We start from the raw sequence: 71,054 nt of genomic DNA on the forward strand, positions 1-71,054 counted from the left end.
CACAACAAATCATAGATGGTTAGTTGTTATTAGTTCAAATTTGAACCTAACACTAAAATTATTTTTTTGCCCTAACAATAATAACCAGTAACAACCTACCACTTAGGATTTATTGTAAAAATGTTATGAAAATGTTGTGAATATATCATTTCTTATAAAATTAAAATTATTAAAAAATTATTAAAATTTTTTTTTTAAAAAAAAACCTAACATTTTCCTAACCCACCCAGTGTTGTTTTCTTCTTCTTCTATGTGGCTTCTTTGACTTGCCTTCTCTATTGGTATGTTTGGTTGGGGTGAAAACAGGGAGGATGGAAAATAGAGAGAGAAAAATAGGGTGAAAAATGACATTTTTCACTGTTTGGTTGAAAGGGGGAGGGGGAGAGAAAAGTGGTGGGGCCCACAAGTTTTCTCTCCTCCCCCTTCAAAATACAATCTCTTCAAATTGGAGTAAAAAGTGGGAAAAATATTTGGACAAAACTACCCCCACCACTTTTAACGTTTCTGGCTCTTTTTCTTTTTCTTTTTTCTTTCTTTGGTTTTGTCAAGTGGTGGGTTCTTCTTCATTTCCTTCTCTCTTTTTTTTCTTAATTTTTATTTTTATTATTTTTTTAAGAAAACACTTTTGGATGAATTCTTATGCTATTTTTTGAAATACCCACTTTCATCTATATCCAATTTTTTTAAAAGTATAATATATTAATTTTTGTTTTATTTAAGAGGAACATGATGGTAAATTTATATAAACATTATTTTCAACCAAACTTAAAAGTTTTCCATCCGTCCACTTTTCCACCCTCTCAACTAAACACAAATGAGGAAAACTAAAAATTTTTCTATCCTCCCACTTTTCCATCCTCTCTCTATTTTCTATCCTCTCAACTAAGGATCCGTTTGGTTGGAGGGGTGGAAAAGTGAGAGGATAGAAAATGGTGAAAGAATGGAAAAGTGGGAGAACAGAAAATATTTTATTTTCTCTCCTTTTTGTTTGGTTGAGAGTGGAAAAATGGAAGGATGGAAAAAATGAGTTTAAATAAATTTACTCATATACCCTTGTTAAAGAATGATGCTTAACAAAAAAGTGACAAAAAACCACACAAAAAAAAGAGCAATCATCCTAATTTATTAAAAATAAAAATAATATCCCAAAAATAGAAGAGGCAATGTTATTACCAGGAAAAAAAAAAAAAAAAAAAAGAGGCACGCCAAGCCCTAGAAAATCAAAAGAAACAAAAAGAATAGGAAAAAAGAAGTGCAACGGTACTGAAAATCAAAAGAAAAAAAGAATAGAAAAAAAAGGCAACAGCCCAGGAAAAAAAAAAAAACAAAAAACAAAAAAAGGGAAACAGTACCTTCCTAATGAAAAAATAGAAAAAAGAAAAAGGCAACTGCCCAGAAGAAGGAAAAAAAAAAAAAAAAAAAAACAAGAAAAGAGCAACGTACTGCCCAGTGAAAAAGAAAAAAATAATAAAGGCAACTTCAAGAATGTGCACATAGGTATTTTTGTCAATTAAGAAAAAAATCGTCCCTACTCAGTTTTCTCTCCATTTTGGGGAGAAAATTTTTTGGTAGGCCCGGGAAGAAAACACTTGGGCCCCATCATTTCTTTTCCTTTCTCCCCACCTAATCAAACACACTCAAAAAAAATTTCCTTCCTATTTTCTCTCCAAAGTTTTCCATCCACTCTATTTCACCTCCAAACAAACACACCCTAAGTTCTCTTCTCTCTATTGAAGCATAAAACTACATACACATATGTTAAATTATTGTGTATATATATTGTTAAGAAAAAGACTAAGGGTGCAATTGAATTGAAGAAGGGTAAAACAAAATTGAAGAATGGAAGCAAGTGTGGTTTGAAGACAACTATTGTACAAACAAAGCAGTGTGATCAAAGCAGAAACCAAAAAAGGCTTAAGGTGTGGTTGAAGAAATTACTTGTAATTTTGAAGAGTTAGGCAAAAGCATGTAAGTTACACGTGTGAGAGAGTAGTTAGCTAGTTAGTTAAGTTTAAGAGTGACACTTGTCTTAATATTATTGGAGGAGAGTTTTTAGGGAATTCTGTTAGAGTTTGTTAGAGTTTTTCCCGCGCTTTTGTTCCTATCTCTGATTTGTAACTGCTAGTATAAATAGTTCTTAATATGTGTAATTTAGTTAGTCTTTGTAATTCATGAGAACTTAGCAATAAAATTTTCTCTCTTTCACTCAGAATTTTCTCTCTGTTTCTCGAGTTTTCTTGATCTTTCTATGATTTGCTTTCCTTGATTTGAGGCTTCTTGTTTTAGCTTGTGATTTTAACATATATACATATACCGATGCAGTGCGGTTTCTCATCGGAGTGCAAACTAACCACCGCTCACCACACTGGCTATCTTCGGTGTGCCTAGATTGCCCCCGACCACCATACCAAACACCTACGGTGCTTTGCAGCGGCCAAATCGGTTCAGCGCCAACTGGTTTCATCAGTAACAGTTAGATCCTAAATAGTTGATATGAGAATGTTACGATAAGGGTAGCTCTTGTTGCAGAAAAGATAAGGGAGAGTCGCTTGAGATGGTTTGGTCATATATAGAGGACACACAGGTAAAAAAGAGTAAGTTGGTACAAGTTAAGGGAACGAAAAAAATTTAGAAGAAGACCCAAAATAATATTAGTAGAAGTAATAAAAAATGAGTTATCAATTAAGGAATGGATATAGTATACGACTTCCGAAATAGTAGAATGGACATAAAGATGGCCAACAACCCTAACTAACTAACTTGTTGAAAGGGGACCCCAAAATTTGGGATTAAGGCTTGTTGTTTTTGTTGTTTGAAGCATATTGTTTCTCTCACATAAAATGGCGGTTCCGACAATCCTTTTTTTTCTATAGCAATAGTCACAATTCTTGAAAAAAATTCATAGCAGCACACAAAGTTTCATACCATATATTACAGAAATGCCCCCAATTTTTTTTTTAAAATTTTTATTGAAGCTAAGAAAACGCAAAAATAATTTCCATGGAAAGGTCACTTGAGGAATTGTAACCTATGTTAGTCTAAATCAGAATATGAAGCAAAGCAATTCAGTTTTAGTTAAAACATAAGAGAATGAATTTGTGAAAATTAAATTATAAAAAATTGTTTGATTAATGGGAAATGCGCACTCATTCACTGTGGGACTAAAATGACTGGTTGTTGTGTGAGAAAGAGAGAATCAAGGCTCAAAAGTCAAAAGTCTTGAACCAAGTTGAAGGCCAACCTTGGTAGGGGCAACTGCACGTTGAAGGCAAGGCAAGAGATTCTAAAAGAGAGAGAAAAGTTGAGAACATCTACCTCCTTTTCCTTAAACCTTCAGTGAGTCCACTTAACACCCAAAACTCAAGTCACGCGTCTAAATCAAAATATGAAGCAAAGAAATTCAGTTTCAATTAAAACAGAAGAGAATGATTATGTGAAAATTAAATAATAATAATAAAATGTTTGAATAATGGGAAATGCATACCCATTCATTGTTGGACAGAAATGGTTGATTGTTGTGTGAGAGAGAGAGAGAGAGAGAGAGTTAGGGCTCAAAAGTTAAAAGTCTTGGACTGAGTTGAAGCCGACCTTGGCAGGGGCAACTGCACATTGAAGGCAAGGCAAGAGGTTCTAAAAGAGAGCAAAATAGAGAACACCTGTCTCCTTTTCCTTGAACCTTCATTAAGTCCACTCACCGAAGGAATGGAATGTATTTAAGTAAGGGAAAAGAATGGAAAAGAATTGAATGGAATGAAACTAAGTAACCTTGATTGGATGTTTTAAAATAAAGGAAGGGAAGAAATGAAAATAAATGGAATGTAAGTAATCTTGTTTGGGAGTAACATAGAGGAAATGAAATGGAATCATTTTATGTAAATATTATTATTAGACCTCTATTTTAAAATAAAGAGTTGAATATATAGGGGTATTTTGGGAGTCTTAGTAAAAAATTCATTAAATCTAATTTTATTCCCTCCCATTTCTCTCAATTTCGGGGGGAATGAAAATTTGAGGTTTTAAGATAATAGAGAGGAATGAATGTTCTCTCCTACCCATTCCATTCCTTCCCACTTAAACTCCCAAACAAGGGGAATGGACTTTCCATTCCTTCCATTAAAACTCCCAAACAAGGGAAGGGAAGAATATTCTAAAATTATTCTTTTCATTCATTTCCATTCTATTCCATTCCTTCCTCCCAAACAAGGCCTTAGGTGGGTAAAATGTAAAATTTCAAACCATAGGTAGAAAATTTAAATTTCAGTCAAACCACATATGGGTAATTTGTAATTTGCCCATAATTTTAATGTGGGTGAAAGAGGAACGAACAAAAAATTGGAAATTTAAAGTCACAAAAAGAGAGAAATTGATAAATGAGAGCTACACTCAACCAAATGGTAAAAACTGTTTAAAAATCAATACAAAAGACTTAATTAGGAAACCCACATCTTTGCCATTAATACATACATAACAGTCCTTAACAAAAAAAACTACTACCATGATTACTACCTTGATTACTACACTTTCAATAGTCAAAACACCTTACAAAACAAACACAACTACTACACTTCCAAACAACTTTAAAACTCTCAACTTTGTGAGTTGAATACATACTTCAAAATTAGGTAGCTCATTATAATACCATATCAAATTCAATTATCAACTGATACAAATTTCCTTATCAAAAAAAAAAAAAAAAACTGATGCAAATTTATTACTGAGGACCATGTAATTATCTCCCATCTTCCACAAATTTCAATACTTGCTCTCTGATGCTATCATAATCAGCAGTTGTACTAGTAGAACAACCAGTGCCTACATCAATGTTGAAAGAGTGACTAGTTGCACTAAGCAAGTATTCAGTCTTTTCTCCATCGACATTAATGTTTCCCAATGGAGTTTTTTCCATACTTCTCAATCTCTCCAGCACCTTTGCCACTTCTTTCATGAAAGGCCTATCCTCCCCTCTCAAACTTAGGCACCTTTCTGCAAGATTAGCAATTTCCTTTAGTTGCTCAATATTACCCTCACTGACAATGTGATCTTCAAGAATTTGAAGTAGGCGATCCTCTTTTATAGCAAAAACAAAAGATATTGCTAGATTTCTATCAATTTTCTAGCCTATCAAAAGAAAGTGCCTTCTTACCTGTTAACAACTCTGCCATAACAACACCAAAGCTATATACATCACTTTTTTCAGTTAGTTGGCTAGTTTGCATGTATTCTGGGTCCAAGTACCCCAGAGTTCCCTGCACCAAAGTGTTCAATTGTGTTTGATCAAGAGGAACTAGCCTTGAAGCTCCAAAGTTAGCCACTTTTGCTGTATAATCATCATCCAATAGTATATTCGTAGTTTTCACATCTCTATGTATAATTGAAATAGAAGTTGACGAATGCAAGTATGCAAGTGCTCCTGCAATTTCTGTTGCAATTTTCAGGCGTTTCTCCCATGAAAGTAAGGATGATAGACTTTTATCATGAACGTGATTGGAAAGAGTCCCATTTGTGATGAATTCATAAACTAGTAAGGGAACTTCTGTTTCTAGACAACAACCAAATAGCTTAACCACATTCCTATGGTTAATTTAGGTAAGGACAATCATTTCATTTATGAATTGCTCAATTTGGCTTTGATCACCAATTTTGGACTTCGTAATGGTAACTACTGTGTTATCTGATAATACTCATCTATATTTAATGAAAATACAGATTAGTATTGAGACCAAAAAAATTCAGATTTGTATTTAATGAAAATACAGATCAGTTTTGAGACCAAAAAAAAAAATTCGGATATGTATTTAATGAAAATACAGATTAGTTTTGAGTTTAAAAAAAAAAGAAAAAAAAAGAATTGATGATCATTAGCAGATTTTGAAATCAAAGAAAAAATTAAAACAAGCAATCAACTAAAGAACTTGTCAAAGAAAATTTCAACTAAATATCTAAGCATGGAAAACATGAATTAAAAAACAAGGAACAATAAAAATCAAACATATTAACTGCACTCATGCAATGAACAATCACAACATACTAGTTAATGGAAAGGAAAAAAAAATAGATAGAAGAATATAACTAAATATCTTGCATGAGCATGCTCTTCAAATGAAAGAATATTTTAGAAATCAAAGAAGTTTCCACTTGTTTGAGGTCTAAAATACTTTACATACAAAAATGAAGTTCTTAAAGCAAAAGCCTCCAAAACGTCTTTAACGTAAGGGGAGCAGAGAAGTCCGAAAAGAAGAGCCCTTAATTTTGATTTTTTTTTTCTTTATTTATAGAGGTTGGGATGCTTAAAAAATAAGTTGAATGAGATCAGATACGAATTGGAACACGTCCTTATCTCTAAAAATTCGAAAAAGATAGGCTTTATCTCAATCAAGAAGCTCCCGGGCCAAGCCAAGCATTTAGGCCAATTAGAACTTGGGAAGTGGCTATCGGCACTTGCCATGTGCCAATCGGCACTCCAAGAGTACCAACAGGCCCTCTTGGGTGCCAGGCCCCCATTCGAGTTTTGGTTTGATTTGGACTCCTTTTTTGAGCATTTTTTAGCCGAAAATTGCACCTAGACGAGTTTTTTATTCGTATTCTAAAAATTAATCCCTTTTTCTTGATATTCAGGTCTTTAAAGTTATAATTATCTGATAGATAAATATTTCAAAAAGACTTGATTATCCATAACTTCTTTGTTATCTTATTATGCACTTTATTCTCATCCACCCAAACAAAATGTATGCAAACCGTAAAAACTTAATCTTGTGATATCTTTCAATCTAACAGTCCGATTCAGGAATCGAACATACCGTCACGATCGTTAGAATCTTAAAATCATTTTTATGATTTGCAATGAATGAATTAATGCATGTAATGCAACTCTAAATTTTGGGTTTATGAATGGTCACTTTAGTCATCTTCCAAGATTAAATTGTGGGTGCAAAATCGAATGTCTACAATTGTTCTTGAAGATTATGTAGAAGTCAAAGAACAAAATATAGATATTTCTGAAGAAATTCTTGTTATGGAAGAAGATCCTAAAGTCAAGATTATTATGGAGGAGAATAATGAAGATCTTATTATAGAAGATCTTGAAGTCTAGATGATAGAGATCATTGAGGAAGAAATTGAAGAGGAAAGTTTCAAGGATCTCAATGAAATCAAATCATATGATTGTTAATCTCAAGATCCTTTATTTTGGTGGTAAGCAATACACCGAAGTTTATTGATTTTATTGGGGTTGAGAAGACTAAGGAAAAAGAAATTCAAGTTGCTTTGTTTATTCCATTGATGAGTTGCAAGTATGAAAAGAAGACCAAGGGGCTCAAGAACTCGAAGTATTTGTTTATTTGGAGCGGAAGATTTTAGATTTCAAAGATGAACTTGAGGACGAGTTTGTTTCAAATGGAAGGGTCTGATGTAGGACAAAATCTACAATTTAATTTTTGTAATTATTTAATTTTAATATTTTTACGTAAAAAAAGTTATTTTAGATTTTGGTGATTTATTTCCTTGTTTTTAGGTGCTTTTATTTATTTTTAAGTGAAATTTGGTTCCTATTATGGTTAGGTATTAATTAAAGTTGCTTTAGAATATATTTCCTTATCTGTCAAGTTTTACAGAGCCCTTAAATAGGCTCTTAAGTTTGTACACATTTTTTAACAATTTTTCATCCAATCAATAAAATTCAGACTTTTGTCTTTCTATTTTCTGGTGGATTCTAGATCCTTTATCCTTGTGGATTCGAGGAACCCTTGTAGATTTGAGGTTATTTTCAGAAGCAAATGTGTTTTGTTTCTTTTTTTCTAGAAGTAGACATGTCCTGCTTCTTGCCGCTTCTACATCGCGCATCACTATCCCAATTTTATGACAATCCCCTGGTAACAAAAAAAAAAAAACAAAAAAACAAAAACAAACAAACAAACAAACAAACTACACCACACGCAAATGTTATTAATGACATTTCAACATCAAAACGTTAAATATTTTTAAAAATCTTATGAAATATAAATTAGAAATTCAAACAATTCCCTACTTTCCCTGCTACTTGTTATAAAACAAAAAATAAACATGCAACATCAATCATATGAAAACAAAAAAATAATATAATTAAAGAATAAAAATTATTCACAAAAAGAAAGGAAAGCATAGGTAGATGAAAGAAATGAGTAATCAAACCTTAGGAATGGTTGGAATGTGTTTTGTAGAGCATAAACCAGGACCATTAAAATTGTGAAGAAAAGTAAAATTGGAATAGAATGAGAACCTCTTCCTTTATAAGATACAAAAATGCCCAAAAGCATGCATCATAGATCCCGAGAGATCCCTTTCAAATTCCATAGCATTTATTGAAAAAGAGGAGAGTTGTATATTAAGGTTCCTAAACTGGTGTGGTAACTGGCAAGATGCACCATTAGTTGAGTAAGAGAGGAAGGAACTTGGGATTTCTGATTTGTGTTTGACTATTATAGAAGAGGAGGTGAACCTGAAAATAGGCGGGTCTGATATTAAAGAAGAGTAGAATGTTTTATTCATCCAAAAAAAAAGAGCACAATGTTTTAATTTAAAACGCAGAATTCTAAAAGGGAAGGTGAACCTAACGTTTTATTCAGCAAAAAAAAAAAAAAACTTAAATTTAGATAGATGGAGCGAAATTGGACTTCGATTTTAGATTTAAATTGAACAACTTGAAAAATAATTTTGGTAGTGGTCCCCACATATATCTAGACACATGGTACAAAATTGGAACTCTCATTTGGAATTCTAATTTAACTTTCTTTGAGCTTCATCTATTAATATATACTAGCATGTAACTCCATGCAAGCCCATGGATACATTTAAAATTAAACAAAATTTTTATTATAAAAATATAAATAATTAGTCAAATTAATTTTTTTTAAACTTGTAACACATGCATTCATGCATACATATAGATACATTTAAAATTAAACAAAAATTTTATCATAAAATATAGATAATTAGTAAAATTATTTTTTAAAGTAAACGTAATTAGTTACATATTAAAATTCTTACCTAAATTTAATACTATTTATGATCATTTTTTTTTCTAATTTTTAATAAGGTAGAACGTGTGGTAATTTTTGTTATATGGTGATTTTTATTGAGTATATGTGATTTTTTTTAAAATTTTATAGTTCATTAATATTAGATTTTTAGTATTTTGCACTCATTAACTCACTTGACACAAAAATTTAAAAACTTAAGTAGACACATATAACAAGCTTAAGTGGATAATTATGGTGTAGTTCCCATATAAATTTAGACACATGGCACAAAATTGGATTATAATTTCAAATTCTAATTCAATTTTCTCTAAAATTTACCTATTAATACATATATATATATATATATATATAGATGACTTATAAATTTGAATTTTTTTAGTTATATGATTATGTTTTTTTTATGGTTTATTATATTGGACTCCTCGGTTTCTACACTAAATTACTATTTTGGCACAAAAATTTAAAATTTTAGATTAGATGGGACACGTGGTGCAAAATTAAACTCGAATTGAAATTCAATTTTTACACTAAATTAACTCACTTGGCATAAAATTCTAAAATTTAGATTAGATGAGACACATGGAGCAAAATTATACTCTAATTGAATTTCAATTTGAAATTTTATTGGATTTTCTCTCTGCTTTACCTATTATATATATATATATATATATATATATATATATATAGATTAATTCACTTGGTACAAAATTCTAAAATTTAGATTTGATGAAACACATGACGCAAAATTAGACTCTAATTGAATTCTAATTTAAAATTTAATTGGATTTTCTCTCTATTTTACCTATTATTATATATATATACTTATATATATATATTTATATTATAGACACAGAAAAATTGGCAAATGTTGTACACATTTCCAAAATAGGTACAATATTTACCATATTTTTAGAAATGTGTACAATATTTGCTACTTTTTGTGTCTATAATGTAATCTTACTTTGCAAGTACAATATAAACATACAAAGATCCTTAAAAAATAAACAAAAACAAAGACAAGCTCAAACCAAATTAGTGTACTTGAAAAAAAAAAAAAAAAAAGGCAACTCACCAAATTGACCAAACCTAAAACACTATTCATGAGCCTTTTGGCTCTTTTTATATATTTAATTGGAATAGGAATATAACTTATATAAAATTTAGGTAGCTTTTTATGTTGAATTTTCTTATTTAAAATCCATTATTTTAAGTTTTTAATATGACTAATTCACTAGATGGTGACTGAGTTAGATTACTAATGTTAACCCTTTTTTTTTGTGAAAACTAAAACTATAATAAATTTTACACTAAAGAAAACTTACAAACCCATGTGATAATGGAGTAATGGAGTAACGAAAAATATGAAGTGAGAATTTATTCTTGATTTTATGAAAGAGAAAGTACATGAGGTTTAATCTTAATCTATATAGAGATAGATATGGGCCATTTGATGTTGGTAATATCGTGGGTCGTGAGCCCGATTATCAAGGAGAAAGACATTAGCTTCTTTTTTCATTTTTTTTCCTTATTCTCCTTCTAGATTTTCCTAGCATCTTCTGCTTCTTCTTACATCTATCTCTCTCTCTCCTAACAACTCAATGTTTATGATATCTGTTATCATCTTCAACCACCCCCACCGTAACAACAACAATGAGACTATTGAGATTTAAGCTAAGAGAGGGAGCCTATGCCATTGACGTGGTTTCAATTTTCTTTTAGATTCCTTATCTATCATGTGTCTTAGAGAATGGGAGATTTTTAAATAATAGAGGACCCAAACCCTAAAAATAATGTCATACAAAAGTTCAATTGCACCTCCACTTCTGTCAAATTGTCTAAGTGTTTCTCTCTCTCTCTCTCTCTCTCTCTCTCTCTCTCTCTCTCTCTTTATATATATATATATATATATATATATATATATATATGTATAATTTTAGGGTAAATTACAACTTACCCATCTCTATTTTAACCAAAGTTTAAGTTGTCTACCTGTGGTTTGAAATTTGACACTTTACCCACTAGAAGTTTGACCGAAATTTAAGTTGCTTACCTATAATTTGAAATCCTATAATGCAAGTGATCCATTGGATTATTTTTTATCTTATTTAATCTTGTAATTTTACGTTTTTGGTATTTTTGAAGGAGAGAGACTTAAAAGTTAAGAAAAATTACATATTTAGCACTATTTTTAATAGAGTTGGGTTACGAAACTCTAACTGAGCTAACCTTAGGTGGGTAAAGTGTAAAATTTCAAACCATAGGTAGACAACTTAAATTTCAGCCAAACCATATGTGGGTAAGTTGTAATTTGCCTATAATTTTAATGTGGGTGAAAGAGGAATGAAAAAAAAAACTTTGGAAATTTAAAGTCACAAAAAAAGAGAGAAGTGGATAAATGAGAGCTACACTCAACTAGATGATAAAAACCGTTTAAAAATCAATACAAAAGACTTAATTAGGAAACCTACATCTTTGCCGTTAATACATACATAACAGTCCTTAACAAAAAACTACTACCATGATTACTACACTTCCAATAGTCAAAACACCTTACAAAACAAACACAATTACTACACTTCCAATAGTCACACCTTATCAGTCAAAAAAAATAGTCACACCTTACAAAACAAACACAATTACTACACTTCCAAACAACTTTAAAACTCCCAACTTTGTGAGTTGAATACATACTTCAAAATTAGGTAGCTCATTATAATACCATATCAAATTCAATTATCAACTGATACAAATTTATTACTGAGGACCAAGTAATTATCTCCCATCTTCCACAGATTTCAATACTTGTTCTCTGATGCTATCATACTCAGTAGTTGTACTAGTAGAACAACCAGTGCCAACATCAATGTTGAAAGAGTGACTAGTTGCACTAAGCAAGTACTCAGTCTTTTTTCCATCGATATCAATGTTTCCCAATGGAGTTTTTTCCATACTTCTCAGTCTCTCCAGCTCCTTTGCCACTTCTTTCATGAAAGGCCTATCCTCCCCTCTCAAACTTAGGCACCTTTTCGCAAGATTAGCAATTTCCTTTAGTTGCTCAATATTACCCTCACTAACAATGTGATCTTCAAGAATTTGAAGTAGGCGATCCTCTTTTATAGCAGAAACAAAAGATATTGCTAGATTTCTATCAATTTCTGGCCTATCAAAAGAAAGTGCCTTCTTACCTGTTAATAACTCTGCCATAACAACACCAAAGCTATATACATCACTTTTTTCAGTTAGTTGGCTAGTTTGCATGTATTCCGGGTCCAAGTACCCCAGAGTTCCTTGTACCAAAGTGTTCAATTGTGTTTGATCAAGAGGAACTAGCCTTGAAGCTCCAAAGTCAGCCACTTTTGCTGTATAATCATCATCCAATAGTATATTCGCAGTTTTCACATCTCTGTGTATAATTGACATAGAAGTTGACGAATGCAAGTATGCAAGTGCTCCTGCAATTTCTGTTGCAATTTTCAGGCGTTTCTCCCATGAAAGTGAGGATGATAGACTTTTATCATGAACGTGATTGGAAAGAGTCCCATTTGTGATGAATTCATAAACTAGTAAGGGAACTTCTGTTTCTAGACAACAACCAAATAGCTTAACCACATTCCTATGGTTAATTTGGGTAAGGACAATCATTTCATTTATGAATTGCTCGATTTGGCTTTGATCACCAATTTTGGACTTCTTAATGGCAACTACTGTGTTATCTGATAATACTCCTCTATACACAGTTCCATAGCCTCCTTGGCCCAGGACTCTACTCTCGTCATAGTTGTTGGTGGCCTTTTTGAGCTCTTCTGTAGTAAAGATTTTGGTTGTCTCGATAGACTTTTGGTGATTAGAGAGTTTCTGTTTTAACAATAAGCCACCATTTTGTTGGAAGAATTTTTCTTTGAGTTTGATGATCTTTCTTTTTTTCAATCCCCAATATATCCAAGAACATCCCAGAAGCAGTACTAAGAGGCTTATTATGCTGATACCTACACACATTCAAACATGCATTTTTCACTAAGAACAATGTTTTAAATTTATACTTTTGTTAGTATCGTTGTCTATTTAATGGCAAACATTTTAACACAGTAAAAGGACATTAAATATTTAATATACGTATCATATAAAGATGAATGAATCAAGATTTCAATTATACCGTTAATAGTGACTCAGTGACTGCCACATAAATATAAATCTCCTATGAGCGGCTTTAATAAAATCCAACTCATGCCAAATTATATCAAAACTAAAAATATGGACAGATAAAATAGAACTGGTGAACCAAGTTTTGAATTGACATCCTTTTTAAAAGTACAATGTTACTTGGTTAGCTGAGAAGAAGACAATTTGCCCAGAATATATAATTTCTTTAGAAATATCAAGGCTTATTTATCAAAGACTGAACCTCCCACAAGTAGTACTAAGAGCCTAAGAGGCCATCCATATTGTTTTAATTTGCACCTTGAGCTAGCGAACCTAGTTGAGAATCTCAATCAGTAGCCTCGTTTATATAATCAATGTGCGGACCCGTCTAAATTTCTTATTTTCTGCATGGTCCATGACGGTGAATAATAATAATAATTAATCCTATTGATATCATTTCCGCAACTAAAGAGCTCAACCCGTCACCCAATCAAAAACAACAACAACAACAACAACAGCAATAATAATAATAATAATAAATCCTATTGATATCATTTCCGCAACTAAAGAGCTCAACCCGTCACCCAATCAAAAACAAGAAAAAACAAAAACTCTCAAGTACAACATGCATTTAGGGTCTATTATGCATTTAGTATATAAGGATAGACTCCTAGAGTTTTAGTTTTGGACCTTTTGCAATAACATGCATTTAGGGTCTGTGATCGACAGACTATAATGTTAAAGTGTTATGATTATTCTGTTCAATAAAAAAATTGAGAAACTGCTTTTCGGTATGGAAAATAATAAAAGCTATATAATAAAAGTGCTATATATGTGTTTTCATACCTTAATCTATATGAGGACAAAAAATTATTTAGTTAAATTAATGGAAAGCATTTATTTATTTGTTTTTTATAATCACCGTTATTAGTAGTTCTCCCTCCAAATAGATAGACATTTAGTATTATTTTAAAAAAGTATTACACTTAAGACAAAGTTTGGCTACAAGCAATTGATTGTAGTTAATGCCTACAACACCACTTAATATCTTTTTATTAGATATAAATTTTGATAAATCTACTATTGAATTACATTTTTTCCAACTCTCTCCAAAAAAAAAAATTACATTTTTTCCTATTACATTGCTTGCAAAATTTTGAATAGGTCAAGTATTAATAATTATTTCATCAATCAAATGTTATAATTTCAAGTATTTGTAGTATAAAATTATGCATAAAATATTCTTTTATGAATCGAATAATAAATAACATATTTTTGACACATAATTTGACACGTATGTCAAGAATATAAAGAATTTGTAATTTAACAGTTAGATTTTCAAAATATGTAAACATGTTAATTTTTTAGTGGGAGATGTAGCCAAACTTTGTCTTTAGACTTTACACTAAATAACTTTTTCCTATCTCGCTCAAAGAACAAAGTTTTTTTATGAACTAGTTTGTAGGTAATGGCTACAAACTTCCACTATATTTTTTTTATTGAATGTTAATTTTGAGTTTTTGAAAAATTCACCATTATATTGTACTTTATTTTTTAATTATATCATCTATGCTTGCAAAATCTTAAGAATGTCAAAATCAGTATTTATGTCATTAATCAAATACTTAAAATTCAAGTTTTTATAATCTTAAATTATTCATAATAATAGTTTGTAAATCGAATAATATAAATAATATTCAATATAAACTAAATTTGTCATACAAATTAAGAGTATAAAAACATATAATTCAGCAATTAAAAGTCCAAAATATGTAATTTTGTTAATTTTTTAACCCACTTGTAGGCAAACTTTGTCAATCTCAAAATTCCAACTAGAGGAAGGGGGCACTACCAAACAGTGTAATTTGCTGTCGTCATTGAATTTTTGAATAATTGCTAACGTCCTTTTAACCTAACAATGGTTTGTTTTATTATGGCTTGTAAAGCAGGTCAAGAAGATAACGTGAGTAACGTGACTAAACACGACAATGACTGTCTAAAAAAGCCAATGTGAAAAGACTAAAAAGGTGTTGTGAGATTTCTCCATTTTGAGCACTAGACGTTTGTTATTTATTTGAAAGAAATGAAAAATAAGAGGATTAGTATAAGAGGTGTAAAAGACTAAAAGTTTCCTTTTATATTATAATAAAAAATAATTTTTTATATTTTACACCATCAATTTACAAAAATACCTACATCAAATTATTTATAATATATTTTTTTTTATTACAATAATATTTTTTCACCATTTTTTTTTATTATTCTCCTTACCCATATACGGCCCCACCACCTTACCCCACATCATTTCTCTGAACACTCTCTCTGTTTCTTTTGCTCCTTCGCCTTTTTTACTTTCTTCTTTCTTCTTTCTTCTTCTCCTTTCTTTTTCTGCATTTTTTCTTCTTCAGCATCTTCTTTCTTTCTCCTTCTTCTTTTTCTTTTGCTATTCTTTCTTTTTTCTTCTTCTTTTTCATTTTAGAAAAAATATTCTTTCCCTTTCTCCCCCTCTCTTTCTCTATCAATCGGTGCTCTCTTCAAATCTAAAAAAAATCTCTCTACCAAGCCCCCATGGCTCAATATACTCACACTCTCTACTTGAGTTTATTTTAAGTTGGATTTGTGATGATTTTCATTAATTTTGGATTGATTGTGTTTAGATTAAATTGATGTTGTAATGAGTTGGTGGTGGTGGTTGGTTAGTTGTGATGGTGGATGGATGTTGGCAGTCGGCTTCTTCTCCTTCTTCTTCTTCTTGGCATTGAAGAGTGGGTGTAAGAGAGTCTAACAAGGCAAGGGGGAGGAGAGAGAAAAAATATAAAATAATCATATAGAAAGTTATAGTAACCGTGCATATATGTACGGTCACTATAGCAATTTTACATATAAACAGTGTTTTAGATAGATTAATGTGGATAGTTTTTGAGCAAAAATGTATAAAATTTGCAACTTTTTCTATTTTGCATTGACTGGTGCAAGTGCTCTAAGAGGATAAGTCCATTAGGTAGGTCTTGTTTTGAAAAAGGTTATGAGCAAAACCCTTCAAATACTTCTTATATCTTTTTATTGATTTTCAATTTTGAGACTTAAGAACCTTACTCAATATCTTTTTACTGGAGATGAATTTTGACAAATCCATCATTAGATTATATCTACTTCTTATATCCTTTATACTTAGAAAATTCTTAGAAAATTAAAGATTAATAGTTATATCATCAATAAAATGTTTAAATTGTTAGTTTTTGTAATTAAAAATTATTCATAATATATAAACTTATAAATCATATAGTAAATTAATAATATTCAATTGACACAAAATTTGACCAGTGTATTAAAAGCGTAAAGAACATGCAATTCAATGGTTAGATTTTTAAAATATTTAGTAATGTTTATTTTATTGAGTAAAATTGTAGCCTTATGTTACAACTAATTTTTTAGCTAAATTTTGTCCAAATTAAAAATCTAAGCATTCAATTACATATTCTTATTATATCCTTTATTAGGGATGTGCAGCAAACCAGGCAAAATTGACTCGATCCAACCCAACCCATTGGATTGGGTCGGTTTTTAAGGGTTAGTAGGTTGGGTTGGGTAATGAAATTTTTTGGTTGGGTTCGGGTCTTAAGATTTACAAATTTATCTAACCCAACCTGACCCACCTATATTTAATATATATTTAAATTTTAAAAATATATATTATACAATTTTGTTATTTACTTTTTTGCCCCCTTCCTAAATAAAACTCAAACACTAAGTTCTCTTCATATAGTTTGTGTTTGTTTGGTGTTATGCTCATGATTATTTAGCTATAAATTTGCTCTTATTTGTAGTGGTGTTATTCTAATGTTCAATTTAATAATAATAATAGTAATTAAAAAAAACTATCCAACTTATGGGTCCAACCCGATCTACGTGGCTTGGGTTGGACCGTTATGATGAGTTGGGTTGAATTGAATTTTTTTAACTCATCATGGTGGGTTAGATAGAAAAAACTACTCAACTCGATCTATGCACACCCCTATTCTCTATATTTGCAAAATTTCAAGAAAATAAAAAATCAATTACTATCCCATCAATCAAATGTTTAAATTTCAAATTTGTGATCTAAAATAATGCATTAAAAATAATTTAATTGATTGAATTGTAAATAACATTCAATCTGAATGAAATTTGACATGCATGTTAAAAACAGAAAAAAAAAAATGCAATCTAACAATAATATTTTCAAATTTCATACTCAATAAAAAAATATATGAGGAGTTTGAAAGATTTTTCTCCAAACTAGTTTAAAGATAAACCTTTTCCATTAATATTTCTCTTCTGGTCGTAAAAGATTGACATTTAGCTGTGACCGTGTGTGTTTGATAGGAAGAAAAAGTTAAATTTTTAAATCATTGCTGACCTCCTTTTAATAAATGGCTTAGCTAAGAAAAAACCATAACGAATGTTTATGAGTAATGCTAGGACCTTACCTCAAAATCAATCTCAGAAAAATATTTTTATGAAATATGAAAATGACCTGATTTTGGTCCATTAATCGTGATAGATTGATCCAACTTGATGATATGATTTCAGTCAAAAAGAAAAAAAAAATTGATGATATGATAGAATCCTCTACATGGGAGGATTTCGTGCAATAACCTAATCATACGATATAGACATACAGTAAATGTACTCACCAACCGCGAGGTAAATTGTTAGTGATGATTGACTAGTTGGTTGACCGGATGGCGAAATAGCTGGTGAATTACGAAAACATACCCCTTCAACCTTATGGTATCCTTCGATGCACGAACAATGATAACTCCCGACTTCATTAACACAAATTTGTTTTACCGGGCATATTTTTTTGTCGTTGCATTCGTCAATGTCTGTAGTTACAAAGGTCATTTAAAGTAACTAAGAAGAATTAATTCAATGCCCAAAAATAAAACACTAAGAAGAAGTATAATCAAAAAAGACAACGTATTTAAACGAAATAATTTGGCTTATTTTTAATACTTTTTTAATTGAATATGTCATTTTGTTTTAAATATATAAAGACAAGTAGTAGTGAGTTTTAAACTTCACTTTTTATTTAGTCAATGAGTGATATGGCAATCTCTCATTAAAATAAAAGGGTATTTATTTTTAAAAAGTACTAAAAATAAGTTAAATTCTAAATGAAAATAAAATTATTTCCTAGCAATTCAGTTAGAGACAAATAAAAAAATTCAAAATTTCTTGAAATTGTAAGTCACGATTTGTATAACGTCATTTATACATGCATCATCATCATTATTATTATTATTATTATTATCATAAATCACAACCTATCAGTTTAAACACTAGTAAAAAAAGTAACATTTTTTGTGTAACTAAAATAAGGAAATATTTTAAAAATTCGTGAAAAATATAAACCTTTTATTATTTTTTAAAAACTTGTAGTAGATAAGTAAGTAAATTGAATATATACCTTGGCAACCATCTTTGAGGTATGGGTTCCCATCGTAACCTTTCTTGCACTTGCAACGGTACCCAGGACCAGAACCATTTTTGAGATCAGAACAAGTGCTATTTCCTCCACATATGTAATTCCCTTTGTTCTGAGCAACTTTACACGTCTCGTTACCAATTGCCCAATCAAGAACCATTGGAAAGGTTTCATTGTTTTGTAGACTGGTTAGATAAGCTGAGGAGAAACTGAACTTGTCTTTCTGGATAATAAAGGCAAAGCTGCATGGATTGAAAGACCAGACATCACTGTGGTTATGAAAGCTATATGCTGCAAAATCAATATCTGTCAAACCTTCAGGAATATCTATCTGGCAACACCCAATCCCAGAGCAATCCCCATTTACAATATTGCGTGTGTCGTTACATTTGGACAGGCAGCCGATGGTAAACGGTGCATCTTTGAGAGTACCATTAAGGAATGCATAAGTGTCACAGCCAACTGCCACGAACTTGTTTTTGGTGACAGAAACTGTGTAATCGGGGACCTGGAGCCATGATTCCGTGTTATTTGACAGAGGCGTACCCGACTGGTTGTAACAGTTAATGGAGCTATACATCATGAAGTTCATCTCTCCTTCGATGGAAATGTTTGTAACGGGTATGTTTCCGCTCATTGGTTCATCAGGTTGGTCGTGCGATTTGCTACAGTTGATAAAAAAGTCTCCTCTTTCTTTCAAGTAACAACCTTCAGTTGTGCCAAAGGGATATGGAATTTTTACATTCCCACAGCTGTCGGAGCAGTTAGGCAAGGCTAATGGATATGCTATTGCTGCGGCTGCCATTATTGCTGTTAACATCACACCAACGCAGGTGACTAGCACAAGCATCGAATGGAAACCCATAGCCCCACTATTTTCCCAGAAGAGCATCTAAAATTAGAGTTTTGGAAGTTGGTACGTATCAGCTTTTAAGATGCTGGACTTTTTAAAAGCGCCCACTAAGTAGAAAATCTGTTGGACTATAAAATTTTTTCACAAATTTTTACAATAATTGTGATATGACAGGGTGAGTAATTGGTGAATGATAAAACTGTAACAGAAACGTCATCAAATAAAATTCCTCACCGCGTAGAGAGAAGACCTATCATGATGTGCATACAAAAACGTTATCAAATAATTTGTGGACAAAATTCCTCACTGCGTAAAGAGAAGACCTATCATGATGTGTGGACCGGATCCCTCACCTCAAAGGTAGACCATAAAGTAAACCTTTGCCTTTTCTTTTCTTTTTTTTACTTGATACCAAAAAAAAAATTTATGGTAGACATTGACTTTGACAAGGTCTAAATTAAAATTATACTTAAGTAATACACAAATGCGCCAATTAAACTTTCACCAATTAAACTTTTTTCAAAGATTAACCAAAAAAAAAAAAAAAACTTTTTTCAAAGTATAATTCACTCCGTTGCCAATAATGGTTAATTGCACGAGGGTAGCTATACGTACACACCCAAATTATTAAAACTTATGATCATTACTCCAATTTTAGCAAAGACTAAGTCACTTCTAAAAAAGAAAAGAAAAAATTAAGAGTCCATCTAGGAACAACTTATTTAATTTAAATTAAAAATTTTTTGTTAAAAATACTGTAAATAAAAGTAAAATTTAGATGCATTAGTACAATGAGATTTATGAATAGTACAAAAAAATGAAGTAAGACTTATTAATACTAACAAAAATAAACTAAATAGTAGAAAAATAATCTAAATAGTAGAAAATTTGGAAGTTGGTACATATCAGCTTATAAGATGATGGAATTTTTAAAAGCACCCACCAAGTAGAAAATTTGTAGACTTTAATTAGTGCTTAGCATACGAATTAACTTTTTTTTTTTTTTTTGATAGGAAGACTGAGCATACTTTTATTAATTAAGAAAAAGCAACAAAAACATTATGGAGAAGAGCTTCTTCGAGGAAACAATGATCCTCTTCAATCCAGACAGAAAAGTCAGCAATGCCATAAGCATGCTTAGCTAATAAATGGGCAGGCCTATTGCCTTGCCTACCAATATGGGAGAACTTCACATTTCTAAACCCATGAGCAAGCGACCTCACATTGCTTAGTACTGCAACCAAGGCAGGAGGTGGAGAAGTTTCCTTGAGAGCATTCACTACCACCAACGAATCCCCTTCAAGCACAAAATCATGGATAAGCATGTCCCTTGCAAACTGAAGACCAAACTCAAACGCCTTAGCCTCTGTTTCCACAGCTCCTAATGATGCCACAATCTTCTTACTACATGTGCCAACCACCTTTCCTTCTGCGTCTCTGATCAGCACCTAGGAAGTACAGACGTGGCGCCGGAGGTGCCGCACCCGCGTCCGACGCGGCGCAACGCGGCGACGCGCGAGGGACGCCGCTGCTCGCACGTCGGTGCCATGTCGGGCCGCGTCAGCCACGTGTTTTCCTTTTTTGTCCACCCGACTCGCGCCGACGCGGCTTGAATCGCGCCGACTCGGCGCCGATTCGAGCAGATTCGGGCCGATTCGGCCAGAATCAGGCTGTTTCGGCCGTATCTGTCCGTATCAGCCGGCGACCGAAACAGCCGAAACAGTCCCGAAACGGCCGAAACAGACCGAAATAGGCCTTGAATCATGCCGCAACAGCCGAGATCGGCTCTAAATGAGACCCAAAAACCCTAAATCTGTCCTTCCTCAATTTTATTTTGAATATTTGTTGCTTCTTTTGTGTTTTCTTTTTGGTTTTGTGTTGTGTTTTGTGTTTCTTGCTTTCTTCTTTCTTTGTTTTATGAATCAAGGCATAGTAATATGTTTTTTAAGAATATTTTAATAGTAAAAATATATAGAAAATATAAATAATAATTTTTTTAATAATTTTTTAATTGCCGAGTCCCGCCGCACCCGCACCCGCACCCACCTTTTTCAAAAATTGCCGAGTCCCGCACCCGCACCTGCACCCGCACCCGTACCCGCACCCGCACCCGCACCCGTGCTTCATAGGTGGTGGGTGCCATTTAGGATATTCCTTCGTTTGTGCTACTGCCGGCAACTCGCAACAGAGTTGATATTCCCTCAAATACTCCAGAGCAAAGTCGAACAAAGCTTCACTACTTTTCTTCTCTCCTCCGTGTCTAGCCTTGTTTCTATTCATCCACATCACCCAAGCTATCATAAGAATCTTCTCAACTTCCTCATTTCCCCATTTCGCCACCATGATCACATACCACATAAGATCCATGAAGGAAGAAAAGGGTGAATTCATCAGCCCCGAGAACAACTTAGTTGCCCTCCAGACCTCCTTCGCGCTAGAACAGTGCCAAAACAGATGACCTGAAGATTCAGCTTCCAGGTGACATGCTTCGCAACAGCTATCCACCAACACTTTTCTCCTCTTCAGATTTTCCTTCGTGGGAAGTATGTCTCTACATGCCCTCCACGCGAAATGCCGCACTTTGTGAGGTAGATTGATACTCCACAAGTATTTCCAACACTTCCTTTGACTACCATCATTCGATACAGTGGTTGATCCTCCATTGGACATCCCTTCCATTGCAATCCAGTAGGCAGACCTGACACTGAACAAGCTCGTTGTAGTTAGAGCCCAAATTTGCTTATCTTCCTGAGGATTGGCGCTAAGAGGAATTCCACCTATTACCTCCGCCTCATGGGATAATAAAAGCTGCTTCACTAACTCATGTTTCCACGTTCCACTACCCATGCATCCTCATGAAGAGTAGACTGAGGGGAAACGACTTTGTAAGAAGAAGGAGTGGGCAACCATTTATCCTTCCAAATCCGAATGCTCCTACCATTCCCTACTTGCCAACAGACACCCTTTCAAACCACATCCTGTGCAGCCATGATACTCCTCCATGCATAAGAAGGATTGTTTCCCAAACTTGCTTCTACAAAGTCACATTGGGAGAAATATTTTGCCTTAAACACCTCATGCATTAAAGACTCACCCCCCTTTTGTACACGCCATCCCTGCTTTGTTAAAAGAGCAAGGTTAAATTGTTTTAATTGCTTAAAACCCATACCCCCATTAGCTTTTGGAGAACATAGCCTTTCCTAACTCATCCATGCCATCTTCCTTTCATCCTTACATTGACCCCACCAGAAATTTCTTATGAGGCTTGTCATCTCATCACACAGAGAATCAAGAATTTTAAAACAGCTTATGGTATTCGTTGAAATTTCCTATGCCACTGCCTTTATTAAGATCTCCTTTCCCGCCTGGGATAGTAGTTTTTCCTTCCAGCTAGATAATTTCTTGGACAACTTGTCTTTTATCTCCTTGAAAGTATTCTTCTTGTTCCTTCCCACCAGAGATGGAAGCCCTAGGTACTTCTCATGTTGTTTTATCACCTGTGCCCCGAACTTAGTCTTGATCTCATCTTGGACTTCCTTAGTAGTGTTACTACTGAAAAATAAGGAGGTCTTTATTCTATTTAGTTGTTGCCCCGAAGCCTGCTCATACACCTGAAATATCTTTTGTAGAGTCTCACATTCCATGGGAGTTGCTTTACGGAATATTATACTATCATCTACAAAAAATAAGTAAGATAATCGAGGTCCCCCCCCTACAAATAGACACCCCCTCCAAAGCACCATCAGCAACAACTTTCTTAATTAAAGCAGAAAGGCCTTCAGCACAAAGCAAAAAAAGATAGGGAGATAAAGGATCACCTTGGCGAAAACCCCTCGAGGGGGTAATTTTGCCACTCAGTTTGCCATTAATCCTGATAGAATATGTAACAGAAGTAATGCACTGCATCATGGGCGCTCACCATCTAGGGGAAAAACCTAACCTCTCCATGATTTTCTCTAGGCACACCCACTCAACTCTGTCATACGTCTTGCTCATATCAAGCTTCAAAGTCATCTCCCCCACACTCCCCGTCTTTCTTTGACTGATATAATGCATGGTTTCAAAAGCAACCAGAATATTGTCAGTAATTAGTCTGCCATTTACAAAGGCACTCTGCGTGTCACTGATAATGGAAGGAAGTACTTTCTTCAGTCTGTTAGCCAGAGTTTTGGATGCCAATTTATAGACCACATTACACAAGCTAATAGGTCTGTATTCTGTCACCCTTTTGGGATTACTGATTTTTGGAATTAAGACAATGTGGGTATCATTAAAATTAGGTGGGGACAGACCAAAATTTAAAAACTCTAACACTGTTCGTACAACCACCTCACTCACCATAGGCCAAAAATGTTGAAAAAATAGAGGAGGCATCCCATCAGGGCCAGGAGCCTTTAAAGGGTACATTTGTGTTAAAGCCCTATACACCTCACTTGGTTGAAACTCTCTTACCAGGCTAGAATTCATACTATCAGTAACCTTTGGTTGGACTGCCTCCAATAAATTTGTGAACTCAGTTGGATTACTGGAAGTGAATAACTTCGTATAGTAATTCTGAAAAATTTGCTCAACTACATCTTCCTCTTCTTGCCATACCCCTACCTCATCATAGATGCCATCCATCATATTCTTCTGGTGTCTAGCTGAAGCCTTAGCATGAAAAAACCTAGGATTGCGATCTCCCTCTCTAAACCAGTTAAGCCTCGACCTCTGCTTCCACATGGCACCTTCCTTGTCCAACCAGCAATTTAACTGCACCCTTGTTTCTCTTCTATCATGAATAGTCTCCCTTGATGTTTTTTGCACCTCCAGCCATTCTAAATGCTTCTGCAGTTGAGAAATCTTCTTATCCATGTGCCCAAACTCAGTCTGGTTCCAAGCAGTCAATCTAGCACAACATGATTCCAAGCATGAATGAATCGGGAACATGGGATCAGAAATAACACCTTCAGACCATGCCTTGGAAAAAATCTGTGCACACTTGGGATCCTTAAGCCACATGGATTCGAACCTAAAAATTCTCCTTATCTTCTTTCTCTTCGGCTTAGGACGAAACAGTAGCAACAGTTGACTATGATCAGATGTGGAGGTCAACTTATGTAGGACCACAGCATCAGGAAATTGAAGCAGCCACTCTTTTGAAACCAACGCCCTATCAAGGTGTTCTCTAATTTGGACTCCCTCACAAGTTTGGTACCACCACGTGAATATAGGCCCATTAAATCGCGCCTCATGAAGCCCACATGACCATATAGTATTTTTAAACCGAGACATCTGACTAATGGGCCACTCCACGCCACCTTCTTTCTCCTCCATTCTTGTGATCTCATTAAAATCGCCAATGACCACCCAAGGAAGCTGGCTGCTGCTGCTTAAGGTCTGTAGCATTCGCCAAGAATCAGCTCTTAGAGATGTTGTTGGGTTTCCATAAAACCCGATTAGGTGCCACTGCCCTCCATATCCACCCCCTTCAGCCCATGCATCAATATACGTCAAATTTGCATTTTTTATTGCACAGTAACCTCCGATTTCCAAAATAAAGCTAAACCACTGCTAAGACCATTGCTTGGAACAACAAAGCTATTTTGAAAACCACACCTATCCTGAACACTACGCATCCATTCATATTTCGATTTAGTTTCCATCAAGAACACAAAAGAGGGATCTTCTATCCTAATTACCTTCTTCAAGGCATTAACTGTCTGGAGGTTCCCAAGCCCTCAAGAGTTCCAACTTAGGATACTCATTGGGCCTGGCGGGGTTGCTCCACAACCTCCGCCACTCCTAAATCTGTAGCAAAAAACAAGCTAAGTTTTTTAGTCTCCTCCTCCACCTTTTGCTTCTTCTCATTTTCTTCCCTTCCATCCTGAAGACCATTTGCCTTCTCTATCTTCCGTTTCATTCCAATCTCACATCCTTGGGCCTCCACCTCCATATTTTCCTTTTGTAAGTGTGGTAATCTTGTCCAGCCACCCTTTCTTATCCCTTGTGATCCATTGGGCTTATTATTCGGCCCACTTGTATCCTCCTTAAGGCCCTTTGCCTCTTTTGGGCCTTCCTTCTTCCCTTTTTTGTGCCATTTGTTCCATCCACTTTATCAGCCCATCCCACGTGAAAACCCTCAGACACCGAACCTTTATCCCACTCACCCATAACTTCTACTTGTGAAGAAGCCTTAGTCAACTCCCGTGTGCCCGTAGATTGCTCTGTCCTATCTGTACGCTCACCTTCCCTCTGCAAATTACATATAATCTTTGTAACAACCGAATTTGGGTTATAGAAGTCCTTTGAAATTGCGTTATCAATATCCTGTATTTCCGCCTCAAAATCCGTAGTAGTATCTCTTGGGATTGAATTCCCCACAAATCAAGGACTTTCCGAAAAAGTCTGTACCAAACTCTGTTCGTCCCTTTCCATCTCCGCCATCGTTGGCTGCGAACATCCCTCCCCCATGACCTTCCCACCCCCCTTTATCGATGAACATGGGACCAAAAGCTCCTTCCTATACTGGTGAGAAGGTACCGTTGTCATACCTGTCAAGGCAAGTTGTGTCTGGCCACCCCCCCCCCCCCCCCCCCTTGAATCCTCTAACTTCTAGAGTTTGTCTTCGAACTAGACTGAACTGTGATGCTCGAATCCAATGACCAAACTGCTGGCTTTCCACTGGTAGCGTGCCCTTGCTGTTTAACCATAACTCGCAATCCTTGTCATTATAAGAAAGCATACCACACCAAAAACAAATGTTGGGCAGACATTCATATTGGAACGAAACCCAACTCTCCAATCCTTCATCAAACATTACTTTCCTTCCCCTACACAGTGGCCTGGATATATCAACTGATACTCGGACATGCATGAATGTACCTCCCTTCATCTCCGTAGTGTCTCTAGAACCAATAACAGGGCCAATCATCTCTCCGATTTCTATTGCTACTTCCGGAGTCATAAACTGATAAGGGAGATCATGGATTTGAACCCAGAAAGAGCACAGTTTGAAATCTAGATCCTTTAAGGATTTACTCCCATCGAATCGTTGAAGCACCACCAGATGCCAATCGAACGACCATGGTTCTCCCAATAACACTTTTTCCACATCCACTTCAAGTTCAAATGCAAACAGTAATACATTGTTCCCGACATTGGTGATATGGAAATACTCCTTGGTTAGCCAAAGAGGTCGGAAAGTCCTTGCCACCGCTTCCACATTCAGCGCCCTTCTAGTCAAGAATTTCGCCGCCAAAACATGCTCCGATATACGTTGGTGGTTAGACAATCTCACCTTCCTACCCTCTCTCACAAACAGTGAAAGTTTCTCGCATCTGCTTGTGATTTCTTCCATCCTTCCACAAAAAACCTCCCCAAACCACCCCCTACTAGTATAAACTATTGGGACCTACCTTCTCCCTTTAGAGAAGAGAGAAACACCAATGCTACATGTTGGGAAAATTTAGACCCCGGTTGATAGAATTAACAAGTTTTAAATCCAAGTTGTTAATTAGATTTATTATGCATAAAACTTGTTAAAACACACAAACATCAATATAATGTCAAAACTAAGTGCAGCAGAAAAATAAATAAGACAAGATATGATGACCCAGGAAAACCAATGAAACCAACCAGCTTCACAGTAAAAAACCTGGGGGGAAACCTTCCCGAAAAGCAATCCACTATAGTAAAGAGAAGTTTCATATCTAGTACAAAACCTTTGTCCTTAGACTCTACAATCCCCGTAGATGAACTCACAGCAAAAACCTTCTACCGCTTCAGAACCTTTGAACTCTTCAATATATGAACGCCACCCTTTGATGCACGGATCCCAGTACGTGACTAACTCCTTTGCACGAATCTCAGTATGTGACTCACTCACCAACTTGAGAAAGAAGAATGTTAGCTGCAAAGTTCTTCACTCCATTAACAATGAAGATCAAGAAACACTTGGTTACAAGTCCCTAAGGCGCAAAAACGCAGTAGCTTCTTCTAGAGAGAATAAGGTTTCGGTCACATTTTTCATATGTTCTCCTTGTATTCTCTTATGTGACGGCCTCTAAAATATGCCTTATATATGTTTAGGGTTGTGAAAAAATAAACCCTACACAAATACAAAAGCCTGGCCCAAAAATCAGATCTGAAAATTCTGATTTCCGTAACCTCGATAGATAGCCTCGATAGATAGCATCTGTCGAGCCTCATTAAACCTCGATAGATAGTTATCTGTCGAGCAGCTGTCCACCAGGTTTCCAGCAGCTATCCAGCTTTAGTAAACACATTTTCTTCACTTGTTTCTTGGTCCAATCTTCATGACTTTAATACTAGACTTGAACAACACGATCTTGAAGTATTAAACATATTCTGGATCTACTCAAATACAAGTAAAATACGTTTTGTCAAAGAATTAGCTAACTACATAAAATATGTCCTTAACACTACAAACTGAGGTTTAGGCATCGCGGAACCTTAGACCCCTAGGCTGAGAACTACAACACACTACAGTTTATGTCTCTTCACAATTTCCATACGAATTGACTTTAATTTGTGAAGTATAAATAATCGTGAGTGCGTCTGATTGGAAGAAAAAGAGCATGTCTACCTTTAATTAGTGCTTAGCATACGGATTGTCTAATTATAGACTTGAACCTCCCATTGTTGATTGGTCCGCATAGCAGTGCAGCAGTCACAAACTTGAGACCTTTTGTTGGCCAATTTTATATGCTTACGGTCTGAATCAATTTCTTTGTCATCATATATATATATATATATATATATATATACACACTTCTGTGCTTTAATTTTTAATTGTGTTAATTTTGTTTTTCAAATTAATTTTAGAACTAAATCAATCTTATCTTTAATTATAGCAACTTAAACTTATAAGCACAAAATTGATTATAATTTGAATGTATAGAGAGATGAAATAAAGTAAATTTGAAGCATCATAGTAAAAATTAATAACTTTAAAGCTCAAACATCCAAGTTTAGTTAGCTTAATTTATAAATAAATAAAATAAAAATAAAAACATAGTACAATACGCTAAGCTTAGTGAACAGTTTTTAAGGGTTTATTTGGTTGGAAAAGTGAGATGATAAAAAAGATTTTAATTTTTCTAATTTTTGTTTAATTATGGGGTGAAAAAAGTGAAGGGATGAAAAAGAAATTATTTGGTTGAGAGAAAAAACTAGAGGATAGAAAATTGAGTTTGTATAAATTTAACATTATATCTCTATTAAATAAAATAAACTAACACATTATATTTTTATTAAAAAAAATAGTGTATGATCAAATGAAAACTTTATTTATTTATTTATTTTTAAATATAACAGTACACAAAACTCAAGAGCGCAAAAAAAAATTTATTAAAAAAAAAGCCAAAACTGGTGAGAAAAGAAAAAAAAAATGAGCACAAAAAAAAAAGAAAAAGAAAAAAGAAACTTGAGATTCAGAAAACATTGAAAAAGAAAAAAGGACAAAAATGAAAGATAAGATTCATAAAATCAACAGTTGAACGTTGGTGTTGGTGTTAGGGTAGTTTCAAAATATATATATTTTTGGGTAAATTTCATACATACCTCCTGAGATTTAGGCTAATGTTGTTTAGGTTCAAAATTAACTAATTTAGTCCCTAAAACCAATTTAGTTCTTAAAACAGTTGAGAAAACATAATTAACTATTTAGAAACTAAATTAGCTAATTTTAAAAAGTCTTGAACATAATTAGCATTAACCTCAATCTCAGAGCTTGATAGTAAAATTTACCCTATATTTTTTTATTTTTTTTCCATTTCTAAATGGAGTACTTGTAGGTACCTAAGTTGTAAAGTCATTCCATAGGAAAAATATCTTGTAAGCCGCGGGACATATACAACTTTTGTGAAGCTGACATATGGTCCTCACAGCCTCACAGCGGACCATGAGCTTTAAAAAAGTCCGTGATATTTGGACTGACTATATTTTATCTACAGATACTTCAAAGACATTTGAGTACTCTGTTTGTCGTTTAGCTGAAAGAAGCGACGTAATTCAGCGAAATAAAAGAAAAAGAAAGAGGAGCATAATTGCCTTTGGTAGGTGAGTGCGTTCTCTTTAGGTTGAAAGAAATTGACGTATAGTCGTGACTGGTGAGGTGAGTGCGTTTTGATGTGCTGCATGTCTACCTTTTTTTTTTTATGAAAGAGCAAGGAAGAGAGCAATAGAAAATAAAAGTAGATTGATATATATTTGTTGCCAAATTATACTTTCGGTCTGTTTCAATTTCTTTCTCATAAAGTTAAGTCAGTACTTAATTATTAATGATGTTAATTTTGTATGTCAGTTCAGTTTTCAAATTAATCAAATTTATCTTACAATCATGTCACCTTTTAACAGATAAGCATAAAATTGATTTTTTTTTTTTTTTTTTTTGAAAGTTCAGAGATGAAAATAAGTAAAATTTGAAAATTAAAGGATAAAATTTACACAATTAATATTTAAGAGGCTTTATTTTAAAATTTCAAGAATGAAATTGATGCAATTAAATGCATAGAAATGAAATTGAAATTAATTGTTACATTTTTTTTTTGAGAATGAAACCTGAGAATTTAATTAAAATAGAATCAGCCAACATCAACTAAGAGTATAGAGTAAAGGTGTGGTGGAACATCCTCCATCCATATCAAATAACCACTAACATGTATACCATGTTTAGCTAGGTTATGAGCAACAGAATTTCCAAGCCGACGTACATGGGAAAAAGAAATACAACCGGACTCTGTCAAGGCTTTGGCTGAGTCGAGGATATGACCAAAGGGAGAAAGAGAGTCCTCATTGCTGCTGAGAGTGTTGATCACATGTTCTGAATCACCTTCAAGAATAAAGGATAAGTAGCCAATTTCTAGTGCGAAGGAGATAGCCCGTGCTGCTGCCAATGCTTCAACCAAATCTGAAGAAAAGGGAAAGGGAACTCGCTCAGACAGCGACGCCAACGCATGGCCTTGGCAATCACGTACCACCACACCCAGACCAGCTCTGCCTATATCTTTGAAAGTCGCTCCATCGAAGTTAACCTTCAGAGAATTTGGGGGAGGAGGTGACCATCTGACTCCTGTGGGTGAATGGGTAGACATCTGTGAAGAGGTCGTGAGGTTTGCTCTGCTGAAATCCTAGAGTGCTTGCTATGTCGTTGGGGCAACCTATGATATCGGGTAATCAGAATTTTTTACTCTAATTTGAATCCTGTGGTACCAGATTGTCCATAACAACATTGCTAACTTCTCCAGATTTTTTCCTTCCCGCTGTGCATATAATATGAGGTCTGAAATGTTGGAAAAACAGTGGGAACAATGAAAGTCGAACTCAGGAAGAGCTTCCCATATCTGAGCTAATTCAGTGCAGTCCCATAGCGCATGCAAGATACTTTTTGGTTCTCTATTGCAGTGGTCACAGATATCAAATGTCAGAATCATCCATTTCCTCAGACTCACGTTTGCTAGCATCACGTTCCGGCAAGCTCTCCAAAGCAAGTTTTTTACTTTATTTGGAACGGACAAACCCCAGACCAGCTTCCAAACTCCATTATCTTGATTCGGACCCACTGTGGTTGGGTTATTTAAATTTTCTTTGGCTAGAAATTTATAACCTAACTGCATTATGTACTGACCCGAGGATGTATATGGCCAAATTAATTTGTCTTCAGCTGAGGAGTTACAGAGAGGAATGCTTTCTATCAAATCAACGTCTTGTGGATTAAACAAGCCCTGTAACAGACTTGAATCCCACTATTTTGTACCCGGATCAATGAGGCCTGCCACCTTTGCTTCCTCAAAACCATCAACTGTTGGAGACAAAATTCTTGGATGATTATTGTATGGTAGCCATGCATCAAGCCAAACCCCAATTGATTCTCCATTGCCCACTCTCCATCTAGCACCTTTTAAGAGACACATCATGACCTTTTAGCATGCTTTGCCATGCATGAGAACCAACACTTGAATTAGGAGCCTCCATTATAGAGCAATTAGGAAAAAAATTGAATTTAAAAACCCGGTAGAATAGGGATTCCTTGTGGTGTAGAAGTCGCCATGCTTACTTAGCTAGCAAAGCATCATTGAAGAGGGCTAGGCCTTTAAAACCCATTCCACCTTCAGATTTAGCTTCGCATAAAGTTTCCCATTTGACCCAATGCACTTTTCTTCGATCACCCTTCTGTCCCCACAGGAACTTTCTAATCAGGCTTTCAATCTCTATGCATATTTATATCATTGTTAGAAAGCATTATCATACTTATTTTGAGTTAATTCATGCATTTTATATTTGGTTTTCGAATAATGGTGAATAATCAATTTTGTGCTTAATTGAATCTTATTGCGTGAATTTGTCTTTTGTAGGAAAATGAAATTAAATAAGTGGATTTTTGCAAAGAATGATGCTAATGGACTTTAAATTTACAAGGGTCATGATGAAGTTAAAGAAGGCCAACCCAATTAAATTTAAGTCCAATTGGAGCAGAGAATCAAAGAAAATATGCATCAAATCCAAGTCCAATTCGGATTAGGATTCCAGCCTGTTCATCAGTTAATATTTTTGGCATAACTTTCGGCTCAAATGTCCAATCGAGATGATTCAAGTTGGGCTGGAAATTTATCTTAAAGGACTACAACTCTGTAGTTTACCAAAAGTCCAAATTCTGACGTTAAATGGGTCAAAATCGTCGGTTAAGTGAAGCCTAAAAATCTGGGATTTCCCCAAACGAGAATTCAACTTGTAATAGGATTCCTTGACTTATTTAAAGGCTCTTTAGGGCAAAATTCAAGAAGGCTAGTGCTAGGGCTGGGGGGCTGAACATAGAGAGTGCGGCTACTTCTTTGGTTTTCTCCCATGACAGTTAGTTTTATTTTTATTTGTCTAGTTTAATGTTTAGTATTTTATTCTTGTGTTTTATTTTAATTACTATGAGTAGCTAAATTTATAATTAGGATTGAGGATGAAATCTTTTTAAGGATTATCAGTAATATTTATGTGATTTGATTTTTCCCACAATAGTAGTTCTTTAATGATATAAATTGTTCTTACTTCATATCAATTGACTGAGATGAGATTCTAGATATGAGTTCAATCATGTTTTTCTCATGATTTAGGATTTATCTTAATTAGTTGAATGCTTGGTTTATTAATTCTTGATTATAAAATTTGATATCACTTGTAATTTGTTGTCAATGGATACAATTTACGATTTGATTTTTAGAATTGGATATATCTTGTGATTTGTTTGGTTACAGATATAATTGATGATTTGATTTTATACCTAAGAAGTGAAGAAGAACATGCTTTTGAATTTTTAAAATAAGGATTTTAATGAGAATATTTTCTATGATAGCAAGATTGATTTCTAGATTATCATGCAGTGGTTGGGAAAAATTAATGATCATAAACATATGCTGATATGAATTAATAAGGTGGATTCCAAAACCTTAATTCCTTCCCTTGATTGTTTACATCTTTTTATTGTTTTATATCTTTTGCTTAGTTTAACTATTTCCTTAATTTGATTATTTGCATAGTTTATTTAATTTCAAAACAACCAATTTTTATTAAACTAGATTAGGATTAATTTGGTTAAGATTTAATTAATTTTTCTACGTTCATTCAAGTCTCTGTGGGTTCAACCTCGTTCTTATCAAACTATACTTCGGTACGGTTCGTACACTTGCGAGTATTTTAAAATTTCACAACACATAAACCCACTGGAAGCTTGAAACAGCTTATTGTGTAGGTTGGGATAGCTTGTACCACTGCCTTGATAAGGATTTCCCTCCCTGCTTGAGATAGTAGTTTTTCCTTCCACCCTTGAGTTTTTTTCCAAACTCACTCCTTTATGCAGTTGAAGCTTGCCTTTTTATTTCTCCCCACAAGTGATTGTAAGCCCTAATACTTCTTATATTGTCTTATTTCAAGAACCCCAATGCTACCTTGATGTGATCTCTGAGCTTTTCAGAAGTGGATTTACTGAAGAAAATGATAGTTTTGCTTTTATTTATTTGCTGCCCTGAATATTTGCCACATGTGTCTAGGATGTTCAAGACAATCTGGCATTCTTGAGTGGTTGCCCTGCAAAACAAAAGACTATCATCTGCAAAAAGGAGGTGAGTCAGACGAGGAAAAGGAAAGGGGAGAGTGGGTCTCCCTGGCGGATACCTCTTGAGGGGTAGATCATGCCTTTGGGTTCTCCATTGACAATGATTGAATATGAGACAGAAGTAACACACAGCATAATCAACTTAATCCACTATTCGGTAAACCCCATTGTCCTCATCACTGCTTCTAAATATGGCAATTCCACCCTATCGTAAGCTTTGCTCATATCGAGTTTTATTACCATAAAATCATCATTTCCAGTGTGTTTCTGCATACCATGGAGAGATTCAAAGGCTACCATAATATTATCAGAGATAAATCTACTTATTGTAAAAGCACTTTAGTGCTCTGTGATAATTTTTGGTAAAATTATTTTCAATCTATTTGCCAAAAAATTTGAGAAAATCTTGTATAGAACATTGCGAAGACTAATGGGTCTAAATTCAGAGACATATTCTGGGTTCTTTTTCTTGGGAATAAGGGTGATAAAAGTGTGATTTAAGTGCTCAGGTAAGGAAGCATTGTTGAGGAAATTAAGAACAGATTGACATACATCATCACCAACTAAATTCCAGTAATGTTGATAAAATAAATGGGACATACCATCTGGTCTAGGGGCTTTGAGAGGAGCCATCTGTTTGATTTCCTATTGTACTTCCCATGCCTTGAACTCTGTGGACAACTGAGCATTCATCTCATTACTGGTGACTTTATTGATGGAGTCTGTGGTTGCTGCATTATGTGGTAAATTTGCCGAGATAAACAACTCCTGAAAATAGTCAATCAGGCACTTTTCAACTTCTTCAGGATTTGATGTCCAATCACCAGATGCAACTCAGATCTTCTGTATTGAATTTTTCCTCTTCCTTTGAGAGGCTTTGCTGTGAAAGAATTTGGAATTTTTATCACCATCTTTTGCCCATAAAACTTTTTCCCATTGAAACCACATCCTATTCTCCTTATCTATGAGCTCAATGATCTACCTTTTCAACTCCCTCACTCGATGGTTCGAGCCACTTCTCATTGCTTCCTTCTCGGCATCCACTAGGAATCTTCTTCTTTTTTGCTAACTCCTTTCTAACATTTCCAAAATGATCCCGATTCCACCTCTTCAATTCCTTACCACACTTCTCTACTTTCCTCATCACTTTAGTAGAAGGGTCAACCATGACATTAGAAGACCATATGGCTTCAACCACCCTTGAACTGCCCGGATCAGAGAGCCACATTTCCTCAAAGCGAAATGGCTTAGTTGTAACTACAACATCCAGTCCATCAGGTACAATCCAAAGGGGGCAGTGGTCTGAGGAGTCAAATGAAAGATGGTGGATTTTTGTTCTCAGAAATTTCAATAACCAGTCATTGGTAGCAGATCCACGATCCAATCTTTCCCATATTGAATGTCCATCTGCGAAATGCTTTTGCCATGTATAAGGAAAGCCCTCAAAACCCAGATTAATAAAGGCACACTTGTCTATAGCATCTCTAAATAGCTGCATCTGGTTTTGACTTCTGTTACTACCCCCTAACTTCTCAGAGCTTTGAACAATTTCATTAAAATCTCCTACACAGAGCCATGGGAGACTGAATCTGTTATTCAATGGAAGAAGCATGTTCCAGGATTCAAAACGCTTGTGAGTAACTGGATCTTTATTTCCCTTGTTAATGATGGCATCTATATGGTTCTTTTTTAGAAAGTATCAATGCTCAAATCAATGGAGTTTCGCCAGTATAGCGCTAATCCACCTCCTCTATTAGTTCTTTCCACAAAAAAAAAAAAAATCAAAATCAAAATCAAAAAAATCAAAATCAAAATCAAAATCAATCTGTCATTGAATGTCTTTTAGCCTTGCTTCATCTGCCTATGTTTTGGCTATAAACACGGCAGAGGAATCTTTTGCCCGAATCACTACTTCAAGCTCCTTCCCTATATGTAGGTTCTCAAGCTCATGACAGTTCCATACTATGAAACTCATTAGGATTGGCGAGGCTGCTTAACAACCTCCATCATTGAATTGTCTTGTTCTTCAACCTTCGAAACCTGAACTTTCTTATTTGGTAACTCAAGTTGGGTTGTACTGCCATGGCTTCTAGTTCTTTTAGTCAATACAGTAACCTGCATTGGAGAATCATTAGAGAAGGTGTGACGTGCAATTTTGTTTCCACTTGCGAAGAGTAGTGGAATCCGTGGGAAGTTCCTCACATGGACATTCCTTATGTGGATTTTCGAGATTACCATTATCTTCTCCTATAAAATCTCCACTAGGGACCATAATAACCCTTATTCAACTAAAGTTGGTTTAGCCTAACTTCAATTTAATCAAGATACACCAGAAAACCTAGTCCCAAAAATAAAAAAGTCAAAATCCATCCAACTCTGCTCATTTTGTAGTCCAATTCAAAAATGACTCCCCACTAGTCACCGATTGCTAGCATCAGCCCTACATGATCTTTTACAAGCATCACGTGTCTAAAGTTTGCTTTTACCAGTGAAATATGCATGCACATCATCAGTCATATTGATAAGTACCAGCCACAGAGAAAAAAAGATAAAAGAAATAATATCCAAAATAGCACGTACTGTGGTTAATTTGTTCAATGTGCCATCAATTTGCGTAAAGTAAGCCTGCAAAATAAATTACTGCACAATTCAGACTTCACTGCAGATAAAACATGACAAATGAGAAGTAAATCAATGTTATAACCTCCAGTAACATTTCAAGCTCCTCCACATCATTCTCATCCCCACGAACTGTTACCACACTAGCTCTACTTGCTCTGGATATCTTTAAGCCAATGGTAGGGGAGGCAGGAAACCAATTGGCAGCGCCAGAGCCACTAACTAGTGAAGACGTACCAGCCAACTTTCTTGACAAGTAAAGGTCAGCCATATCATCATCATCATCAAGTAGTTGTTCAAGTTCATCTCTAACCTGCATTTAGTGATCAGAAGTGGATAAAACTAAGATTTTAAGGAATTAAAGGAAAGGTAAACATATTTCTTTTATTGTAACCTGGTCAAGTAACTTATTATCAAATCCACATCACAAATTCAGAGTGGCAGTGGTCCATATATTTTCCTGTTGGATTACACAGTTTACACTTATATGTAACATGATCTAGTGGGGATTATACTGCTTACGAAAACAGAAGAAAAGGCAGAACTGCAAATACATTTCTCAACCAACGACTTGCACTGATGTGGCATTGCACACTTAGAGCAATTAAATGCTATCTGTCAAAGATTCGAGATTTCTTTCATCATCAGTAGATTGTTTGATCCATTTCCATTTTCCTAAAACCATATAATCAAGACAATCAACTGTAACCTAGATGGTGCATAACATGAAGTCAACAGATTTGTTGCTCCAAACTTTCATATAGATATCATATCAGCTCCAAATTTTTGCTGACCCAAACCTATATGGCCAGTTACGCACAGAATCCAAAGCCATAACTATGTACACCGCATTCTAATAGATCAAGTTACAGGTAACAACCTTGTCAAATCTATAAAATTCACTTTCTATTGAAAAAAGTCCATTTTTCATCCCTAAACTATTGACAGTTTTGGGAGGAAAAAAGAATTTTCTTAGTGAGAGGGGGAAAAAGCAAAATCCATGCCAACTTTAGCAATGGAGACAATATTTTAGCCAAATAAAAATCTATACATTAGTTTTGATCAGTATACTTCAAAATAGGATTTTTTTTTTTTTTTTTTTTCCTATAAGCACAAAAATTGGGAGAACAAAAGCTATGTTTCAACTAAAGAAAATATTAGGAATCCAGCCATCACACACACAAAAGAAAGGAGCAAAATTTAGTAGGTTAGTCAACAATGTTTCTTATATATAATGTCCATAATGCATATCATAAAATTTTCTAAAAGGATAAAACACTAATGGTCTGTTTGTCTTGGCCTAAAATGCCAGCTTATTTCACTACCAGCTTTTGTAGAGTTTTTTAAAGCATCACTTTTTAAAGGTGCAGCTTTACTACTTGGGAAAATTATATTTGCAACAAAATAAGCCAAACAAGCTCATCAAACACACACACACACACTAAAAAGGACGGGTTTGATAACAAAAATTTTCTTTTGGTAAGCAGAAATACATTATTTCTCACATCACAACAAAAGTGCATACCTTTTGAACCCGAGCAGTTAACCTTGTCATTGCACTCTTCAATTTACAAACCCTATCCAAGTTACGGCTACTAATCTATAAAGAATAATTGTTCAGAAAAGATTGACAATAATGAAACACTACAAGAGGCTGAACAGCATCACAAGTGTGCAGAGCAGGAAAGAGTGATGAAGAATAAAAGAGCCCAAAGAGCCAAGGAGGTCGGATGTATATAGCATTAAAATGATTCCAAAATTAAAAAATAAATAAATAAAGGAATACAGTAAAAAAATGCACTCCCAAAAATTTTAAATCTAACATGAAGGATCATGAACTGTCCAGTGCCATGAGTCAGTACCACACCCTTAATAATTCTCCCCTTGAACTCCTACTAAACATCCAAAAGTAGACAATCAGTCTTATGAGCTTATATAAGCAGTCTACCCATTTCCTTAACTAAACCACTAACCGAGAGTCTTTTCCTTTTTCTTTTTCTTTTTTTTTTGGCTAAGGTAGTTGGAAGTGGGGGCAACTACAAAAAACAGCAAGACAATGGACCAGTTAAAGAAAGAGGAAACACATAAGCACTCACCTTGGACGTAAGCTCATCTAATGCAAGATAAGCATCAGTCTCCAATTCTGTTGTGCGTGCAGCAAGGAAACTACAAATAGCTTCCAAAGCTACCTCCAAGGCCCGGAATTCAAATGGAGACTCTACATTGCATAATTTAGATCATTCATATAACAAGAAATAAAAAAGGACTGACAAGGTTTGTTCTAATATTGAGAAAATACACAAGATGAAAATAATGCACATTTCCAAAACAACAATAACAGTCTGAACTCTTCACTAATCAAGATTGTTTTGATTCAATTTTTAAACATTAAATTAATATTGCTTACCATCTTCTTCACCCGCATCAATGTCATTTTGGCCCTCTGGGTACTCTTTCCCATCACCTAGTTCCAATAATGTACGTTAAAACCATATTGAAAACAAAAATAATATCATGAAGTATTCAACACTAGATTGAAATGTGAAAAGAGGAATACCACTGGGAATAAAGTGTGTTGTTTCACATTAAGCTTTGAGTTACCTTTTTTGAATCTTATGCCGTCTCGTATAATGAGGAGGAGGTCTTGCATGTCCTTCGTCAAATGCCTCGGGCCCAGCATTGTGTCCATGTTTATGCCCCCTGTCCCACAAGGAGGTGCCTTTGATATGCGTTTCGGCCGACCTTTTGCCACTGCAGGTAACCCAACAGTCTGCTCAGCCTGAACATGGGGTGGGTCGATGGCTGAAGAAGGGCCAGTAGACGTACTGTGGGAGGGTGGCTCTTGCTGCATGTCAGGTGGGGTTGGATCAATACCCAGGTCAAAGGATGGAATGGGTGACAACCGAGGAAATGACCGTGGGGTGGGTGGACGAATGTCAGACCCAGGACAAGGATATGGGGTGGGTGGAGGGATGGTGGGGCGATGAGATGACCGTGGGGTGGGTGGACGAATGTCAGACCCAAGACAAGGATGTAGGGTGGGTGAAGGGATGGTGAGGCTAGGGGATGGATGTGGGGTGGATGAAGGGATGGTGGGGCTAGGAGATGGATGTGGGGTGGATGGAGAGGGATCGGAGGTAGGGACAACCCGAGGGGTAGCAATAGGCGAACGAGGGCGACATCCTACCGGAGCTGTGCTCGTGCTTGGGCCCTTAGTAGTGCTTGGGCCCGTAGGAGTAGCTGCCTCCTCATTTGGGGCCTCAGGGATAGGAGGTTGTACACGTTCAATCGCATGCATTGCCGTCAGCACCTCAGTAATGTCCTTGTGGTCCTCCGTGCCCACTAGGTGACGCCTCAACAAACGGACATATCCTTCAATATGCACATGGAAAACCACACATATTAGTAATGCAATACCAAATCAACAATGCCAATTGATAATAAAATAAATGTTGGTTCTGAATTTGGTCCTGCTAGTAATAATTGCAAATTATAGGGAGACCAAGTGCTAAGCAGAAAATGTAGTAACATATATCATGTTCTCTAAACAGTGGTTTCATGCTAAAAAGTACGGTAAGATGTAGAAGACATTGAGAAGTTACCAGCAGAGTCACTATAACACCGGGCCTATCAATGAACCTCCGAGTTACTCTTTTGAACCAGTCGTGGTACTCGTGCTGTGGAGGCATATCACCAAGCACTGCTTCACAACGCCGTTGAAGGCGATTACCCCACTCATCGATATGCACAGCATGTTTTCGCATCCAATCAACACTGACCTTCCCCCTCAAATCAATGCCATAAAGCACTGTGTCAGTGTCAACATCGCAGGGAATTTCTTGGATCATCCCAAATTGACGAACGACACGATCCGGTGTATGTTTTTCTACTAGGTGGAAACATACAAGCGGCACCATTGCCGTCCACACAACCCTCCCTGCAACGCACCATGGCGGAAGGTCCTCTAACTTAGCTTCATATGGCTGCCACACCACCTACAACAACCAAAAAACAAGTACACAACACATTAGGCAACAATATTTATATTTCAAAGCTCACCAAACATATAACTTGTTCCTAAACATGTAAAACAATGCATTTTCATACCTGGCTTGACAACATTGAAGTTATTTGCTCGTGATACCTATCCCTGAAGATGTGGGTGGGCCTATTTTTCTTGTTTGGGACCCACAACCACCTACAATCAAAAGCAAATGATCAATATCTAGAACTTTCCTACTGAGATAATTCCAATGTTAAAACTATAATGTAATCACATATAACTACTAAGATAATCTTATAGATATTTACTTAATTAATAATATCACTAGAATAAGAAACAGTCCTTATAAAAAACAAAGCACATACAAGCCACATGACAGCCACAAAATTAAAGTATATTAACGTAATCATATATATTGAACCTCTGTTTAAAATTTACGCAATGTTGACATAAAAAATTGCTAGAAGCCTTTAAAATAAATAAATAAAATCAAGTTACATGATTGTGGGCTTAGGTAATGATCACATAATGTATATGACGTGAATGAGGTAGAGACTTACTTCAGGGACAGTGCACCACGCACTAGAGGACCATAAGCACCCACTGGCAAGCCATGCTCAACTGTCGGGCACAAATAGGGGAACCTGACCCATGCCCAATACTGGACCAACAGTAAGCACCCACCAATCTAACTGGTGTCCTCGCTTGCCCTGCATAGCTCTCGGTACAACCATGCAAGGCAAGCACTTCCCCAACTGTACCTTCGTGGGTTGCGAAGGTCTTCCAACTGCTGCACCCACATTAGATGCACCCTATTGCCGGATTTGTCCATGAATATTGTGTCCCCCAGTAGCGCTAGGATGTAGCATCGTGCGTACTTATGCAGCTGGTCCTCTTTAGCATTAGGCGGCAATGGATTAGCAACTTGCTCCAAAAACCGGTTGATGAAAATCCTCTAGCCAGTAAGTTGCTTATGGTTGTCTTGATTTATAGGTTGAAAGCCAAGGAAGTCTCGGCACACATCCACCCAAGTTTTCTGCGTGCTCCCTGTTATAGCTTCACCGTCAACAGGAAGCCTGAGAAGAACCTCCACATCCTGCAATGTGATGGTGACTTCACCATATGGCATGTGGAAGGTGTAAGTCTCAGGCCGCCATCGCTCCACTAAGGCCGTTATCAGGCCATGGTCAATCTCTCTACCCGGGACCCAAAGGAGTCCCTCCAAACCAACTGCCTTGATGATGTTCCTGACTCGATCGTCCACCATTTGCTCTCGATTGGAGAACTCTGAACTACGGACCCTGGATCCTGCACAGAACAGAACCATGGATTAATATATGACAGCAAATACATATACATTGTATGAATTAAATGCATGTACATTAGTTAAATCTTTAGTGTTGTGTTTTACCTGCCCATTCCAAATAGCTTCAGACCGATGCTTGAGCTGCTTTGACAACACCAACCTATCAATGGGTCCAGGCTGTGTATAGTCAATCCGCCCAGCATTTGCAGCAGTCATACTGCACAAGAATGATAAGCAGTTAGTTTGAGAAATGAACACACAATATGCTTATGGAACTAGGTATGAGTTAGAGCAACTAAAGCCAGTTTGTACAACGAGAATTCAGTAAAAGATGAAAGACTGAACCAAAAGAGGCCAATATGAACACAGAGCTTTTTAGACTTAGGATTTTATTTTTAAGGTAAAGTTTTGAAGCAAGAAAAAGAGTAGTAGTAGCAATCAACTGCAGCAAAGCCAGATTAGAATTAATAAACTGATATGCAAGCAAATTAATAAACTGTAAAGTGCATGTTTTCTAAATTTTTATATGGATGTAATGCTTTCTATTCTATAGCGAAGAAGAACAAGTTTTCTAAATTTTTATAAGTTATGAAACTTTGTTTGACATGTGATGTCAAGGAAATCCTAAGTGCGATGCCTAGAATTTTACTGTTTTCCTTTTTTGTTTCTTAAATTCCCAACTACTTATCAGCTTGGTCTGCATAGTAAATGCCTCCACTCTAATATCAATTTGCAGTACAATACCCCTTCTATGAGCAACATGAGGGCATATGCCCTCCAAGCCAAGAAAGTACAGCCAGTCTTTATCATTGAGCTCAAACTCTCTTACCCAACCAATTTCATAACTAGATGATCTAATCTAATATCATGCCTGATCATCACATAGCAAGAGCCATAATTTGACATTCTCTGTCAAATAACTGACATACACTCTACTACAAGTCTAAATTACAGCCCTAGAGTTCACAATTGCTTTTTACTAGAGTTTGGAGAACTTTATATAAACAAAAACTTAAGTAGAGCAGGCAATCAGCAAAAATAGCCAAAAGTAATGAAAAGGGTAACCTATTTGGCCAATTAATTAGGGGAGGACTGGTATGATATAGATGACAAAAGTAAACAAACAATAATTCAATATCAAATAAAATATCCCAACACACTAAATGCAGGCAAGGCAAGAACTTAGAAAATAAAATCAAATAAAATAACACTACAGCAATATTACATTAATAAACACAATATCATTTTTGACATTATCAAATTTAGCAAGAAGAAATTCATCAAACTTTCAGTAACATGGATCCAATTAAACGCTAAATCATCAACTTTAACAAACCCTAACATTAACAATTTAATTTAACAAAGACCCAGTTAACAAACCCTAACATCATCACTGCAGAATAATGCATAGTTCAAGATAGAAATTTGAAATTTGCCTGATATTAACCCACGAACAGAACAAAGCGCAAAACAAAACCAAAAAAAAAAAAAAAAAATCAAACCCACAAACCAATTCAGTCTCAAAAAACAATAAAGCTTCGATCTTTTTTAACAGTTCTATTAGAAATTCAATACAGAAACCAAAATAGAAAAAAAAAACTTGGTGAAACCAAAGTTTCTTCGATTTTTCCCATTGTTTCTCGACAACCAAACAGTGAACTTTGTACAAAGCGACTCACCTTTTTTTTTGTTTTGAGAGGCCGCGTAGACTGAAGGAAGTCAAAGCTCTGTACACCTTGCTGTGGCTTTATGAAATCTTTTGGCGAAGGCGATCAATGTGAAATAGTGGAGATTGAGTGAGAGAACAGTGAATAAGAGAACAGTGGATGAGTACGAAAAGGGTGAGCGAGTGAGAGTGGAGAGGGTGAGCAAGTGAGAGAGGCCGAGGTTCAGTGTGAGAGTGAGATTGAGAAGGTGGGTAAGAAGGAGAGTGAGAGCGTGAGAGTTCGCTCTGTGTTAGAGAGAGGGTGAGTGAGAGTGGAGAGTGTCTGATATATGTGAGAGGCGTTAATTTTGAAAAAATCCCAAATTGAAATCAAGTCTTAGAGACTCGGTTTCCTTTTTTTCCACATGGACCAACCACGTCAGACCCAGATGGCCACGTCACATAAATCAAGTCTTTGAGACTCGATTTTCAGGTGGACGCCACGTGAAAAAAACGCCACATCAAATTGAAAACCGAGCCTCAAAGACTCGATTTATAGGCCCAAAATCGAGCCTTTAAGACTCGAGATGTTATTAAATAATATATTTTGGGAATCGGGCCTACTAACTATATAGTTGGAAAGTAATGGCTAATTTCCCATTTTCGCCGACCCGTTCACTACGTTGCTTATGTTTTGACAAACAGACATGCAACCAATGTCAGGGTTGTAAATGAACCAAACCGATTATGAACAATTCGAGTTCATCTCGATAAAAAGCTCGTTCATGTTTGTTTGTTTATAAATAAATCAAGCTTGAGAGTTAGTTTCAAGCTCGTTTAATAAACAAACCGAGCCCAAGCAAAAAAATTTGTTCACCAACAAGCTCGTTGAGCAATTAAGCTTGATACAAAACAATTCAAGCATAGACTCATTTATAAGTTTTTATGTGTTAGCTAAATATTCTCATTACACATATTGTTAAGGCCATATTCTCTATGTAATTAGCTAATCCTTTGACAAAACACATTTTACTTGTAATTGAGTAGATCTAAGTTGGGTTTAATGTATCAAGAAATATGTTGTTCAAAAATATCAAGTGGTTTCATTAAAGACATGAAGATTGATCTAATAAACAAATGAAGAAAAGCTGGTTCATTAAATCTCGACAAAAGCTCGACAATACTGTTATCAAGGATTAATGGAGAAGCTCGACATAAGCTCGATCTATCGAGATCTACGATTTCAGATTTTCAAGATCTAAAATTCGGCCCATAATGACTTGTTTGATTAGGTTTTCTTTTCTCACAACCCTAGTCATATATAAGGCTTACTTTAAAAGTCATCAGGTATGGAAACAAAAACCCAGATTTCATATACTCTGTGTGAAGCTATTGCGTTTGTGCGTCTTAGGGTTTTGTAACCAAGTGCTTCTTGATCTTCATCGTTTATGAAGTGAAGAACTTCGCAAGCAACAACAATCATTCAAGTTACTGAACTTAGTCACATACTGAGATCCATGCAAAGAAGTTAGTTATAGATTGGAGATTTATGCAACAAAGGAAAGAAAGCTACAACAAGATCAAGTCCAATTGGGTATTGGAGTGAAGGTCCAACTGTAGATTGATATTTTGGAATAAACCAAGGTAGTAGTAAGATTCCTCATACTTATAACTGCTTGATTATTGATTAGTGGATTCTTGGGAGGGGTGACCTTAAATTCATCCAATGAGGTTTTTATCTTGTGAGAGGTTTTTCCATTTGTCAACAAATCACCATGTCAATTTAATTTCTGTTGCATTTAGTTTATTTGGTGATTTGTCAGTGCCTCTGCAATTTGCATGTAATTTGACCTAATTAATCAACTTTGATAATTAAATTAATTAACCGGGGTCAATCTATCTTAACCCAACAAGTGGTATCAGAGCGAGCACATTCTAATTAGGTTTTAATCTTTGCTGTGTGATCTATTGACCCCTGTTGTTACGGATAGTGGACAATCGTTGATTATATCTCTTTTTTTTTATGGTACTAACTATGCATACTAGAAAGTACACGTGAGAACTTTTTTGCAATCTTTAGATGAAAAAGTCTAGCTAGCTGTCGAGGTTGGATGGACTAAAAGATCCGCTCGCGTCTTGGGATGATGACAAGATCAAATTCACAAATTTCAATAGTAAAGCATTGAATTCCCCGTTTAGTGTTGTGACTAATGAGGAGTTTAAGAAGATCTAATCTGTAGACACTGCATTTTGTACCCTTTACGACTCAAGCTCCCGTTCCCTAATTATGGTAAAATTCTAAAGCCCAAAGTTGGTTTAGGGTCCGATCAAATTATAAATTGACTTTAGGAAGGTTTTTATGAAAAATATAACTCTTTTATGAATAAAATAAAACTATTTTTGGAAAATAAAGGCCACGAAAACCCTAGGGTTGCGTACATATACACGCGTATATATACGCAGGCTTGATGTATGCGTAGGTAGCTAGGGTTCTAGAAGCTATAAAAGGCAAGTTTTTCCGCATTAAAGTTAAGGTTTGGAATGAATCTCAAATTGTCTGGGAGCCGTTCCAAACCCCCATTTTTCAACTTCATAAAGCCTTACATGGTATATTTCAAAAACACACAGAAAATCCTAAGGGAAAACACAAGACTCGCTAGAAATAGTGAATCAAAGAGGGAGATTCTCACAAAATATCCTCAAGTAAATATTTTCTTATTGGGCCTTTTCTGACCTTGATCTTCAAGTTTTAAGATTACTAATGATTTTTGAGAGGAATGGTCAAAATCAAGCTTGAAAAGCTTCTTATTGGAGGTAATGAGTTCGAACCCTTTTCTTTTCATTTCCTTGTTTAATTTTGTTTTCTATTTATTTTCTTGCTTTGTTTATGTTTTAATATGTTTAGGTAGCTTAGGGTTTAGTAGTTTTCAGTTTTAAAGCATGTTTAGATTGTTGGTTTTTTTGTTTTAAAATGACAAAAAATATTTTATTTTGTGCCTTGTTTTAGTTTTCTTGGGGTGAATTACATGCATTATAATATCTTTTTCTTGATTTAGAACATGCTTGATATCGTGGAGAAACATAGAAAGTGTGTGTTGCATAACTGAGTGCACGAGCTATTTCTGATTTTGTATGAGTATATACTAGTTTGTACATGAACTCATGGGTTAATTAAGAAATTTATATTTCTTGTTTATGTACCCTCTATAGCTTAGTTGAGCATTAAATTTTGTTATGCATTGCATTTTCATTTTATTTATCTAGCATAATGTGTGCTTTTGATTTTTGGTCATAACATAAAAACACAAAATATATATATATAGATATATATATTTTTTCTGTATTGCACAACACTAAATGTGTAATTAAGGTTGGCCAATGAAATTTACATTTTATGTATGTGTACCTTGTTTAGCTTTGATGAGTTACTTTTTGCACTTTGCTAGTTTGTGCTATTTAGTGCTTAATTGTGTGAGTTGCTTACAATCTTTGAACAAACTATCTTGATTTTGATGTCACATGTTTTGATTGTAAGAACTAGAAAATCCTAGGAAAAATGCATAAATAACCATCTCAGCACTGTTACTCGCCAATTATGAACACCTGTATGCAAATCATAAAAGCCATGCTTGGTAAGGTGTAACTCTTGCACAACAAGATAAAACGAGATGTTGAAAAAGAATTAAAATATATATATATATATATATATATATATATATATATATATATATATATATATATATAACAAGGGTATTTTCTTTTCTATCTCCTATATGCTCATGCATGATATCTTTGATTGTGATCAAAAGAAAATAAAAAAATAAATAAATAACAAATGCTTTTACATGATTGCAAACGTGTTTTCTAGGAGATGTGAGAAATATATGTTGTAACTCTTGAGGTAATAGTCACTTTCAAACCAATGTAATTGATGATGTAGAAAATTTGTTTAATTACCATCTACATATTATCTTTTCTCTACTTTGTACACTTACTAGTTGTACACACTCCACGCAAATTTATGCTAAACTTAGTACATATGATTGTGTGTTAAGTAATATAGCCACCTGAGATTACTCATTGTGTAATGTTTAATCCATTTTCTTTGGGTTGGGTAGAATTTAAAGAGAAAATTTCTAAAAACTTGTGGCATATGTTTTTGAAAACTTCTGGAATCATTTTAATGCATTTCATATCATGAAAATTGGTTTTCAGTTGTTTTTTTGCAAAAAAATTTCAAGTTCAAACTTCCAGTTTTTCAAGTTTTCAATCGATTGAACCTGATTCTTGACTGATTGAAAAAATTGAATTTTTAGGCCAAAACTTACTGCCTCTTTCAATTCTTGTTCGATTCCTACTTAATCAGTCAAAATCTGTTTAACTGTCCTTTCGATTGTTGCTTGATTCCTCTCAACCGATCAAAATTCAAATTTTTCTAATTTTTTAAGGGTTTGACAGATCAGTTTTGTTTTTTTTCACTTATTCTCTTCGATTGCTCTCGATCCCTTTTATTAGATTTTTTTTTTTTTTTTGTCTTTTTTCGAGTCAAAGCTTCAAAGGTTTTCTCTCTCATATCAAGTAAGCCTCTTTTACCCTTTCTTTTCTTTCAAATTACATACATTCATGCATAAATTTGTCATTTTCTTCAAAATTTTCAAACTCAAAGAATTTGGGGTTTTTGATGATTTTTGGTGTTTTTGATTTGAAATGGTTAATGGGTTTTTGTGTATGCATGTTGTTTACATGATTTTTATATTTATGAAAATTTTCGAAATTAGGGTTTATGTGTTCTTGAAGAAATTGGAGATTACGTTTAATTGGATAAAATTGGTTAAAATTGAACATTGTTATTGATTGATTGATTGTTTGTTTATAACATTTTTTATACCTGTTGTGATAGTCAATTAAAACAAAAGATGATGTGGGAAGCTTACTGAACCTTTTTTACTTAAAAAAAAACAACAACAACAACAAAAGACTTATCTTTTTTTCTTTTTTTTTTGGGATGAACTTACGTGAATAAAGATTTTAAATTTTAATTTTTTGTAGATTCAACATGAATAAAGATAAATAAAAATAAAAAAACCATTCTCTAAGGGGAAAAAAATATCAAAATTAGAAACTTATCAATGAAGAAGTGATAAAGCAATAGTTTATAAGAACAAATAAGCTGTTTGTTCTTATTTAAAAACTAAAAACTTGCAATTTGGTGCAGCCACCAGCGCAACCACCACTAGTCATTGAAACAGGATATTCAACATTTGATGATATTAAAAAATTCGTTCCTGTACAAGACTGATGAAATTAAAAAATTTATTCATTGCTACATGAGGTGCAAAAATCCAGTCCATTTATATCCTCTGGTAAGAATAATTTAGAGTGTTTCTCAAGTGAATAGTGGCAGTTTCTGTTCCCCTGATGCATAAGAAATAATACTTCTTTTAATAGGTGATATGAAGTGTGCCCCATGCAATGCTGCAGCTCGTAGTATATTTAGGGGTCCAAAATCGACAGAGTATGCCTTCTGAAAACCATCCAGGATCGCCATCATCATAATATTTGCTGGTTTTCTCTCGGCTTCATATTTCTTTAACATTGTTACCTGCATAAGTTGAATCAATGCACACATCATGTGGTTATAGAGATAATAATTTATTACAATTACATCATCAGGGCAACCAAATAGCTCTAATCAAGTTTTGAGACACTTCTCAAGCCAAAATTGCCTATATTCCGATGTGGTTAGGACTTGGGACAATTAATTGGTAAACATGTTCAGATATATCCATCAGTCCGCCAAAAGCCTTGTAGCTTAAGTGGCACCACCTAGTATTTCCAACAAAGATGTTCAGGTTCAGATCTCCCCTCTATTATAACTACGAGAAAATAAAATAATAAATAAATATTTCCATGAGTCTATTTGTCTAGCACTCTAGCTTTATGTCTTCACCTAAAACAAGTGAGATACTAGATTAAACGTCCTTGCATCCTTAAAAGAAGGCAAAATACAACAATGAAATTCAAAAGACCTCTTTGCAGAATAAGAAATTTTTTGCAAAAACACATACCTCTCCAATGTCAGAGCCTACAGCTATACCCTCAGCAATGACCCTAGAAAGAGCAAATGCGTCTCCAAAACCCATATTAACTCCTTGACCAGCCAGAGGATGAACAGTGTGTGCAGCATCTCCAATCAGAACAACATGCTTTGACACATAGTCACTGGCATGCCTTAAAGACAATGGAAACACCAATCTTTCAGATGCCAACTTAACCACTTTTGGTGGAACTTCAAAACAATCATTGGCTGATAATGTCACACCTGCTCTAGGCCAAGAAAACATTTCTCCGCTTCCAAACAAGCTTGACGTAGGATGAGGACCATATCCATAATCCAGAGCATTATTTACATCTTTCACAAATTCATCCTCATTCATTAATTTACGGTTTGTTGACTCTTTTGGGTTCATAGTCCACACAATATTGCTAAAATTATCACCCATTGGCAAAAGTGCAATTGGACCAGCAGGTAGAAACCGTTGCCACGCACATCCGTTTTCAATAGTATGTTCCACTGTACATATGATTGCATTCTGTGAGTAGTTCCATCCGGTTGTCTTGAATCCTGCTAACTCCCTGACACATGACTTGCCACCATCCGCTCCAACCTGCAATAAATGTCAACAAATTTGAATACTTGTAACCAATTATTATCAGTGACATGTTATCAAACAGATCTTACCCACTGAATAAAACGGGCAATTATTCATCCTACTATTCATCAAACGGCAATGTAACTTCATTTACATACAAGTGAAAATTACCACCAACTTTGTATATAGGCTATTGCCATCACTCAGTTCCAGCTTTGCTAAATGCCTCTGAGAAGACAACGGTGGCCTTGATGATGTGCCGTCCATCCCCAAGGATGAAGGGCTCGGATGTAGAGTCATTGAAGATAACCTGGAAGGATAGATTGTCTTCTGGAAATCTGTATTCTATAGAAAAGTTTCAATTTTCTTAGTTGCAAAAAGTATCATAATTTACAGCAAGTAAATGAAAATTACATTGCACAAGATAAGGCACAATGAAATTGGCAAAATATTATATATTGATGAGACCTCAAGGAATAAGAATAGCTATATATAATGAAGGACCAGGTTGCCACCACATTCAGGCCCCGTCCGTTTGGAGTGAAAAAAGGGAGGATAGAAAACTAAGGACGAAAAATAGGCATTTTCCACTGTTCGTTTGGAGAGAAAAGAAATGGAGGATGGAAAACTGGGAGGAAAATTTTCCTCCTGGGCCCACAAAAATTTTCCTCCCAATTTGGGAGGAAAATGGTGGGGAGAAAACATTGGGATGGGGGCTTTTACTAAAAAGCTCCCATCCCACCTGACATGTTCTTTTTTTTTTTTTTCAACGTTACTAAGAATGTTCTTTTTTTTTTTTTCTTTTCAACGTTACTGTCTGAACATTCTTTTTTTTTTTTTTTTTTCAATGTTACTGAGAACGTTCTTATTTTTTCGTTTTTCTTTTTTTTCAACATCTGAACTTTTTTTTTTTTTCAACATCTTACATATTATGTAATAAGGGTATAATAATCAATTTATATAAATTACATTTTTCATCCTCCCACTTTTCCACCCCTCCAACCGAATACACAAGAGGGAAAACTAACTATTTTCCATCCTTTCACTTTTTCATCCTCTCACAATTTTCCATGTTCCCACTTTTCTACAACTCCAACCGAACAGACCCTCAAAGAAAATAGCTGTGCTAGGGAAGAAATTTAAATCGTGTTATTTGGTCAATGTACTTTCAGTGTTTAATTTTGCTGTACCTGACAGTACACACACCGTGTACATGTGCCATTTGAGCTTTCTTAAAGAAATTTGACTTCTAAAAAATAAGTTTAAATCTCATTATCAACCCATCAGGGGGATAATACCCATCATACTGGGAACTAGAAGGGCCTACAACTGCATCACCAAGGTTTCCTCCTTTTTCTGTTTTCCCCCTCTTTTCTTTTCTTATATATATATATATGTTCAAGTTTTGCTCCCACAGGAGGGGGAAAGAGAGATACGAAACCAAAAATGATGCAACACTGAAATTGAAGAACATAAAATAAATAAATAAATAGCCTAGGAATCAACACTAGGATTTCCTGAAATCAGCACCAAACTATTTACGGAAAATTTCCAATAGTAAATTTTATTACTCAAGGAAACCATAAACAGTCTCCATTAGAGTACAATAGTATTCTTAGATGGTCTATTAGGACTTATCCCTAATCCTGATTGACATGGGAAAACCCAATTATTGAATTACAAAAATAGCCTTGACTCTAAGAAATTAAATAAAATGCTAAAAACCTATTTAAATAGTAAGACCTAAAATAAAATAAAATTGAGTACCAAAATGAAATAAAAATAAAATAAAATTGGCTTCATGCTTCCAATACCTTTCAAACTAAGGACCTCCGCTTTATGAGGCGTGATCCTACCTGATTGTGGTACCCCTTTTTCTTTGTTATATAAGACAGTATTATAAACCTGATTATGTCAATATTAACAACTCTCTCTCTCTCTCTCTCTCTCTCTCTCTCTCTCTCTTTATATATATATATATATATATATCCCACTTAAAGTATGATAAAAGAAAATTCATTCTTAAATTGCTATACCTATTATAATGGTAAGAATGCTATCCAATAGTGCTCACAGAGCCCTGGATACATCATTAAAACCAAAAGTAGAAAACACAAAAGCCATCCAACACACAAAAATACAATAACAAAACTCTTGAGAATCAAGCACAGATGACAACCATAGTTCATAAAAGGAGATGAAAACTCCACCATTTCACTACATTAAGAAAAATATTACGCAGACCATTCAGCCAAGTCTATATACTTAGTGATCCAATATTGGACAAGGAATATTTTTCATCAGGAAAAGAAAGAATGTAATGAAAGGAAGAACTTCTCCATAACAGAACTTAAAATACAAGAGGTTTACACTGAATTTATGACAAATTAACAATAAAAATATGTACCTCTATACATGACAGCAGGGAACCATGAAGTACCTTATTCTCCACTACACACCTGTAGCACAAAGTCATTTGCCATTAAAAACTAGAAGATTACGAAAATGATATTTTTCTTCTTCCTATGCGTATGCTTACCCTAGAACTTCTTTATTTATATCCTGTGCATTGTATCTTGTGTATCCTAAGCCAGTATAATCCCAGACCTACAGAAAATTATGAAAATATAGAAGAAAACATTACCAGTCTTATTTCAAAACATAGTGGGCCACTGGGAGAGAGGATATGTAATAAAAAAGGGAACGGATGCCCTTAGGGCAACGGTTAATAATCCATTTAAAGAAATTTTTTATGGGAAAAAAAATAAAAATAATTAATATTTTGACAGCTTTTTCCATTTCCCATTCAAGTGGTGTCAAAACTTTCTTAAAATTGATTGTTAACCATTACCCTACAGGCACCTATTAGCATGACCCTACAAAGAAATGTAGCAAATTATTCAAGTAAAAGAAAATATGATTATATTCTAAGCAAAAGAATTATCATGGTAAAAATTGCATATGCAATGCCTAAACGCAATTGCAGGGCACAGACGAGAGTAACACCAGCTGCACATCATGCCAAATAGACACTTGTAATTCCTAAATGATGAAAAGGAATCAAATATAAAAATTCCCCACTTCAGCTCCTTGGCAAGTAAGGAGTTGATACGGGACAATCAAGAGAAAAAATAAAAAATAAAATAAAAGATAAACCCTAAGAATCAGCACCTAGTTGCCTGGAATCAGCACCAAGCAAGAAACTTAGGCATCAGCACCTAGGTATCAAGAATTAGCACCCAACATATTGGAAAAACTCCAATCTGAAATTTCATTAATCAACCGTCTTCCAAATACAAATAAACCAGGAGCTTATATAAAGCTAGAGCTTTCAGGAAATAAAGAGATAAAAGATAAAAACTAATGAAAGATAATTCTAACTGAACTCAAATACTAATCTGTCTAAAATATAATTGCTATCTAAACTCAAATCTAAAAGTTCAACATAATCCAATCTTGCATGAGATAAATACAAAAATATAAATTCTAATATAATTTTGGTTGGACTCCCACGTTATACTCCCCCGGTTGGAGAAAACTCGACATCGAGTTTTAAAACGTTGAAGGATCATGAACCTGGCACATAGCACTTGCTTCAATTCATGAATCATCTTTGGGAGCATTAAGAATAGATAAACCTTGTATTCCACCTCATGAAACTCTTCGGGAGTTCTTGGTCTGTTTTCAAAATCTGCTAATTCAAAGCTCCTTCCTATTAACACAAATAAAATTAAATCTTTATCCCTCTTCCACATACTGGTAATCTCACCTTCACTTGCTATTAGTTCACAGTTGATCAGAGAATGTTCAGTTCTCCTCCTGAACATGACCTAATTGATACTCACCTACCCTATCAATGAAAAAAACTTGTGACTGTTATTAGTCTCTAACCTGCATGCATTCACTTATACTTTCAGTCCCAACCCCCAAAACCTTTAAGAAGAATGATAGATAAAGTTTGGCTAACACTAGCTTCAGAGAATGCATCATTCCTAATTCTAACTTAAACTTCATTTCCTAATCTATGTCAGCAATTATATATTAGGAATGTAAGTTAGGCTCCAATGAACATCTTTAATTATCTTGGTAAATATATTAATGATCCTTCTTTTTTAAGATCCAAATTTTATAATTAAAAAAAAAATCTAACATGCATGATAATGGAAAACATCAATGAGTCAGCATACATAGGAACAAAGTGAGACAAGACAACTGAACATGTCAATGACACAGAAAATGGTGAACAATTGAACGAGTCAGATCAACACATCCAGTTTATAGTTCAAGTATTTTAGTACATCATTTTACATTGAGCAATTAAAAGGAAATCAACTATCAAAACAAACAATAGGAAACAAAAAAAAAATTGAAGTGAATCAAACATTGCCACAACAAAATACAAAGTAGCAATGATTACCTGCATTTTATCAAAATATGCATGTCGATGCTGTTCAACGTATTGCCAAGCACCAACATCTACAAAGTACAAATGTTGTTATTCTAAGTTTAAAACTATGCAAAACATGCATTTCTGTCTCCTTCAAAAGAAGCATTGCTTTCAGCTATGGTGATGATTTCAACATGCTCTAAAGCAGGGCCATTTCAATCAGTAAAACAGATATACCACCATATCAATTCCATCTCTCTTTTTTTAAATCCATTACAATAATTGATAACGCAAAAAAAAGACTGCCCAACGGCATCTATATTCCATAGGGAAGGGTGTTGAAGCATACATAAGTACTTCCCCATAAGAGTACCCATGGCGACTTTGAGAGGATTAAGAGAAAAAAGAGGGTGGCCAGAACATGATTGAGAATGACAAAAATATCGAAGTTGATACCTTTGAAAAAAGATATAGTAGCAGGTGTCACTGTACTGACCCTTGGATCAGGGGGGTCGTCCTTGTTGAAGTAGGGTCTACTCCCCAATGCAGGATTGCTATCAATGATGGCAACATTCAGGTGCTTTGTCAATGGCATGCTTGCTGCAAACACACATAGAAGGTGATGGTTCTGAAATTTTAAGGCAACTGATGGAAATGGCAATATTCTATATCCTCCAGCCCAAACCAAATCTATTTGATAAATGAAAGAATATGTAACAGTACAAGACATTACAGTGCTCAAATTCATGATGAAATTTTATCCAAAACATTGTTCTGCATTTAGATATTGAGGTGAATCAACATGGTTTCACTGACATAAATTGAGCATATTTTCCACAAGGGAATTAGGTAACAAAGGTCTGGTGGCGTTTGAGAGAGACTAAAACCTCCCAGGAGATCAGATGACCAATGAATTAATAACAGTGGCATAATGTAAACACATACCCAAGGAACAAGCTAGAGCCATGCCGACCATGCCTCCTCCAACAATAGCAATATCATAATGCTGAATGTTATTAGAGATATCATGTGTCTCCTTGTGCTCCTAATTTTTCAAGCAAATTAATTAAAATCAATGTCAGACCTGATATATTTAGAACTCTTTAAGAAGCAATAATTATATTGCGGAAGAGAACAGAAATGAAAACAATGGAACAGTAAAAGCGTCCAAAAAAAAATTTACACAAGCATAGATAGAAAACAAGCTCTAGATTTGAACTTTCAATCCCTGTTGGGTGGCTATGGACATATGGATGGAAGAAAATCAACCACGAAAGAAGGGGGGGGGGGGGGGGGGGATTGTCAGATCCAAATCTGGGCAAGATTGAGGTCAATAGTCAACAACAATAGTTCAAGGTACATATGGGGTAGTCTTTGGTGAAGTATCCAGTCAAGTTAGGGGAGATTTGCATCCTATATTCGATGTGGGGGTGGCAATGGTATAAAAGTGAGGTTTTGGCATGACATTTGGTGCGGGGCTCAACTTTTAAAAGATTTTTTCCTGGAATTGTTCTCAATTGTGCTAAACAAGGATGCTTCAGTTCACTCTTGTTCGGTGTTGAATGAAGAGGGGGGGGGGGGGGGGCAGCATGATCTTTTTTAAATTCATTACAAACAAGCTTTCAATGATTAAGAATTAGGATGTGTGGATTTATTGTTTGATAATTTGTATGCTCATACCCCAATATAAGAAGGTCAATATTGTTTGAGTTGGAAGGATTTTTTTTTTTTTTTTTTGATAATCTAATAGTTGGGGGAGTCAGGGGATTGAACCCTAGATATCTCCATTGAAAACACAAGCACAATAGCAATTCTTGGGTTCCACTGGAGTATGTTAACACGAAATAAATTTTGACTTCATAGTTCTCACACACACATAAATATATATATATATGGGGAGATTAATATTACAGGGCTAGGTTGGCCACAATTAGAACCAGATACTCTTGTAGCTGCATCAGTGCAGAAATGCTTGTGCCGAACTTTTAACCTAGAGACATTCACATAGAGTATTCTTGCAATCACCCTGTGCAAGCAGATAATATGTTAGGGGCTATAACCAAAGGGTATCTGTAACATAAGCAATTGTGAAAGCATACAAGATAACATTGAAAACGCAAACCATTAACAATATCCACCACACCCGCATATAAAATCCATGACGCAAACTCCCAAAAGTTTTCGATCATATGTTGAAAGAACTATATTTTTGAAACATCCGAGGAGGAGAGACTCTTTGTCAAGTTAGAATTTGGGTAAAGGTTCCATGAATTACATAATACTCACTCATTACCATTAAGGGTCAGCTATGGATCCTCTAACATCAATCAAACCAACATTTCAAATCCAACTCTTACATATTAGGGTTCCAAATATTACTCAATGCTCTTGGAGTATATTAAGTTAAAAGGAAAATTCTATAAGATTGCTATACGACCAACTATGCTGTATGGTACTGAATGTTGGGTTGCTAAGAAGAAACAAATTCATAAAATAGGTGTAGCTGATATGAGAATATTAAGATAAGGGTAGCTCTTGTTGATGAAAAGATGAGGGAGAGTCGCTTGAGATGGTTTGGTCATGTACAAAGTACGCACGGTAAAAAAATAAAATAAAAAAAACAAGTTGGTACAAGTTAAGGGAACAAAAAAAATTTAGAAGACCCAAAATAATATTGGTAGAAGTAATAAAAAATGAGTTATCAATTAAGAAATTGATAGAGTATATGACTTCAAATAAAGTAGAATGGACAAAAAGATGGCCAAACAACCCTAACTAACTAATTTGTTGAAAGGGGACCCCAAAATTTGAGATTAAGGCTTGTTGTTGTTTTTGTTGTCTTAAGTCATATTGTTTCTCTCACATAAAATCTAGGATGCACGGACACGGACACGAGTAAAAGTACGAGTACAGATACAATATGGTAACACGAGCAATTTTTAAAAAATTATAACATGATACGGCAAATTAGACACCGTTACAACACAAGTACGACTCAGATACAACACAAGCATGGCACCCCCAATGAAGAGTCCGTGCATCCTAGCAAAAAAATGGCAGTTCCTACCATGCTTTTTTTCCTATAGCAATAGTCATAGCAGCACACAAAGTTTCATACCAAATATTACAGAAATGCCCCAGATTTTTTTTTTTAATTGGAACTAAGAAAACGCAAAAACAGTTTACATGGAAAGGTCACTTCAGGCATTGTAACCTACGTTAGTCTAAATCAGAATATGAAGCAATGCAATTCAGTTTCAGTTAAAACAGAAGAGAATGATTTTGTGAAAATTAAATAATGAAAAAAAAGAGGTGTTAAGCCCACAATATTTTCACAACAAATCATACTGGTTAGTTGTTATTGATTCTAATTTGAAACTACTACTGAAATTAATTTGTTATCCCACCAATAACAACCCGTGTAACAACCTAGTACGAAGAATTTGTTATGAAAATATTGTGGACATAATATTTCTCATAAAATAAAATAAAAAATAAAAAGTTTGATTAACGGGAAATGTGTACCCAAAAGGTGTGCTGCACCATATCGGTTTCGGTTTCGGTGCAGTTAATTCGGTTATTTCCCTATTTTCTCAAGAACTAAACACAATGCAATTAACATCCCAAAACCAAATCATAATCATTGAAAAACCCAAATATTCCTATAAAAAAAAAACAACGAAAGAAAACAATCAACTACAAAGAAATTCTCAACCTTTCTCTCAAAACTATACCCATTTCAAATCACAAAAGACCCAAATGAAAAAACTAAGCCAAACCCATAAAAGATAAAACAAAATCATTGAAAATAAAAATACATAACAAACCTGGTACAAAACATTGTAAGGTGCATCCAAAGTCAAAAACCTTCACTAGAAACTCCTGAGAATGTCGTGACAAAGAGAGAGGAAAGGGTAAAACTTCAAGAACGGTGGCATCGAGCAGTAGTGTACAAGGGCATTAAGCTGCAGAAGGAAAAAGTTGAGAGGAGAGAGAGAGAGAGAGAGAGAGAGAGGGAGAGTTGCTGGGTGAGGGAGACTGACGAGAGCGACGGGGGTGTGAGTAAAAAAATCTAGGTTTTTAAAATTAAAAATCGACGTTGTTTGAGTTTTTTTTTTTTTTTTTTTAAGAATGCTATTTATTTAATAATTTTACAAAATTTTCGTAACAAATAATAAGTGATAAGTTTTTTTTTTTTTAAATAATTACAATATGTTGTTAATCTCGCAACTCGAACCCTTTCTCTCCTAAACCGCTAAGGACTTTGTACATGGAGAGGTACCAATTCATCTACAAGACTTTTGGCTAACAAATTATTTTCTGGTTATTATTGCTGGGGCAAAACAGTAATGGTAAGTTCAAATTTACATCAATAACAACAACTCACCTATTAATTTGCTGTAAAAATATTGTAACGTAGCAGTTTTCAATTTTTTTGACTGGATATTAAAATCAATGCTAGCTTTAAAATTACGCGCATGCTCAGAGGCTCCTCTATTTTTTGAGTAAAGGTTAATTAAAAGCATTTATTATAATTTGGGATTATTATATTTTTCAATCACAAAAAAATCTAGGGATGTGATAAATAAATTATTTCATCCAAAATGCAAAACACTCATCACACCACTATGTATTTCTGTGATTGAAAAATATAGTAATTTCAAATTATAATGGATGTTAATTATTAACACCTTTACCACACACACACACAAAAAAAAAAACCAAACATATCAAACCACACGCATAAAGAAAAATGTAAACCAAAAGGAAATAATTATTTGTTCTACCAAAATAGATAATTATTATTATTATTATTTACAAAGGAAATAGTTTGTCCCAAAAAAACAACCAAAGTAATAAGTATTTAACAACCTCAACCAAACATAAAGAAAAAAGAAAAATAAAGTACCGAATATATAATACTAATTATATTGCATTACAAAAGATAAAATTGAATGGTACACAAATATTTTTGTTTATTGTTGAGTAATGGTATACGAATAAGAAGTGAGACCTACACCTTCAAAGTTCAAACCACTCACTAGTACTCACTGCCCAGTACTGCAAGTTTTCTTTAGTCTCGATGTCGTTGTTGCTACTCAAACTACTGTCGCTGGTCAATCCCTTTGTCTCCTAATCCTACTTGGAACACCACAACGATGTCGTGATTTGGTGTTGCACACAGGCCACTGGTAAAGCTGAGATACTTCATACTCATTTCTGAATGAGTTTTAAATTTGGGCATCCTGTATCTAATTCTGCTGCGAATGTAGCACTTTCAGAAAACCAAAAGCAATCCTGATCAAGAAAAAATAGAAATTATCGAAGAGAGGGTACACATTACGTGTAAATATTAGTGTAAAATTTAAATATTACTTAAATTTATTGAAAATACAATAATACAAACCTCCTGTCCTAAGCAATACTCCACTTCACGCTTCAAAGTTTTCCACAATTGTCAAAATCGAAAATGAATTTAACATGGAAGTTGGATAATAAGCGTTGTGTTTTTGGTTAACTGCTTTGTTGTGGTTGATTTATCAGATTGTCTTTTACGTGAATAAAGTAATTTGAAAACTAACAAGAAAGATATCCTATTTTGTAGGCAATATTTTAATGGGAGTTAGACATGTATTTTTACCAAACTATCCTTTAGTTCTGTTTCTACTTAAACCTAGGGGTGTAGGGGGTATTTTGGAACAAAAAAAAATCTGGTCCAAACAGGTGCAGCCGCTTAAATAATAGTATAGATAATAATAATAAATTCTAACATTTTCTTAACTCACACAGCATTGTTTTCTTCTTCTTCTTCTACGTTGCTTCTCTGACCTGCCTTCTCTCAGTTCTCTTCTCTATATTGAAGCATAAAACTATATATGCATGTTGAATTCTTGTGTGTGTGTATATATATACACACACACACATATATTGATGTGGTGTGGTTTCTCGTCAGAGTGCAAAATAACCACCACTCGCCACATCGGCCATTTTTGGTGTGCCTAGATTGCCCCTAACCACGGTGCCAGACACCTACAGTGCTCTGTAACGATTAGATTGGTTCAGCGCCAGCCAATTTCATTGGTAATGGTTAGATCCTGAATAGTTGATATGAGAATGTTAAGATAAGGGTAGCTCTTGTTGAGGAAAAGATGAAGGAGAGTCGCTTGAGATGGTTTTGTCACATACAGGGAACACATGGGTAAAAAAGAACAAGTTGGTACAAGTTAAGGAAATGAAAAAAAAAAAATTAAAAGAAGACCCAAAATAGTATTAGTAGAAGTAATTAAAAATGAGTTATCAATTAAGGAATGGATATAGTATAAGACTTCTGACAGAGTAGAATGAACAAAAAGATAGTCAAACAACCCTAACTAACTAATTTGTTGAAAGGGGACCCCCAAATTTTGGGATTAAAACTTGTTGTTTGAAGCATATTGTTTCTCTCACATAAAATGGTGGTTCCAACCATGCTTTTTTTTCCTATAGCAATAGTCAAAATTCTTGACTATATATTACCATATATTACAGAAATGCCCCCATTTTTTTTTTTTTAATTTTTATTGGAGCTAAGAAAACGCAAAAATAATTTCCATGGAAAGGTCGCTTGAGGAATTGTAACCTATGTTAGTCTAAACCAGAATATGAAGTTAAGCAATTCAGTTTCAGTTAAAACATAAGAGAATGATTTTGTGAAAATTAAATAATAATAAAAAAAGTTTGATTAATGGGAAATGCGTACCCATTCATTGTGGGTAGGGATGGCCATGGGTAGGGTATGGATCGAGTATACCCATACCCTACTCGAAATATTTGCCCATGGATACCCGAATATCAATACCCATTATTATCCATACCCGAATCTTACTCGGATCTATTATCCATGGATATCCATACCCTACCCGAAACCCATTTTTTTAATAATAAAAAAATCCAAAACATTTTAACTTAAAAACTAACCAATAGCTTTATCATAAAAAATAAATTAAAAAAAAAACTAATCAATAAAAAATTCCAAAACAGCAATTTCGATCAGACCGTTTGATTATTTTTTTGTGCAGTTGATGATGGAAGCAAAGAAATGCATGAAACTAAAGATGGGTTTTTGAAGGTTACCAAGATCAGCTATCAGAGACAAAGTGAAGCTAACGAGTGCAAGCACAAAAGAGACAACCTGACCCAGGAATAGTAGGTAGAGTGTTTGCCGGTGATGTGGTAATCTACTAGGAGGTCTTTCGCATCGAGGTGTCGTTTCGTCACATGCGATTGGTGATGTGGATTCCGCGATCCGAAATGAAGTCGGGTCGGGGTTTGAGATCCGTGAACCCGTGAAGGCTCTGGAGGAAGAAGAAGATTGGTAATGTGGATTCCGCAATCTGAAACGAAGTCGGGTCGGGGTTTGAGATTCGTGAACCCGTGAAGGCTCCGGAGGAAGAAGAAGAAGAAGATCGGCGATGTGGATTCCGCGATCTGAAACGAAGTCAGGTCGGGGTTTGAGATCCGTGAACCCGTGAAGGCTCTAGAGGAAGAAGAAGAAGAAGAAGATCGACGATGTGGATTCCGCGATCTGAAACGAAGTCGGGTCGGGGTTTGAGATCCATGAACCCATGAAGGCTCCGGAGGAAGAAGAGGAAGAAGAAGAAGATGATGAGGAATCGTATGAGAGTTCGTCTTCGATCGGAGTACCCAATGATAGCGAAGAAGATGATGATGATGAAAACGATGACGTTTCATCCAAGGAGGCCCAGAGCAATTTCTAAATCACGTGAAAGGTTTTTTTTTTTAAATATGGGTCGAGTTTGGATAATATCCAAACCCTACCCGAACAATTTGGGTAATACCCATACCCTACCTGATTAAGCTCTACCCATGAAGAACCGGGTATTACCCGAAATATTTGGATCGGGTAAGGTTGGATATCCATTACCCAATGGGTATGGTCATCCCTAACTGTGGGACTAAAATGACTAGTTGTTGTGTGAGAGAGAGAGAGAGAGAGAGAGAGAGAGAGTCAAGGTTCAAAAGTCAAAAGTCTTGGACCGAGTTGAAGGCCAACCTTGGTAGGGGCGATTGCACGTTGAAGGCAAGGCAGGAGATTCTAAAAGAGAGAGAAAAGTAGAGAACATCTGCCTCCTTTTCCTTAAACCTTCGGCGAGTCCACTCAAAACTCAAGTCACGCGTCTAATTTGACGCATATGATATACTAGCAATTGCAAGGCTCTTGGCATTGGTGTTACTATGCAATTTATGGAGGTAGACTTGTTAGAGCATCCACAATGGTTTTTTCAATCCTATCTTATTTTACTATCTCAAAAAGTCATTTTATCAATTATACAATACATTTTTACAATACTTCCAGCATCCCAATTTTTATTTTCCTATTCTACTCATTAAAATAATATTTTTATACAATAAAATAATATTTCCCACAATCACCATCATTTACCATATAACACATAATCTACCATCAAGAACCACAATCACCACCACCAATGCACTACACACACCTGACACCACCACCACCAACCCATAATCTACCATCAACACCAAAACAAAAAAAAACAAAAAAACAAAAAAACAGAGCAACCCACGATCACAACCCACCTATTGAAATCAACCCACCACTACCCACCGACCCAAAACCCACTCCCACACAGATCACAACCCAACTGACCCACACAACCTGCGCGACCCAACACTAACCCACCTCAATCTCCATCGCTAACCAAACCTAGCCCTTCGATCCACGTCGATACAACCTCCAAAATCCAAAACCTAGCACCGGTGCAACCTCCAAAATCCAAAACCCAGCACCGATCTAACCTCCAAAATCCAAAACCCATCGCCACACACCACCGACACAAACCCACGCCGCCACTACTGCCACATCAACAGAACTTTTATGCCACGCCTACCTCTACCGCTACCACCACCACACGGGGTTTTGGGTTTGAGAAAAGGGTGTTTCTAGTTTGAGGAGTAGAGAGGGCTGAACAAGAACAAGGGAGAGAGAAGAGATGGAAGACGGAGAGAGAAAGAGAGAGAAGAATAAATTTATATGAAGGAATAAAATATATTAAATTTTATACAACCTGAGCTACAATGCGGTTCTACATTTAGAACCGCACTATAGCACAATTGTATTTTTTTTTACAATAGTTGTAGTTAGCAACTTCTAACGGAGCAAGCAATTTGGGCTAAATGGCAAAACAGGCTTACAATTTGGGATTTCCATTGTCCACTGCTGAAGCTCTTAGCTATAGGAATTTAAGATTACTAATAACTCCAAAAACAAGTGAAATCATTATGGAGGCCAAGCATGTCTGAATATTGTCTAAAAAACCACTATTTTATGTGAAATTCATCATTATATATGGCTTGATGTTGAGTAAGTTTTAAATTTGAAGACTTGAACTCCTTCAAAATAGTTCATTAATCAGTTTGGAGGTTTTGATTCCCTCGAAACAAGTAGCAAAGAATTGGGTCCATAACATATCTAAAGCATGCACTTGCTTTGACATTAGTTTGCCTTTACATCTTTGTATTTTTCCTTTTTAGAATTACTTTCTTGAAGTTGTTTATGAATTCCAAGACATTCAATAAGGTGAGTATAATTATTTCATGAAAACTGCTAAAATTGCTACAAATTTTATGATAAAAACCTTATAAACTAATGTGGTAATGAATGTAATTGTTGAAAGTTCAATAAAATAATAAATGAATGTTAAACTTTTTTTTTTTTTTTGTGAATGGTGAATTGGTGACACATTAATAATAGTTCTTGTCTGTTACCAATGGCAACATATCATTCAAATTTCAAAGCATTCACGATACGAAGATGAAGCAAATCAATATCAGGCCTACCAACTCCTACTATCTAGATTCTCAAAAAAATACTCCTACTATCTATATATCATATACTAACTATATAATAAATTTTGTGAGACATATACTAACTATATAATAAATTTGGATCTCACAAATTGTGATTTAGTCAAATGGATATACTTTTTTGATAAACTGGAATTCATTAACAGCAAGAAACTAAAGGGAAAACAATGTATTAGGACAGAGCCTGTTATGATACATTCTTGAGCAATCTGAGTTTATAAGCTCAAGCAATTCCATGGGAGGATCAACATAAACAAAAAAAATCTCCATCTTGAGTAATCCCTTTCTTGGCAAGAAAATCTGCACAACCATTTGCTTCGCGATAGCAATGACCGAGCCTAACTTGGGGAATTTGACTAAGCAAGCGCCTGCAATCGTCAACAATAGGAGTAACTACAGTATTAGAGCAGAGGGGGTTAGCAAGGAGCTCAATAACAGCTTTAGCATCAATTTGGATATCAACAGCATACAAGTTAAGGTCTTTGCAAAAGGTGAGGCCATCTCTAAGGCCCCAAAACTCGCGGTAAAGCTGGTAGCTCTCCCTATGTTTCTTGAGAAGCCCTTTATCCATTCACCACGCTCATTCCTTAAAATACATCCACACCCAGCCAAGCCCAGGTTACCACTGGAAACACCATCAGTGTTGAGGCGGATCCATCCTAGCTGCGGCCTTTCCCAACGAATTTGTGTCACCCTTCGCGCACCAACTTGCTTAGGATTTAAAACACAATATTGAAACTCTGATGCACAAAAGAGAATATCCTTGTGGAGGTTAGCTTTGTAGCGGCAATTATTAAAAGCCATGCCATTCCTTTATTTCCAAATCATCCAAATAACAAAGGTAAATATAATTCTCCAAGGAATATGACTTCCCACACGGCACAAAGAATCTTTACAATTTCTGCTCAACCACTGAAGCATATCTTCCTCAAAAAACCTGTCATTAGCTTTTATTCCCAGTTGACCCAAATGTTTTTTTGCCACCACACAGTCACGCAGCCCATGCAATATAGTCTCAGGCTCCCTTTGGCAAATTTGACAGGTTTCCAAATCCCTTACACCCTTTCTAGCTAGACACACTCCCACTCCAATGCTATCATGAATGCACATCCATGTGATATAAAGGTTATTTTCATAAAGCAAAAGAGTAAAAAGATTGTCCATGTGATATAAAGAAAGTATATCCATTTGGCTACCGAAAATGAGCCAAATGGATATACTCTCTTTATATCACATGGACAATCTTTTTACTCTTTTGCTTTATTGAAAATAATCTTCTCCATCTGAATGAATTTATTTCATTATTTAGATTAAATTTTACAAATCTAAAAATGTGTACAAATTGTTACATCATTAAAATCTAAAATGACGTGGAAGTCTATACAATGTTAGATTTAAAAAATAAAATCTTTTACTCGTGAAATTGACGAAATGGAAAAGATTTGAAATTGAGAGAATAAGGTTATGTTTAGTAATAGTTTTTATTTTTTATTTTCAAAAACTTTTTTTTGGGAATATAAAGACAAAATAATTTTCTTGTATATTTTAAATCAAAAACATGCTTGGTTCGTTGAAATTAAAAAGAGAGTTTTTTTGAATAAAAAATAGAAAATACTAAAATTTGTTGTTACTAGGATTTGAACTCTAATGCTAACTCATTAAATGAGATAGATTCATTAAATTAAATGCATGTTTTCATTAATTTTTTTTATTAGAAACTAAAAACAGTCTTTTGCATGTTTTCAGTTTCTTTCATAAATTGAGTTTTGAGAACAATTTTTATTTTTTGTTCATTTTGAGTTGTCAAACAAGTTTTTTAATCTCAAAAATAGAAAATTGTTTTTAAAAGCAGAAAATAGGGGGAAAAAACAATTACTAAACATACCCTTTGATGTGGGATGAAAACACTCAAACCGTCCCTGGACGGTCATCACCTCGGCAGCCGTCCAGAAGTTATCCTCAGGACGAGGGTAACGGACAAGGACGTCCAGAGGGTGATAGCGAAGCTACATCCCTCGTCCGTGGGATGCGCACAGCCTACCCTGAGAGGACTCGTCCACGTAAAGATTCGTGGACTAGGATGTTACACTTGGAATTAACAGGCGCACTCGACGAAGGAATTCCAGGACGAGGGTATCATACTTAGGAGAATCTCCGAATATAATGTGACAATCCCTTATCCCACGCATAACGGTCATGTATCCGTTGTGAAATAGAAGTGTAACTCCTAAACGGTTATGACAGTTACGTTTAAGCCTCCTTGAATCCAGGAGAGGTTCCTATTTCGATAACCGTCTATGAAGGCGCTATATAAAGACTGATTCAGACAAGACAAAGGTATGTGTGATTTTTGACTCCAAAAAAAGTTGGAACTCCAAAAACATAGTGAGAAGAACTAACTTTACCATCGAAGGGTTTTTGGCCGGCAGCCCCGGTCGCCTTTGATCGGCTTCTCTTTCTTTTTCAGGCCGCAGAGAGAGCAAGCGGTCCTATCAAGTCCGAAGCATCCTGCCTACTGATCTTCTTGGCATCATCAGTTGGCACCGTCTGTGGGAAACAGGAGTTCTTCTATCCCAGACAAAAGGCTGAATGGTTCGAACAAGATCAAGGGCTACCAGCCCAGGCCACCAGGAGAGTAGGGATGCTTCCAGCAATCCCCTTCGCGATCGCAGATCGGCACCTGTAATGCAACCGCCTTCTATTCAGCACATACAATCCATGGCTGCCGCTATGGCAGAACTGACACGTCAGAACCAGGAGTTGAATAGGGAGATCAACCTCAGGAAGCAGCGTCAAGGACACATGGAGGGAAGGGCCCCAAGTCAGGAAGGAGGAGGGGAAAATGTAGAGTCCGAAGATCAATCAAGGGGTACCGCTTCAAGAAGGGTGCCGCACTTGGAAAAAGAAATGGACCAGATGAGAAAAGCCATGGATGAAATGAGGGAAAACATGAGGTGAGCAAACCCAGTCGATGATATGGTTCACCGAACGGACTCCCCTTTCACAGCTTCCATCAACAGTCACCCTCTACCCCCGAAATTCAAAATGCCTTCTTTAGACTCGTACGATGGAAATCGTGACCCTTGCGATCACATTGCAACTTTCAAGACGACCATGCACCTGCAGGGGGTCCCAGACGAGATCATGTGCAGAGCTTTTCCCACCACACTCAAGGGACCAGCGCGAGTGTGGTTCAGTAAGATTCCCCCAAATTCAGTGGGATCATTTGAAGAACTGAGTAAGTTGTTTGTCAACAACTTCATTGGAGGACAGCGTCACAAACGTTCCTCCTCCAGCCTGCTGACTATAGAGCAAGGGGACAATGAGAGTTTGCGATCTTTTATCACCCGGTTTAACAGAGAAGCCTTAACGGTGGACGAGATGGATGATAAGCTATTGCTGGCCGCTTTCCACAATGGGGTCAATTCTGACTTGTTCATTCATAAGCTCTACGAGCAGGAACCACAAACTATGGCCGAGCTTGTCCATTCGGCCCAGAATTTTATGAATGCTGAAGACGCCATCATAGCCAAGAAAAGAAAAAGGGCAGAGCGCTCGGAAGTGGGCCACAATCGCTACCCGGACCAGGGACCTCGTCCAAAGAAAGTTCGGCTAGACGAGAGAAAAGATAAGGATGGTAAGAAGGCCAGTTCCTCCGCAAGGAATCAGCAATACACGCCCCTGACTATGCCGTTAGAGCAGGTTCTTATGCAGATCAAGGATGATCCGTCCTTGAAGTGGCCAGACAAAATGAAGGGAGACCCCAACAAGCGTAATAGGAGCAAGTACTGTCGTTTTCACAGGGACCATGGGCATGATACAGACGAGTGCTTTGACTTGAAACAACAGATAGAAAATCTCATTAGACAGGGAAAATTGAGGAACTTCCTTGGACGAGACCAGAGAGATGAGAAAATGAAGGCCAAGGTGGAAGAATCATCACGCCCCCCACTAGGAGAAATAAGGGTAATTATAGGAAGAAGCTCGACGGCGCAGTCATCCAAATCAAGGAAGACATACTTGAGGGTGGTGCAGAACATCCAACAGTCTGGACGACCTCCTAGGACGAGGGAGGTAGACCAACAGGCTGTTACTTTCACGGACGAGGAGGCAGGACGAATTCACCACCCACACGATGACGCGATAGTCATCACCCTACTCATCTCTGACTACACGACTAGGAGGGTATTGATAGACAATGGCAGCTCTGCAGACATTCTCTACTACCCCGCGTTCCAACAAATGAAGCTAGGACGAGATCGGCTTCGGCCAGTGAACTCGCCGTTGGTGGGATTCGGAGGAATGAAGGTGCAACCTGTGGGCACCATCACGTTGCCAGTGGTCGTCGGGACGTATCCGCAGCAGATAACCAAGGAGGTGAATTTCCTTGTTGTTGATTGTGCATCGTCATACAATGCAATTATTGGAAGGCCAACTTTGAACAGCTGGAAAGCGGTAACCTCTACCTACCACCTGTCCATCAAATTCCCGACCGAGCACGGAGTAGGCCAGGTACAAGGAGACCAGCTGGCTGCCAGAGAATGCTACTTAGCCATGCTGGCCATGGACGAGCATATGCAGGCGATGAGTATAGACGGAAAAAGGGTCGTGGCTGAGCCCACTGAAGCATTAGAGGACGTCCCTTTGGACGATGACCAGCCCGAGAAGTCTACCAGAGTTGGGGCGAGCATGGAAGAGGGGGCAAAGCACGCTTTGGTCTGGTTTCTGAGGAAAAACCTCGATGTCTTTGCATGGAGTCATGAGGACATGCCTGGCATTGAACCGAACGTCATTACCCACAGCCTGAACGTGTGTCCCTATTCGAAACCAGTGCATCAGAAGAGAAGAGTTTTCGCTCCAGAGCGAGATAATGCCATTAAGGAAGAGGTGCAGAAGTTGGTCGCCGCGAAGTTTATCCGAGAAGTTCATTACCCAGACTGGTTGGCGAACGTGGTCATGGTCAAGAAAGCCAATGGCAAGTGGCGGATGTGCGTGGACTTCACTGATCTCAACAAAGCTTGCCCCAAGGATAGCTACCCATTGCCGCGCATTGACCAGTTAGTGGACTCGACGGCAGGTCACAGGATACTTAGCTTCATGGACGCTTTCTCAGGGTACAACCAGATTCAGATGAATGAAGCGGATCAGGAGAAGACTTCATTTGTCACGAGCCAAGGGTTGTATTGCTACAAGGTTATGCCCTTCGGTTTGAAGAACGCAGGGGCGACCTACCAAAGACTGGTTAACCATATGTTCCGTCCTCAAATCGGGCGAAATGTGGAGGTTTATGTGGACGACATGCTAGTGAAGAGCCAGGACGAGGATAAACATCTTGACGACCTTCAAGAGACTTTTGATACGTTGCGACGGTACCACATGAAGTTAAATCCGAGCAAGTGTGCTTTCGGGGTTTCATCGGGTAAGTTCTTGGGGTTTATGGTGTCGCACAGGGGAATTGAGGCGAATCCGGATAAAATCCAGGCGATACTTAACATGGAGCCACCGAGAAATATCAAGGAAGTCCAGTCTCTTACTGGACGAGTCGCCGCCCTCAACAGGTTTGTATCGAAAGCTACTGACAAATGTTTACCTTTCTTTAAAGTCCTTAGGAAGGCTTTTGAATGGACGGACGAGTGTCAAAAGGCCTTCCAAGACCTGAAGACGTATCTAATGACGGCCCCATTTTTGAGTCCGTCTGTACCTGGGGAAGAGTTGTACTTGTACTTGGCAGTGTCCCCACACGCAGTAAGCTCAGCGTTGGTCAGAGAAGAGGGGAGAGTCCAGAGGCCGGTCTATTACACAAGTCACGCGATGAGAGGGGCAGAAGGACGATACCCGATGATGGAGAAACTAGCCTTCGCATTAGTCACGGCTTCCAGGAAGCTAAGACATTATTTTCAGGCACACATCATCAACGTCCTGACAGACCATCCCATAAAAAAGGCGATGAGCAGGTTGGAAGCTGCTGGACGGCTGGTACAGTGGGCCGTTGAGCTCAGCGAGTTCGATGTCAGGTACCTCCCGAGGAGCACAATAAAAGCGCAAGCGTTGGTAGATTTCATTGCAGAATTCACCCCCAGTCAGGACGACCTGAACAAGGACGAAGGAAATGAAATGTGGGTGGTAAATGTAGACGGATCGTCCACAATGTATGCAGGAGGGATTGGAATTGTACTGAAGTCCCCTGAGGGTGACAAGCTAGAGTATGCGGCCCGTCTGCAGTATCCAACTACCAACAACGAAGCTGAGTACGAGGCTCTACTCAAGGGGTTGGAATTGGCCAAGTCCTTAGGGGTGGAGTCGTTAACAATCAGAGGAGACTCTCAACTGGTCATCAACCAAGTAAATGGGATGTGTGATGTCAAGGAGGATCGAATGAAGAAGTACCTTAACAAAGTGAAACGCCTTGCCCGAAAATTTTCAGCCATAAGTTTTATTCAACTTCCCAGGGAGGAGAATGCAGAAGCAGACGCCTTGGCGAAAGCCGCCTCGGCAGGGGTCATAGACGAGTTCGACGACATCCAGTACATGTCGAGCATAGACATCCCTGACATACAGCAGATAGGAGGAGGAGAGAATTGGATGAGTCCGATAATAATTTACCTCAAGGATGGGAGGCTTCCAGAGGACAAGGATGAGGCGAGAAAGTTAAGGGTCAGGTCGGCCAAGTATGTCCTCATTAATGAAGTGTTGTACAAGCGAGGCTTTTCCCAACCCTACTTAAGATGCTTGGCTCCTGACGAGTCAAACTATGTTCTAAGGGAAGTTCATGAAGGATCGTGTGGAAATCATTCAGGGGCAAGGTCCCTTGTCCATAAGGTCGTTCGTGCCGGCTACTATTGGCCAACAATGCAGGCAGACGCTAAAGCCTATGTCAAGGTATGTGACCAATGTCAGCGTTATAGCAACGTGCCTAGACAGCCGTCAGAATACCAGACCCCAATGACGGCCCCATGGCCCTTTGCATAGTGG

The 71,054-nt window shown here is 35.9% G+C and overlaps 8 protein-coding genes and 1 pseudogene across 8 annotated transcripts; all 9 read right to left on the minus strand.

Moving 5' to 3' along the window:
* Positions 1–4,729: 4,729 nt before the first annotated feature.
* Positions 4,730–6,501, minus strand: LOC142620795 (wall-associated receptor kinase 3-like). The gene is made up of 3 exons (XM_075794105.1): positions 6,443–6,501; positions 5,144–5,571; positions 4,730–5,067 (listed from the first exon to the last, which is right to left on the minus strand). Exons 1-3 carry the CDS (start codon positions 6,499–6,501, stop codon positions 4,730–4,732), a joined length of 825 nt encoding a protein of 274 aa, XP_075650220.1.
* Positions 6,502–11,786: 5,285 nt separating this feature from the next.
* On the minus strand, positions 11,787–19,516 carry LOC142618609 (wall-associated receptor kinase 2-like). Its single transcript, XM_075791554.1, has 3 exons — positions 18,607–19,516; positions 17,831–18,022; positions 11,787–13,000 (listed from the first exon to the last, which is right to left on the minus strand). Exons 1-3 carry the CDS (start codon positions 19,514–19,516, stop codon positions 11,787–11,789), a joined length of 2,316 nt encoding a protein of 771 aa, XP_075647669.1.
* A 998-nt stretch (positions 19,517–20,514) lies between these two features.
* Positions 20,515–22,324, minus strand: LOC142620796 (uncharacterized). Its single transcript, XM_075794106.1, has 2 exons — positions 21,594–22,324; positions 20,515–20,881 (listed from the first exon to the last, which is right to left on the minus strand). The coding sequence occupies exons 1-2, from the start codon at positions 22,322–22,324 to the stop codon at positions 20,515–20,517; spliced, it is 1,098 nt and encodes a 365-aa protein (XP_075650221.1).
* Positions 22,325–22,443: 119 nt separating this feature from the next.
* On the minus strand, positions 22,444–25,903 carry LOC142620797 (uncharacterized). The gene is made up of 7 exons (XM_075794107.1): positions 25,871–25,903; positions 25,627–25,711; positions 25,251–25,543; positions 23,397–25,027; positions 23,204–23,348; positions 22,975–23,088; positions 22,444–22,593 (listed from the first exon to the last, which is right to left on the minus strand). Exons 1-7 carry the CDS (start codon positions 25,901–25,903, stop codon positions 22,444–22,446), a joined length of 2,451 nt encoding a protein of 816 aa, XP_075650222.1.
* Positions 25,904–26,064: 161 nt separating this feature from the next.
* On the minus strand, positions 26,065–26,816 carry LOC142620798 (uncharacterized). The gene is made up of 2 exons (XM_075794108.1): positions 26,342–26,816; positions 26,065–26,180 (listed from the first exon to the last, which is right to left on the minus strand). Exons 1-2 carry the CDS (start codon positions 26,814–26,816, stop codon positions 26,065–26,067), a joined length of 591 nt encoding a protein of 196 aa, XP_075650223.1.
* A 3,247-nt stretch (positions 26,817–30,063) lies between these two features.
* On the minus strand, positions 30,064–30,573 carry LOC142620799 (uncharacterized). Its single transcript, XM_075794109.1, has one exon. It carries the CDS (start codon positions 30,571–30,573, stop codon positions 30,064–30,066), a length of 510 nt encoding a protein of 169 aa, XP_075650224.1.
* A 5,631-nt stretch (positions 30,574–36,204) lies between these two features.
* LOC142620800 (magnesium transporter MRS2-I-like) lies at positions 36,205–38,661 on the minus strand. Its single transcript, XM_075794110.1, has 4 exons — positions 38,652–38,661; positions 38,297–38,418; positions 37,726–37,800; positions 36,205–36,513 (listed from the first exon to the last, which is right to left on the minus strand). The coding sequence occupies exons 1-4, from the start codon at positions 38,659–38,661 to the stop codon at positions 36,238–36,240; spliced, it is 483 nt and encodes a 160-aa protein (XP_075650225.1). The 3' UTR covers positions 36,205–36,237.
* A 136-nt stretch (positions 38,662–38,797) lies between these two features.
* Positions 38,798–39,889, minus strand: LOC142619380 (uncharacterized; annotated as a pseudogene).
* Positions 39,890–48,288: 8,399 nt separating this feature from the next.
* On the minus strand, positions 48,289–58,249 carry LOC142619931 (uncharacterized). Its single transcript, XM_075793319.1, has 10 exons — positions 58,022–58,249; positions 56,106–56,220; positions 55,140–55,239; positions 54,651–54,794; positions 54,225–54,283; positions 52,347–52,414; positions 52,215–52,266; positions 49,979–50,152; positions 49,223–49,822; positions 48,289–48,756 (listed from the first exon to the last, which is right to left on the minus strand). Exons 1-10 carry the CDS (start codon positions 58,045–58,047, stop codon positions 48,541–48,543), a joined length of 1,554 nt encoding a protein of 517 aa, XP_075649434.1. The 5' UTR covers positions 58,048–58,249; the 3' UTR covers positions 48,289–48,540.
* Between the last annotated feature and the right edge of the window lie 12,805 nt (positions 58,250–71,054).

Source organism: Castanea sativa, chromosome 12, assembly GCF_040712315.1.
Source record: "Castanea sativa cultivar Marrone di Chiusa Pesio chromosome 12, ASM4071231v1".
Taxonomy (NCBI): Eukaryota; Viridiplantae; Streptophyta; class Magnoliopsida; order Fagales; family Fagaceae; genus Castanea; species Castanea sativa.

Excerpts from the sequence above, each read along its gene's own strand:
- LOC142619931 (XM_075793319.1), bottom strand. The coding sequence starts at position 58,047 with ATGCACCTTACAATGTTTTGTACCAG. Across the intron at positions 55,240-56,105 it reads ATTGTGGCCAACCTAGCCCT|GAGCACAAGGAGACACATGA; the intron begins GTAATATTAATC and ends TTGAAAAATTAG. Across the intron at positions 54,795-55,139 it reads GGCTCTAGCTTGTTCCTTGG|CAAGCATGCCATTGACAAAG; the intron begins GTATGTGTTTAC and ends GTGTGTTTGCAG.
- LOC142620800 (XM_075794110.1), bottom strand. Across the intron at positions 37,801-38,296 it reads TAGATGAGCTTACGTCCAAG|ATTAGTAGCCGTAACTTGGA; the intron begins GTGAGTGCTTAT and ends TATTCTTTATAG. Across the intron at positions 36,514-37,725 it reads TAACTGCTCGGGTTCAAAAG|GTTAGAGATGAACTTGAACA; the intron begins GTATGCACTTTT and ends CACTAAATGCAG.
- LOC142620798 (XM_075794108.1), bottom strand. The coding sequence starts at position 26,816 with ATGGAAGAAATCACAAGCAGATGCGAGAAACTTTCACTGTTTGTGAGA. Across the intron at positions 26,181-26,341 it reads CACTACGGAGATGAAGGGAG|GATTGCGAGTTATGGTTAAA; the intron begins GTACATTCATGC and ends TATAATGACAAG.
- LOC142620797 (XM_075794107.1), bottom strand. The coding sequence starts at position 25,903 with ATGGCGGAGATGGAAAGGGACGAACAGAGTTTG. Across the intron at positions 25,028-25,250 it reads CAGATTTAGGAGTGGCGGAG|TGGTTTAGCTTTATTTTGGA; the intron begins GTTGTGGAGCAA and ends TGGTCTTAGCAG. Across the intron at positions 22,594-22,974 it reads AGACTAAGTTCGGGGCACAG|GGATGGCGTGTACAAAAGGG; the intron begins GTGATAAAACAA and ends TTAACAAAGCAG.
- LOC142620796 (XM_075794106.1), bottom strand. The coding sequence starts at position 22,324 with ATGGGTAGTGGAACGTGGAAACATGAGTTAGTGAAGCAGCTTTTATTA. Across the intron at positions 20,882-21,593 it reads CCACCACCTATGAAGCACGG|TAAGAAGATTGTGGCATCAT; the intron begins GTGCGGGTGCGG and ends TGGCACATGTAG.
- LOC142618609 (XM_075791554.1), bottom strand. The coding sequence starts at position 19,516 with ATGCTCTTCTGGGAAAATAGTGGGGCTATGGGTTTCCATTCGATGCTT. Across the intron at positions 18,023-18,606 it reads CCTCAAAGATGGTTGCCAAG|ACATTGACGAATGCAACGAC; the intron begins GTATATATTCAA and ends TTGTAACTACAG. Across the intron at positions 13,001-17,830 it reads AACAATTTACCTCGCGGTTG|GTATCAGCATAATAAGCCTC; the intron begins GTGAGTACATTT and ends GAATGTGTGTAG.
- LOC142620795 (XM_075794105.1), bottom strand. The coding sequence starts at position 6,501 with ATGGGGGCCTGGCACCCAAGAGGGCCTGTTGGTACTCTTGGAGTGCCG. Across the intron at positions 5,572-6,442 it reads GGAGTGCCGATTGGCACATG|GAATGTGGTTAAGCTATTTG; the intron begins GCAAGTGCCGAT and ends AATTAACCATAG. Across the intron at positions 5,068-5,143 it reads TATGGCAGAGTTGTTAACAG|AGGATCGCCTACTTCAAATT; the intron begins GTAAGAAGGCAC and ends TTGCTATAAAAG.
- LOC142620799 (XM_075794109.1), bottom strand. The coding sequence starts at position 30,573 with ATGTCTACCCATTCACCCACAGGAGTCAGATGGTCACCTCCTCCCCCA.